The 67,329-nt window shown below is 47.8% G+C and overlaps 3 protein-coding genes across 7 annotated transcripts; 2 read left to right on the top strand and 1 right to left on the bottom strand.

The window, feature by feature from the left end:
* Positions 1–20,771: 20,771 nt before the first annotated feature.
* Positions 20,772–31,005, bottom strand: MPST (mercaptopyruvate sulfurtransferase). Of its 5 annotated transcripts, XM_068970279.1 has the most exons (4): positions 30,842–30,928; positions 25,349–25,970; positions 23,186–23,188; positions 20,772–22,380 (listed from the first exon to the last, which is right to left on the bottom strand). In XM_068970279.1, the coding sequence occupies exons 1-4, from the start codon at positions 30,875–30,877 to the stop codon at positions 22,082–22,084; spliced, it is 960 nt and encodes a 319-aa protein (XP_068826380.1). In that variant the 5' UTR covers positions 30,878–30,928; the 3' UTR covers positions 20,772–22,081. The 5 variants fall into 5 exon arrangements, with proteins under 5 accessions (XP_068826380.1, XP_068826382.1, XP_068826384.1 ...); XM_068970281.1 differs by lacking the exons at positions 23,186–23,188; positions 30,842–30,928 and adding an exon at positions 30,938–31,005; XM_068970283.1 differs by lacking the exon at positions 23,186–23,188 and having other exon boundaries at positions 30,842–30,931.
* Positions 31,006–31,247: 242 nt separating this feature from the next.
* On the top strand, positions 31,248–38,679 carry TST (thiosulfate sulfurtransferase). Its single transcript, XM_068970278.1, has 3 exons — positions 31,248–31,313; positions 31,982–32,597; positions 38,237–38,679. Exons 2-3 carry the CDS (start codon positions 32,003–32,005, stop codon positions 38,533–38,535), a joined length of 894 nt encoding a protein of 297 aa, XP_068826379.1. The 5' UTR covers positions 31,248–31,313; positions 31,982–32,002; the 3' UTR covers positions 38,536–38,679.
* A 4,094-nt stretch (positions 38,680–42,773) lies between these two features.
* CIMIP4 (ciliary microtubule inner protein 4) lies at positions 42,774–58,910 on the top strand. The gene is made up of 5 exons (XM_068972148.1): positions 42,774–42,795; positions 45,839–46,290; positions 48,316–48,460; positions 58,485–58,595; positions 58,790–58,910. The coding sequence occupies exons 1-5, from the start codon at positions 42,774–42,776 to the stop codon at positions 58,876–58,878; spliced, it is 819 nt and encodes a 272-aa protein (XP_068828249.1). The 3' UTR covers positions 58,879–58,910.
* The last annotated feature ends 8,419 nt before the right edge of the window (positions 58,911–67,329 follow it).

Below are 67,329 nucleotides of genomic sequence, written 5' to 3'. Positions count from 1 at the left end.
GAGAAAAGCCACCCCAAATGACCCAGCCTCCAGGGCAGAGTGGCTGCCATTTCCTCATGCTAAACCCCCAGGATCTAAAGGGGCCTGGGAAACTTTCTACTGCCAGACAGAGCTGAAGGAACAGAAAATACATCCTGAAGTTCTCACCTGAACACATCACCATGTCCTATTTTGAATCGTCTCATTTTCTAAACAGCATCCCCTGCGTCTGAGGGTTTTGTTCACATCTGCTTGTCACTTTCATGACTAAGATGTCATTCATCTCTGCTGGGTTTTTTGGAGTCAGTCCTTCTCTGCCCCACGTTCAGAATGTCAGAACATTCTGATTCATCTCAACTCTTCTTCTTCTTCTTCTTTTTTTTTTTTTTTTTTTAACATCAAATCCAATCCCATCCCTGCCTTGGCTGGCAGATCTGCCTCTTACTTTGGGATGGAGATTGTTGGTTCTGAGTTGGCACGTCTCCAGATCACCCGAGGAGAAGAACAAGCTTATGCAGTAAAAGAGAGGGAGTCTTTGCCAGCCAGAAATGTTCAAACAGGCTTTCAGAGGCCCATGGTCCAGAGTTTGCATCTCTGCTCCATGGTTTCCTGTGAGACCTCACTAATTAGTTATGTAACCTCTTCAACTCTCACGTTACACCATTTGCAATATTTATATCATAACGTTATTCTTACTTCTTAGTGTTATTACATGCAGTTAATGTTAGTTATTATGACTGAGCACCTACTATGTGCCACACCTGTGCTAGAAGTATTATTATCCCATTTCACAGATTGGGCTCAGAGAGGCTAAATGCCTGGTCCACAGACTTGAATGTCTATAAGATAACAAGTTGGAGAAGATCATAGCAACCCACTCCAGAACTCTTGCCTGAAGATTCGCATGGAGGGAGGAACCTGGTGGGCTACAGTTATAGGGTCACAAAGAGTCAGAAACGGTGGAAGTGACTGATCACCCATGCAAGATAACAAGTAAACCACAATGCATTCACCTAGAACTTCCTCTAATCGTCAACAGATATTCACAGAGCCTGACCCAAGTGCTGGATTTTAGAATTCTGAAGTGGAGGTGTAGACCCTACTACCCTTGAAGAGCTCACCCAGAGGGCTCGTTAATGTCTGCAGACTCCAGGGGTCACCTTTCGCATGGCAGAAGGGCAGTCAAGGGTCTGGAGGAAAGGATGCCTGCCTTTCTCCAATTTGCACCGAAGTGTAGCTGAGTTTGACCCTGACACTTTCTTATCGCTGGGGCCCCTGCTGAATGCCCTCAGCCTGCACGCTGCTCTCTTCAACCAGTGGGGCCAGGTCGGGGGTGGGGAACGGGTGGTTAGTGGGGCTCTTGGCCTGTCTGGGCCCTGTGGGAGTGTGGCCGGCGATTAGACTTCACCAGTGGAGAGCGCACCAGTCTGCCTGGGTCCTTGGTGGCCCTCGCAATGCTTTCCTGCCCACCCTATCCACGCAGTTCATCTGCTCTTGTTGGCTCCCCTTTCCAGACGCTCTGCTCTGCAATACTGAGGTCATGACAGTCAACCAATTTACCAGCCTCCCTCAGAGATCCCACTCTTCCCCATAAAGGTCCTTCTGGTTCCTGGGAAGATCATCCCACAGGTAGAATCAGGAACCAAGCTTGAATCAGGAATTGTACAAAATCAGGAGCTCCTGCCTGAGCCCCTGGGCTTTGTGGACCACCTCCAGCCCTGGCCCCTGCTGCCAGAAAGATATTTATGAGCACAGCAACTGGCCCTGCTCTGCACCAAGCAGTCTCATGGATTAGCTCTTTTATTCCCACTCCAATAGGGAGACTTGACTATAATTGCCATCGTACAGAGAAGGAACCCTCTGCAAGTTCTGTGTGCTCTCCTGGGCCCCCAGCTCCTCCTGCACCTTCACTCCCCACCGCCTCCTGCTCCTGCATGGCCTTGTAAGCAGAATAGGGAGTGGGAAAGGAAAGGACAGATTTTTCTTGCCTGGTGCCCACGTCCTCTACTGCAGCTTTGCTCTGGCCAGAGCAATGATTCATGTGGGCTCGTTTGCCCTGGAGGATAGCTTTGAGGATTCTTTGGAGCCCACATTGCTGGGAGTGGCTCGCTCTGGGGTTTCCTACCCTGGCAGAGACTCCTGTTGGCTGTCTGGGGCACCCCACTGGGAGTGAGGACCACCTCACTGGGTCCTGCTCCCTCCTCCCCTACCCCACAGCCCTCCGGACAAAGTCCCTTCTGGGCAGCCCCTCGGCATCTTCTTCACCTGGGTCTTCTGTGGGTTCCCCAGAAGTCCTGGCCAGCTCATTGCTGACGTGATTCACCCTGTGCAGCCGCATCCACTGACCCCACCACCCAGCACCCAGCCAGGCCAGCATCTCGCCTGAGGCTTTCCCAAGCAGAGGTCTCGCCCAGCCTTTGAGTTCCTTCCACCCTCAACCTCTGAATCCAGGCGACACAGCTCAGATTCTTCAAGTGAACTCCCTGAAACCCCCACCGACCCAGTCAACCTTTGGGGAGGGGAGGCACCCCAGGCAATTCCCACCATGGGGAGTGCCACAGCACCCCAACAACTGCCACTAGAGAAAGCCTCCCTCTGCCTTCCAATGGCTCCTGTTGGCATGTCTCCTGTCTCTGCTGTGGGTGGGAGGTGAGGTCTCCTACGGTTTCTAAATTAGTCCTTAACCAAGGCGGCTGAAAGAACTGCTTTAGATGGTCTAGCACCTTGTTTTGGAATGTGGGTGCAGTTAGCAGCCCTGTGAAACTGAATCAGAAACCTGGTGTTTGAAAATAACACATAGAGAACAAACTTGTGGTTACCCGTGTGTGTGGTGGGGGAGGGGGAATATAAGGGTAGGGGAGTGGGAGGTGCAAACCATTAGGTGTAAGATAGCCTCAAGGATGTGCTGTATAACACAGGGATTACAGCCAATAGCTTGTAATAACTGTAAATGGAAAGTAACCTTTAAAATGGTATTGTAATTTGTTTAAATAAAATTTTATTTTGAAGTAATTTCAGACTTGGAGAAAAGTTGCAAAAATAATACCAAGAATTCTGGTAGACCTGTTACCCAGTATGTTAACATTTTTACTTCATTTACTTTTTCATTCTCTCTCCTTCTTTTCTTGTTCTCCTAAACCATTTGGGAGTAAATTACAGAGTTCATGACCTTGCACTCAAACTCTTCAGTGTGATCTGAAAATAAGGACGTTCTTTTCTACAACCACAGTACAATGATCAAAGTCAGGAAATTAGCTTTGATACAATGCCATTAACTTATCTAAGGATTTCTTCAAATATCCATTTGTCTCACTAGTATCTTTTATAGAAAAAAAAAAAAATCCAATCCAGGATGTATTGCCTTCAACTATCATGTCTTATTTAATCTGTTTTGATGTGAAACAGTCCCTCGGTCTTTCTTTGTCTCCCATTTTAAAAGAGGACAAGCTACTTATTTTATAGAGGGCCTCTCAATCTGGGTTTATCAGATGTGTCCTCATGATTTGATTCATGGGATACATCTTTGGCAGGGACTCCACAGAGGTGACGCTGTGTTCTCAGTGAGTCATCTCAGGAGGCACACATGTCAATTGACCCCATTACTGGAGGCTTGCTGTTGTTTAGTCACTCAGTTGTGTCCAACTCTTTGTGACCCCATAGCCAGGTTTCCCTGTCCTTCACTATCTCCTAGAGCTTGCTCAAACTCATGTCCATTGAGTCGGTGATGCCATCCAACCATCTCATCCTCTGTCGTCCCCCTCTCCTCCTGCTCTCAATCTTTCCCAGCATCAGGGTCTTCTCTAATGAGTCGGCTCGTCACATCAGGTGGCCAAAGTATTGGAGCTTCAGCTTCAGCATCAGTCCTTCCGATGAATATTCAGGAGTGATTTCCTTAAGGATTGATTGGTTTGACCTCCTTGCAGTCCAAGGGACTCTCAAGAGTCTTCTCCAACACCACACTTTAAAAGTATCAGTTCTTTGGTGCTCAGCTTTATGGTCCAACTCTCACATCCATACATGCCTACTGGAAAATGACAAGTACTGTTAGAACAAGCAACCCAATTATGCATAAGTGTTTTCCTATTGTTGGAGGTGTATCTTCAGGGGAAATTCCCAGAGGTGGAATGGCTGCTTCAAGGTGAGGGCATATGTAGTTTCATTTGATAGCTATGTGATTTTTCAAGCCTTTATGATTCCGAAATAGAGAAAAGCCGCCAGAGGCAGGAGTGAGAGGGTACAGAGGGGAAGAAGGGCAGAAGGCAGAATGGACAGGAACCAGCCTCCTTGGGGACTGCACCACTGCACTGGTTCCCAGAAGCCTCTCTGGCACCTAGCTTACTTGGGAACTTTCGGAAGCTCCTCCCACCTCATTCTGGACTGTCAGGAAGCATTTAACAGGAGGCTTCCTGTGTGCTGTTTTGGATCTGTCATGAATCCTCTGTTCCTTATTAATTCCTGAATATTCAGGAATTAAGAGGAGTGGCAAACCGCTCCCGGGGCTGAGAATGCATGCATTTCCTTCCTTAGTTTTTCCATATGGTGATAAGTAGCTATTTTGATAAGTAGCTATTTATGAGCCTCTTCCTTTTTATGAACCATACCATAAAAGTGATTATTTACAACCCTCTCTCTTTAATATGGATTGCCTTATGTTTCCTTGATAATTTGTAAGTCTGGACTTTTGATCTTTATCTTTGCTGAACAAAGCTACCTTGTAAGACAGTATATATACTCACACTATGTTGACAAAAACACCCTTGTTCCATCAGAGCTTGGATCCCCGTGTCTTTCTTTCTCTCTCTCTCTCTTTCTTTCTCTCTCTCTCAGGTTAATTCTTTGGAGTGCAGAAGCCCGCTGAGCTCACTTTCTTGCCCAGGCTTGCAAGACCCTCACGAGAGGGCGCCCTGTGCCTATGTGAAGCAGTGCAAGTCCCATGTCAAGGGCTTTATTGGTTTTCTGCATAAACCAAGGAATATCAGCTTCTTACTTTCTCTCTTTTACTTTCTTATCATCAACTCCGGACCACCAGGTTCCAGTCCATTAAAGGACCTCAACAGGTGGTACCCAAAACAGGGGACTGGTACACGTGGCAGATTTGAACGGAGTGACTCAAGGACCTACTGAGGTCAGTAAGTACTAAGACATGGGTCAAACAGCTGGAAAGCCCCATCACTTTTCTACTTTAGTTCATCACTTATTTAAAGTTCAGGGACTTTCAGTTTCATGCCAGTGAATAGAGGCTTGCCTTCAGACTGTGGCTGAATGTAACCCTTGGTTCCCAGATGAAGGTAGTTTTGATTTAGAAATTTGGCACCGAGTCAAAGAGAATGTTGAACAAGCCGCCAGACAGGGAAAAAATATTTCAATAGATTTCTGTCCCCTGTGGGCTCTCATTAAATCTGTGATTCTGCCATTTCAAGGTAATTCTAGCCCTCCTGATATTTGGCAACAGGCAGAACACTTACTACCTGAATATGAATTAGATGATGAAACCTTACAAAAGGCCCAATTAGAACAACATAATAAAATATTTCAGAATTTTCCTACAAGCCCTGCCCCGGTTGCTCCAAGCGCTCCTCCCCTGCCAGCAGGCCCAAATCCCAAAGTCTTTCCTTTGCTAGAACCTAATGATTCTGGCAACGACTTCCCTAAGACGCCTTTTGACATTAAAACCAACAACACCTTTCTGAATAACAATAATAAGTTTTTACCACACACTCTTAATACCAGCGAATTGGTAGTAAGAATTTGCTACCTACTCACTCTCCTTCACGACAGAGGCTCTCTGAATTGCTGGCTTTGCAATCACAAGTCTCTGAAGCTGATGGTTTCTACACCTTTCCACTTTTTAGAAATCCTGATGCTCAAGGGCACATAATACCTCAATATGAGGGTATTAACTTTTATCACATGCAACAAATTTAAAAAACTATAACTATGTACAGCCCACATTCACCTTTTACTAAAGTACTTCTAAAGTCTATAACATCCTCTATTGGAAATTTTATTCCCCATGATTGGTGAACTTTAATAAAAGCTCTCCTTAAACCAGATGTTTTTCTGGAACTCTCTTCCAGAGAGAGATGATGATTCAGCAGATGTTGGGAATTTGATCTCTGGTTCCTCTGCCTTTTCTAAAACCAGCTTGAATATCTGGAAGTTCACGATTCACGTACTGCTGAAGCCTGGCTTGCAAGACTTTGAGCATTACTTTATTAGCGTGTGAGATGAGTGCAATTGTACAATAGTTTGAGCATTCTTTGGCATTGCCTTTCTTTGGGATTGGAATGAAAACTGACCTTTTCCAGTCCTGTGGCCACTGCTGAGTTTTCCAAATTTGCTGGCATATTGAGTACAGCACTTTCACAGCATCATCTTTCAGGATGTGAAATAACTCAACTGGAATTCCGTCACCTCCACTAGCTTTGTTCGTAGTGATGCTTTCTAAGGCCCACTTGACTTCACATTCCAGGATGTCTAGCTCTAGGTGAGTGATCACACCATCGTGACTATCTTGGTCGTGAAGATCTTTTTTGTACAGTTCTTCCATGTATTCTTGCCACCTCTTCTTAATATCTTCTGCTTCTGTTAGGTCCATACCATTTCTGTCCTTTATCGAGCCCATCTTTGCATGAAATGTTCCCTTGGAAGCAACAGTTAGAACTGGACATGGAACAACAGACTGGTTCCAAACAGGAAAAGGAGTATGTCAAGGCTATATATTGTCACCCCGCTTATGTAACTTCTATGCAGAGTACATCATGAGAAACACTGGGCTGGAAGAAGCACAAGCTGGAATCAAGATTGCTGGGAGAAATATCAATAACCTCAGATATGTAGATGACACCACCCTTATGGTGGAAAGTGAAGAGGAACTAAAAAGCTTCTTGATGAAAATGAAAGAGAAGAGTGAAAAAGTTGGCTTAAAGCTCAATATTCAGAAAACGAAGATCATGGCATCTGGTCCCATCACTTCATGGGAAATAGATGGGGAAACAGTGGAAACAGTGTCAGACTTTATCTTTTTGGACTCCAGAATCACTGCAGATGGTGACTGCAGCCATGAAATTAAAAGATGCTTACTCCTTAGAAGAAAAGTTATGACCAACCTAGACAGCATATTGAAAACCAGAGACATTACTTTGCCAAAAAAGGTTCATTTAGTCAAGGCTACGGTTTTTCCAGTGGTTGTGTATGGATGTGAGAGTTGGACTGTGAAGAAGGCTGAGCACCGAAGAATTGATGCTTTTGAACTGTGGTGTTGGAGAAGACTCTTGAGAGTCCCTTGGACTGCAAGGAGATCCAACCAGTCTATTCTGAAGGAGATCAACCCTGGGATTTCTTTGGAAGGAATGATGCTAAAGCTGAGGCTCCAGTACTTTGGCCACCTCATGTGAAGAGTTGACTCATTGGAAAAGACTCAGATGCTGGGAGGGATTGGGGGCAGGAGGAGAAGGGGACGACAGAGGATGAGATGGCTGGATGGCATCACCGACTCGATGGAGGTGAGTTTGAGTGAACTCCGGGAGTTGTTGATGGACAGGGAGGCCTGGTGTGCTGCAACTCATGGGGTCGCAAAGAGTTGGACACAACTGAGTGACTGAACTGAAGTGAAACCAGGAGAATATCTTCAATGGATAATGTGGTTTCATGATAGAGCCAGAGATCATGCTAACAGAAATGCTCAAGCTGGAGCTCTCCCAAATCAAATTACTTTTGAGATGCTAACTGGTACAGGACAATTTGATGCTATAGAAGCTCAAATAGAGTGCCCTCCTTTGTTACATGAACAATTAAAAACAGTGGGATCGAATTACTCCTCAAGGGGAGCCTACAGGTAGCTACACGAAAATATTCCAAGGACCTAATGAAATGTATGCTGACTTTTTAGCTAGATTAGAAACTGCTATTTCCCATATTATAATTGGAGAAGAAGCCAAAAGGCAACTAGAGAAATTACTTGCTTATGAATGTGCAAATCAGGAATGTCAAAAGGCTATAGCTCCAATTCGTGAGACAGGGACTATTATTGATTGTTTGAAGGCTGTTGCAATCTAGGATCAGAAACTCAAAAGATGCAAATCCTAGCTGAAACAATGGTTGCTGCCTTAAGAAAGGGAAATGAAGGATGCTTTACAAGTGTAGACAAAAACCATTTGAAAAGGGACTGCCCTAAGAAAGCTAATTAAAAAAACCTCTAAAAATCTGCCTTCACTGCCGCTGCTATAGAGAAATGCATTGGGCCAAAGATTGTAAATCTAAATTTGACATTGAAGGGAAACCTATTCCGGGAAACTCCAAGCAGGGGACCCCCCAGGTCCCCTTCAACAAAAACCAGGGGCAAATTCCATCTTCTCCCTCAAACCCTCAACATCCAGCAATGCTGCCGTCGATATACCAGCCCTAAATGACATTCTCCTTTACCCTCAAGCAGTCCCTTCTAGAACAACTACAGGACTTTTTGGACCCCTGCCCCCACAGACCTTCAGTCTTTTACTTGGCTGATCTAGTTTGACTTCTAAGGGAATTACTGTTCACCCTGGAGTAATTGATTCAGATTATAAAAGAGAAATTCAAATTATGATGTTACCTCAGATTTTTATGGCAATTCAAAAAGGGGGATAAAACTGCTTAATTACTTCTTTTACCTTACATTTCTGTTAACTCCTCTGATGATACATGGATGGGCGGATTCAGCAGTACAGATCAAAAACAGTCCTTTTGGACATCATTGGTATCTGAATTTGCCCGGCCAACTATAAATATCAAAATTAATGGTAAAAGATTTTCTGGTCTCCTCTACACTGGATCTGATATTATTTCCAAACATTTATGGCCCAAATCCTGGCCTGTACAAAAAATTTCTTGCCAAATTGCAGGGATTTCTCAAACCAGAGTACAAGAGATTTATCACAGTACTCAGATTTATCCATGTGAGGGACCAAAAGGCCAACCTGCAACGTTAAGACCTTCTGTGATAGTTGCACCCCTTAATCTAATAGGAAGGGACTTACTTATGCAATGGCAAACTCAGTTATACATTCCACATTTTTCCTAGGGGTCACCGCTCATTTAACAAACAATACAATTATTAAAATAACTTGGAAGAATGACAAGCCTATTTGGACAGAGCAGTGGCCCCTCACGAAAGAGAAATTACAGGCGGCTAAGGAACTTATAGATACACAACTAGAATTAAAGCATATTGAGGAATCTTGTTCTCCCTGGAACTCTCCTATTTTTGTCATAAAAAAGAAATCTAACAAATGGGGTCTCCTAAAGACCTTAGAAAAGTTAATGCATCCATGAAACCTATGGGTGCATTACAACCAGGAATCCCATCACCTACCACTATTCCTCAAAACTGGCACATTATTATTATTGATTTACAAGATTGCTTTTTAAAATATACCTTTACACCGTTTAAACTGAGAGAGATTCTCTTTCTCTCTCCCTTATCCTAATCATATCGGACCTCATAAATGGTACCAATGGACTGTATTGCCACAAGGGATGACGAATTCTCCCACCATGTGTCAGTACTATGTAGCCAAAGCCCTTGAGCCTGTGAGAAAGCAATTTCCTAACTTTCTTGTTATTCACTATATGGATGATTATGTTGTTTTTGGCTCCATCTATCTTAGAAACTCAACACATTTGATATAGCTCAACTATGCTTTAAAAACTATGGATTAACCATTGCCCCTGAAAAAAATCAAACCTCTACACCTTACCATTACTTGGGGTTTGTTGTTAATAGACAACGTATTATCCTCAACTAACTCAGATCCCAGATCCGTACTGATAAATTATCAACCTTAAATGATTTTCAAAAGCTCTTAGGTGGTATGAATTGGATTGGACCTTCTTTAGGCATTGCTAATTATCAAATGAATAATCTATTTAATACTTTAAAAGGAGATCCTGATTTAAATAGCCCCCGTTCACTTTCTCAAGAGGCACCAGAAGAACTCTATTTAGTGCAAAATAAATCACACAAACAGTTTCTTACTCGCATCAAACTAGATTTGCCTCTGGAATTATTTATACTCCCCTCTCCTCATTCTCCCACAGGACTTCTTGCCCAACAAGAACACCCAGTAGAATGGATCTATACCCGTTTTAGGGGAATAAAGTCACTTACACCCTACCTTCATTTAATTGCTCTAATCATTATCAATGGAAGAAATAGGACTAAAACTCTAATTGGCTCTGGTCCTCATAAAATTGTAATACCTATCAATAAATCTCAATTTGAGAACGTATTACAAACTTCTACTGATATCCAAATAGCTTTTCTGGAATATTTTGGAGAAATTTCATTCCATTGTCCTTCTGGTAAGCTGTGGAATTTCTTCAAAAATACTGAATTTATTATTTCTCGCATTATCAGCTCACAGCCTATAACACAAGCTGAGGGGACTAAAAACGCCAAAGCTTTATTCTGGTCTCTTAAGGAATATAAAGTCTTTTATACTAAATTTCATTCTGCTCAACAAAATGAATTATATGCTCTTATTCAAGTTATTTGCCTACATCCTTACCCCATTAATATAGTCTCTGACTCTGTATGTTCAGTTTTTGTATTAAAAAATATAGAAACCTCCACCATAAACTCCAATCAACCTATTTTTCAACAACTCTTTTTCAAACTATAATCTGTTGTTAGAAACCGCAATTCTCCCATTTATATCACACATATTTGAGCACATTCTTGCCTTCCTGGCCCCATGACTCATGGTAATGAGCAGGCTGACAAACTGGTTTCCTTTGTTACTCTAGAGGAACAGCATGCTCCGTTTCATAACAATGCTGGTTCCCTACACCAGCTATGGAAAATCCCAGACCACCAGGCTAAAGAAATTATTAGTAATTGCTCTCCATGTAGACCCCTACATCTTCGACCCATCACACAAGGTATTAATCCTCACGGTTTGCAACCTAATGAACTATGGCAAATGGATGTAACTCATTGCCCTGAACTTTCTCCATTTTCTTTCTTGCTTGTCTGTATCAACACTAATTCTTCTTTTATCTGGGCCACAGCTCTTTGCGGTGAAGTTACACAACATGTTATAACTCACTTATTAGCTTGTTTTGTTGTAATGGGAACTCCTAGTTCTATAAAAACAGACAATGGCCCTGCCTATATTTCTAGACACTTTAAACAATTTTTACAATCTTTTTCTATTAAACATATTACAGGTATTCCTTATAATCCACAGGCACAAGGCATAGTCGAATGAGCACATCACACACTAAAGTTGCAAATAAAAAAATTTAAAAAGGGGGAATACACAGGAATCTAAAGCAGACTTTCCTAGATTCCAACATAAGATATTTTCTAAACTTATAACTATTGTTAATACAGCTTTATTTGTTTTAAATTTTTTAAACTTACCACAGGGAGATATCTTAACAAGAGCAGAAAAGCATTTCAAGGAACTGAAGGACACTTCTCTTCCTCTGCCCATTTGGTACCAAGACAGGTTAACGAAAAAATGGAAATATGGGAAACTAATCTTACAGGGAAATGAGTATGCTTGTATTTCCCCAGATGGATCCAACGAACTCACATGGCTTCCTCTTTGGAAGATTCAGCCCAAGGGGGCCCCCAGCCTTCAAAATAGAGACAAAACAACAAAAACCCCAGGAGGAAGAAATTCCAATACGGGTCATGGCAGCTCTAAAGATCTCCAGGAAGCGCCACCCTCGGCAGCATCAACCTTATGATCGCCCCACTTGGGGACACATAAAAACCCTTACTAATCAAGCTGAAAATTTGGTCTCTCAACAGGGAATGCCTCGGAGTCCTGAATACATTCTCCTGGCAATGCTCAGTCTGCTTGCCCGTGCCTCCCCCATTCAAGCTCTAACCAATCATACTTACTGGGCTTACAAACCCAACCCCTCTCTACTACCTGTGGACAGAGAAAGGACCAATCATTTCAACTAATGACTCTATACATAGGCCTTCTCCCTGGAGCACTAAAGGGCCCTCACACTCTGAAGAAGAAGGAAAACTAATTAATATTTCTCTAGGTTATGAAGTCCTTCCTTTGTGCATGGGCACAGCAGAATTATGCATAAACATTAGCCGGCAAACTTGGGCTTTCGCCCTGCCTCCCCAAAAGGATTTTCGGATGTTGCTTGGATTATTTACTTCCCTTTCTTTGTCTGTGGGCCATGTTTATACTGCTGAGACTTTAGGGAAAGAGTTAGGGAAAGAACAAAGAACATTATACAAAGGGTTTACTTATAAGAACTTTACATATGCTCCTGTTCGTTGGGACAAATGTCAAGCCAAATCAGGAAAATTAATGTTTGTGGCTAATCATACAATTGTTGATTGCAGACCCCATGGTATGTGGTTATCTAACTGCTCAGATGATATTAACAGCACTGTGTGTGACTATGCTACTCAAGTGACATGGAAGGTCACTGACACTACGATGGAGCATTACCGTGACAAAGGACTTCTTTGGTGGCTTGAAGGTGGATTAGCCCCAGCTTGTCCTAGAATCCTTGATAAACAGAGTGGGCTTGAACAATGGGACATCTGGAAGCTTGCTGTGAGCACTGAAGAACTTGGTACTCGGACCGGACGTTTCACAGGGACCAGTCGTGGTCATAGTGACTATTTCTTTCTCTGTAATCAGTCATATTTTATACAGGCCTGTGTCCCACTTCCTTTTGTTATAGCCATAGGAAATTTACAATTTAATAAGACTTTACTTTCTGTAACTTGTATTAATTGCAAACTAAATACTTGTCTTAACTCCTCTATGTCTTTAAGAAATGATTCCTTTTTGATTCTTCCATCTCAATGTAATTTGTGGTTACCAATAAATCTCCAACGACCCTGGGAAGAAGGTCCCATGGCTGGACTTGCATCCAGATTACTTACTAAACTGCTCCAATGATCTAAATGATTCGTTGGATGGCTGATTCTTGGCATTTTGGGGTTAATAGCTATTTGCACCACTGCTGCTGTCACTGGAGCTGCTTTACATACCTTGATTCAAACACATAATTTTATCCAAAATTGGACTGAAGATACTCATAATATATGGGCTACTCAGGCTGAGGTAGATGAAGATATTCAGGAGGAAATACAGGAATTAAAAACAGCCATCAAATGGGTTGGAGATCAATTAATAGGTTTGCAAAACCAAGTGATACTAAAATGTGGTTGGAATTCTACTCAAATTTTTTGAATTTGTGTTCAATTCAATCATAGTGTCTACAACTGGGAACAAATCAAATTTCATTTACAAAACATACATGATAATGCCTCTCTAAATGTACAATTACTGCAAAAGGAAATCTTTGAAACCTTTTCTAAATGTCTGCCCTCTTCTACTAATTTGGAAACTTTAGCTGAACAACTAGTTGATCAATTATCTGGGCTAGACCCACGAGGATGGTTGCAAAGTACCCACAGTATCAGGTCTGAAACTGTAACTTCAGTGATTGTCTTGGTAATTATATTTGTTGTTTATTGTTACCTCTCTATAAGGTTGGTTAATACTAAACAAACTCAATTGATCAGGACCTTTTTTACAAACATAATTAAACTAGGGGAATTTTCAGGAAGTATTTAACAGGAGGCTTCCTGTGTGCTGTTTTGGATCTGTCATGAATCCTCTGTTCCTTATTAATTCCTGAATATTCAAGAATTAAGAGGAGTGGCAAACTGCTCCTGGGGCTGAGAATGCATACATTTCCTTCCTTAGTTTTTCCATACAGTGATAAGAAACTATTTATGAGCCTCTTCCTTTTTATGAACCATACCATAAAAGTGATTATTTACAACCCTCTCTCTTTAATATGGATTGCCTTATGTTTCCTTGATAATTTGTAAGTCTGGGCTTTTGATCTTTATCTTTGCTGAACAAAGCTACCTTGTAAGACAGTACATATACCCACACTATGTTGACTAAAACACCCTTGTTCCATCAGAGCTTGGGTCCCCATGTCTTTCTTTTTCTCTCTCTTTCTTTCTCTCTCTCTCAGGTTAATTCTTTGGAGTGCAGAAGCCCGCTGAGCTCACTTTCTTGCCCAGGCTTGCAAGACGCTCACGAGAGGGCGTCCTGTGCCTATGTGAAGCAGTGCAAGTCCCATGTCAAGGGCTTTATTGGTTTTCTGCATAAACCAAGGAATATCAGCCTCTTTCTCTCTCTCTTTTACTTTCTTATCATCAACTCCAGACCACCAGCTTCCAGTCCATTAAAGGACCTCAGCACTGGACCACACAATTCTGCAGTTTATCACATGCTTGCACCTAATTACTGGGTGTGGTTGTTAGTATTAAATAATTGCCTCTTTCCTTCTGTTTTTTTTCTGCCAATTGCTACTATGTTCTTTGAAGAGAGGAAGTACAACTTTTATAAAGAGTCCTGGAGATACGCATCAAAGTGCACATATAACTTGGCAAACTGTCTAGCCTGGTTCCATTATTCCTCACCTGTGAGCAAAGGTGTAAGCATGTGTGAGTGCATTCCTATGGGGCTTCTGAACCCCCCACCCAGACAGAAACCCCAACCCCTCTTCTATGACCCCCTCTCCAGTTCTGTCTCACCATAATGAAACAATTCCATTCAGAATTCCAATCCCAGCCCTATCCTTCCTGAGATCTCAGGTGAGTCACCTGACCTAAGCCACCATCTTCCTTATCTGTAAAATGAGAGGAAGGGGTAATAACACCTATTTTTCAGGGTTGTTGGATTCAGTTCAGTTCAGTCGCTCAGTCGTGTCCGACTCTTTGCGACCCCATGAATCGCAGCACGCCAGGCCTCCCTGTCCATCAACAACTCCCAGAGTTCATTCAGACTCACGTCCATCGAGTCCGTGATGCCATCCAGCCATCTCATCCTCTGTCATCCCCTTCTCCTCCTGCCCCCAATCCCTCCCAGCATCAGAGTCTTTTCCAATGAGTCAACTCTTCTCATGAGGTGGCCAAAGTACTGGAGTTTCAGCTTTAGCATCAGTCCTTCCAAAGAAATCCTAGGGCTGATCTCCTTCAGAATGGACTGGTTGGATCTCCCTGCAGTCCAAGGGACTCTCAAGAGTCTTCTCCAACACCACAGTTCAAAAGCATCAATTCTTCGGCGCTCAGCCTTCTTCACAGTCCAACTCTCACATCCATACATGACCACTGGAAAAACCATAGCCTTGACTAGACGGACCTTAGTCGCCAAAGTAATGTCTCTGCTTTTGAATATGCTATCTAGGTTGGTCATAACTTTTCTTCCAAGGAGTAAGCATCTTTTAATTTCATGGCTGCAGTCACCATCTGCAGTGATTTTGGAGCCCCCAAAATAAAGTCTGACACTGTTTCCACTGTTTCCCCATCTATTTCCCATGAAGTGATGGGACTGGATGCCATGATCTTCATTTTCTGAATGTTGAGCTTTAAGCCAACATTTTCACTCTCCACTTTCACTTTCATCAAGAGGTTGTTGGATTAAGTGGGTACAACATACTTAGCATTGTCCCTGGATATGGAAAGTGCTTAGTAAAGAGGAGGGATTTTTAAATGTCTATTTTATTTAGTATTTATTTGGTTGCAGTGGGTTTAGCTGCCACACTCGGGCTCTTCCACTTTCATTGCAGCTTGCAGGACCTTTCGCCATGGCATGTGAACGCTTAGCTGTGCATGCTGGATCTAGTTCCCGAACCAGGGATTGAACCCAAGCCCCCTGAATTGGGAGCTTGGAGTCTTAGCCAATGGACCACCAGGAAAGTCCCAAGGAAGGTTTTTTAGGGTCTTTCTTAGCCCTGCCAGGATATTTATATACACATCAGATGCTCATTAAGCCCTGGCTATGTCACTGTGCTGGGGCCAGGAAGAGAACCATGAATAAGATATGCTACCCTCAAGGGCATCCAGGCACTTAAAAGGCGGCAGGAGTGACCTGAGTAGGACAGAATATCAGTAATTCATAAGGCATGGATGTCGGGCTCACTGTGCAGGCTCTGTTCTCACTGCTTGTATGAATCTGATCCTGTGAGGTGGGTACTGGATTATTCCATGACAGATGAGGAAATCAAAGCACACTCAGCCAGTGAGCTGGAGGTCCAGATGCCTCCGGAGGCTGGGCTCCGAACCCCATCCCCAATTGTTGTTCCACATGGAGTGAGGACGCACGGGCCAGGGGATTCAGAAAGGGGCTGCTGGCCTGTGCAGACCAGCCTCAGACCCAGAGCCATCTGTTCCACCCTCTCCTGTTGTTTCATCTCTTAGATCCTCCTCGCCACACCCATCACCGCCTGTCTGCTCTTCTCCACTAGGCCAGTTCCCCTTATGTCTTTATCCTCCATGCCCCAGATCCCAGTACAAGGCTTGTTCCTGAAGGTGTGTGCTGGAATTAATGACTGCACAGGTTGTATCTGTGTGTCTTTGGCATGGGGGTGGGGGTTGTGACCTGCACCAAGGCAGTGAGAACAGAGGTGGAAATCATGGGCCTGGGTGTTGATTGGCTATGGGGAAGAGAGGCCAGCTCTGGAGAACTGGCTGTCAGGCAGGTCTGGGCACAGGTGACCCCTGCGTGGTGGCCATGCATGCTGAGACAGGGGACATGGACAGAGGAGCAGGCAGTGGACGCCAGTGAGTTGCCGGAGGCCCTGGTTCACCAGTGGTTTAAGACCTAGAATAGTTGGCATCATCTGGAGACTGGGCCCACCTATAAGCAGATGGAGACTCTGGAGAGCATGATATTAACCAGGATTGACAGTGGTCAAGGACGATCAGGAGATGCAGGACTTGAGGACTGGAAAGTCACAGCAATGGGGGCCGTTCAGTTTAGGGGCAAACAGTGCTCACAGTAAAGTGATGAAACAAAGCCACAGAGAGTTCTGGTACCCTCAGTACACTGTGTCCCACCCCCTGTTAAATTTTGGCGTGCTTAAAATGATAAAGCTTCAGGTGAAGAGAACAAGCATGTGGACACCAAGGGGGAGAGAAAGGGTGGGATGAATTGGGATTGACATATATACACTATTGATACTATGTGTAAAATTGATAACTAGTGAGAACCTACTGTATAATCCAGGGGAATCTACTCAGTACTCCATGGTGACCTAATGGGAAGGAAATCCAAAAAAGAGGGGACACATATTGGAGAAGGAATTGGCAATCCACTCCAGTATTCTTGCCTGGGAAATCCCATGGACAGAGGAGCCTGGCAGGCTACAGTTCATGGGGTTGCAAAAGTGAGACAAGACTTAGAGACTAAACCACCACCATGTGTACATACAGCTGATTCACTTGCTGTACAGCAGAAACACAACATTGTAAAGCAACTATACTCCCATAAAAGTTGGTTAAAAAAATTATAAAGCTTCAGTTAATCTGAAAATTTCACCTCCTCCCAAATGACTCATCCTCCATACGTTAAGGATAATAAAGCTCCATCCTTCTTACACAGGGAATGACCTACAGTAGAAAATGTCTTAGATCGTTTGGAGTGCTCCCTTATCTGACATCACATCCACCCTGTATGCAGCAGGGCAGTTTGCTCCCATTTTCCAGATGAGATGACTGAGGCCCCAACTGGGAAGGGTCTGGAAAGCAGACCTTTTGGCGCCTCGAGCAGAGCCAGGACTGAATCAACACATCACTTCATTATTCAGCCCACTGTGCAGGGTGGGGGTTCCTTGGTGCCATGATCCCTCCAGGCAACAAGCCAGAGAGTGGACAAAATCCAGTGCACATGTGAGATGAGGCTTGCAAACTTCCAGTTGTCCCTGACTCAGAGGGGGGTGCTCAGCAAATATTTACCAAGTGGACAAAACTTTCATCATCCTTGCTGTACGATGTTGCAAGTTCCTGGAACACACATGGCGAGGCAGGATGGGTGCTGGCAAAGGCTGGGACCCTGCAGGGAACAGTTAATTATTCTGGGAGTTCAGACTTGCAAGGCAGAGCTCAGGAAGGCCCTGGGTCTTTCCTAGCCAACTCCTCTAAAGTTAAACCAACCGCAGCTCCGAGAAATCTAGAAAGACACGCCTCCATCTCCCTTCTCCCACCCCCGAGAATGTTGCCTCTGAACTTTTCTAGATGCATGGAGAACATTCCCAGGAGGAAAAAACCCCAGCTCAGATTAGCGGGTTCCTTGCTTGTGGGCAGAGGTGGGGGAGAGAAGGGTGATGGGTCTGGGGTTGGGGGTGGGAGCCTAACCAAATCTCCTTGCTCAAAACTCAGGGCCTGGCTCAAGATACTTGGCTACGTTCCACAAGCTTGCCACATGTGTATCCAAACCGAGTTCTACTCCCTTCTCCCCTTGATCCTGAAATTGGGAAAACCAACTCAGGTTTTCCTAATCCACCAGGGAGGCTCCTACCCTGAGAATTCTAACTCCCGTTAGGCTCCTCTCTCAAAATACCTGTGTGCCCTTAGGCAAATCACTCAATATCCCTGAGCCTGTCTTTCCACTTGTTGTTGTTCAATAGTTAAGTCACGTCTTATTCTGTGACTTCATGGACTGAAGCACGCCAAGCTTCTCTGTCCTCCACTGTCTCCTGGAGTTTGCTCAAATTCATGTCCATCGAGTTGGTGATGCTATCTAATCATCTCATCCTCTGCTGTCCCCTCTCCTCCTGCCTTCAATCTTTCCCAGCATAATGGTCTTTTCCAATGAGTTAGCTCTTCGCATCAGGTGGCCAAAGTACTGGAGCTTTGGTTTCAGCATCAGTCCTTCCAGTGAATATTCAGGGTTGATTTTCTTTAGGACTGACTGGTTTGATCTCCTCGCTGTCCAAGAGACCCTCAAGAGTCTTCTCCAGCACCACAGGTCGTAAACATCAAATCTTCAGCATTCAGCTTTCTTTATGGTCCAACTCTCACATCCATACATGACTACTGGAAAAATCAGAGCTTTGACTAGATGGACCTTTGTTGGCAAAGTGATGTCTTTGCTTTTTAACACCTTGTCTAGGTTTATCATAGCTTTTCTTCCAAAGAGCAAGCGTCTTTTAATTTCATGGCTGCAGTCAGTTTGCAGTGATTTTGGAGCCCAAGAAAATAAAGTCTGTTACTGTTTCCATTGTTTTTCCATCTACTTGCCATGAAGTGATGGGCCCAAATGCTATGATCTTAAGTTTTTGAATGTTGAGTTTTAAGCCAGCGTTTTCACTCTCCTCTTTCACCTTCATCAAAAGGCTCTTGTGAAATGAGTCTGTTGTAAAATAGATCATTTCACCATTTCTCTCTAAAAATATACCCTGGGCCAGTTGCTCCTTCCTGGCTGAGAGGCTTTTCCAGGGCTGGAACATAATTTTCATACTCATGTTCCCTTCCCCCAATGCTGGAAGTACAGGAGACACTCAACACGCTGATAAAGTAAAAGTCCTTTACAAAATAACTCGATATTGACTCTGTGCCTGCCGCCAACCTAAGCAGTTGCTATGGATTTTCTCATTGAATCCCTATGTTACTCAATGAAGGTATGATTACACTCATTTTGAAAGTGAAGAAACTGGGACTTCCCTGGTGGTCCAGTGGTGAAGACTCCACAATTCCCATGCAGGGGGCATAGGTTCAATCCCTGGTGGGAGAATGGATCCCATGTGTGGTTCACAACAAAAATAAATAGACAATTAAAAAGAAAAAGATGGGGGCTTCCCTGGTGGTTTGGTGGCGAAGAATCTACCTGCCAGTGCAGGAGACACCAGTTCGATCCCTAGTCAGGGAAGTGTGCCACAACTACTGAGCCTGCATTCTAGAACCCAGGAGCTGCAACTACTGAAGGCTTCAACCCCTAAAGCCTGTGCTCCATAAGAAGAGAAGCCACTGCGATGAGAAGCCCATGCACCGCAACTAGAGAAAACATGTGCAGCAATAAAGACCCAGCACAGCCAAAAATGAATAAATAAAAGTTTAACAGCAACAACAAAAGATGAAGAAACTGAGGCTCAAAGGGGCTCAGCCTTGTGTCCAAAGTCAGGCAGCCTTGCATGGGGCAGGGGAACTGGAAGCCAGATCAGACCTCACTTGTGTTTGCCAACAAACCCAACTCCTTGAAGAGGCAGGGACATTTTTAAGGGAGAAAATGCCGTTTGTCTGAAACCAGCTGGAAAGGAAGATCCCTAAACTGTTAAATTCAGTCCCCAGGGGAAAGGGCTTATGATGGGGAGATGGCGGTTCCCTCCATGCGGAGATCCCTGTTTATACTGGTCCTGACTGCTGTCATCAAGTATGGCCATTGCTTCTACAGCACTGGATAGAATTCCATGGATAGAGGAGCCTGGCAGGCTACAGTCCATGAGGTTGCAGAGAGTCAGACACTACTGAGTGCCTAACACATTCATTCACTCATGCAGCAAAAGAAGTAGAAGACAGCTGCCAGGGAGACATTTGGTCTCAGGACTGGAAGGCCTCTGGGGCCCCAGCACTGCTCAGAAAGCAGAAGGGACACTGGTGCTCAACTAGGGGCTTATTTTTGCCTCTTTGGGGACATTTGGCCTTATCTGGAGACATTTCTTTTTCTCACAACTGGTTGGTGCTGCTGGCATCTCATGGGTAGAGGCCACAAACACCATTAAACATCCTCTGATGCTCAGGATGCTCTTACAAAGAAAGATTATCCAGCCCAAATGTCAGTTGTCCCAAGGTTGAGAAGGCCTGAGCCATGAAGATAGGGCTCAGGGCTGGGCTTTAGGCCAGGTCCTTGTCTGAAATCCCTTCTTCGAAAGTACATATTATTCCCATTTTATAGGTAAGAAAGTTGAGGCTCAGAGAGGTGGGACTTCCTTTAGACCTTTTATTCAGAAAACCAGGATTCTGTCCCATTGGTTCCCCACCATCCCTGTGGACTTGAGAGAGATGACTCAGAGTCAGAGGTGAAAAAAAAAAACCAGTAAATTCAGAGTCAGAAAATCTGGATCTGGTTCCAGCTGTGTTGTGAGTCTATCGTGTGAGCTTGGGTAAGTCACTGCCCCTTCTAGTTTTTTTTTCCTTCTGGAGGTCCCCCCAGTACTGGCTGACACCTGGGCCTTTGCTACCAAGAGATGCCTCAGGGGCTGGAAGATGCCTGAGGGAGGGGTGACCCAGGTTCCGACAGAGGGTACCTGGGGCCTTCTGACACCCATGTCCATCCTTGTCCAAAGAATAAACATGGAGGGAGGAGAATAGATTGCTTCCCCTTGGGAAACCTGGGGAATAAGGGTTCTTTCCCCTTGAGTGGAAAGGATCAAAGCTCCTCATATTGCCCACCCCTAGGTAGCCCCAAAGGCAAGGCTCCAAAGGTGGCTCTCAGAGTCTGGAACTAGATTCCCCTTTAATTTGACTAAACTCTGCACTTCTCCAAAACATTCTGGATGGGCTAGAATGGGCCTCCTTGGTGTGGTACAGCCTCCTGTCTTGAAATGAAATGTATTACTTACCCATGGGGAGGGGCTGGCTTTGGGTGGGACTCCAGACATAGCACAGCAGATTCACCTTAAATAACCCAGTAGCCAGATGGGAGACCCCAGCAAAGATCCCCTGGAGAGGGCAATGGCTGCCCACTCCAGTTTTCTTGCCTGGGGAATTCCATGGATAGAGGAGCCTGGCAGGCTACAGTCCATGAGGTTGCAGAGAGTCAGACACTACTGAGTGCCTAACACATTCATTCATTCATGCAGCAAAAGAAGTAGAAGACAGCTGTCAGGGAGACATTCGGTCTCAGGACTGGAAGGCCTCTGGGGCCTCAGCACCGCTCAGAAAGCAGAAGGGACATGGTCCTCAAGACGCCCTGGCTCCATGGAGCTCCCGAGCTGGGCATGTTGGAGCCGTCAGCCCAGGAGTGGAGGAGAGCAGAGGCAGCCCTGCAGTCAGAAGGGTTTAGCACTTGACTGTTTTATTTCTTCAACAGAAGGGAAGTAGGGCTCCAGTTCAGCACCACGAGGGCAGCTCCCCTCCCCCTGTGCCCGCTGCCTCCTTCTCTGCTGCCTCCACTGGGAGCCCACAAGTCCACAGAGTTCCTGGCCTCTGGGGTGTCGCCCCATGTACCACCTGAGTTGTAGGAAGAAACACTATCCTGGTCAGAGCAGAGTTGGAACCACCAGGCCGGGTACTGCTGGTGGCTGGGTGTCACCCGAGCTTCCTGTGTCCTGCCACGCCTCAGTGGGTCTTCCCCCGGCCCTTGGAGATGATGTCCTCAGGTTGGGCACGCATGTACCACTCCACCCAGGAGCCGTCGTAGATGGGTACATCCGGCTTGCCACAGAGGTAGGCCCCCAGGGCCACGTGGCAGGCTGTGACGCCGGAACCGCACGTGGCCACCAGGGGTAGGGACAGGTCCACCTTCTTGTCCTGGAAGAGGCGGCGGATCTCCTCGGGGCTCTTCTCCAGCCCGTCCTCAGTCAGGAAGTCTGTGAATGGGATGTTGATGGTGCCAGGGATGTGGCCGGGCTCGATGCCTGCAACAGGAGAGCAGGAGGCAGGGAACAAACGTTTGCACAAGGGCGGTAGAAATGGTCCCTGCAGGACTGAGAACCTTCCATGCAGCCACGCCGCTACCCTCTCTAAGCATCATCTCAGGTAGTCCGCACAAGCAGGAAACCCAGGCAGCCACTGTCTACAGGAATCTGTTTTACAGGACATGCTGAGGTTTGCTACTGTCCAGTGTCACGCATCTAGTGAATTGCTGCCTGGAATCCGAACCCAGGACTCAGACTCCACAGAAGCACCTCTGCCCCAGGTTTCCTGAAGACTGACTGTGCTGACAATTAGAGGAAGTTCTAGGTAAATGCATGCTGGCATACTCGTTATTTTGCGTGTGTGCTCAGTAGCTTCAGTCACGTCCAACTCTCTGCAACCCCATGGACTGTAGCCCACCAGGCTTCTCTGTCCATAGGATTCTCCAGGCAAGAATACTGGAGTGGGTTGCCATTTCCTTCTCCAGGGATGATGGGTGTTACTAAAAGGCCCTCTTGGGTGGCATGGGGATATATTGCATATCGTAAATAACAGTAACACACAGTGACAGGAATCACTGTAGCTGACCTTACTGAGGGTTTACTTTGTGCTAGGAGCCCCTCAGTTGTATTTCTACCTTTAATCCTTGCTCTAATACTATGGGAAAGCAATTACTCTTCTCCTTTTTGTACAGACGAGGAGAAAGAGGCACATGGAACAGACTGGCCCAAGCTAGTCAGAGCAGAGAGGCCCCAGAGCCTGTGCTGCCAAGCAGGACCCACTGCCTGGGAGGGGGAGGGGCAGGACCCACTGCCTGGGAGGGGGAGGGGCAGGAAAGCTCCTCTGAGTGAGCCCTGAAGGCAGAATAAGATTTAACCAGGTTGAAGGGTCTGGGTGGTAGAAGTTGAGAGCATCCCAGGCAGAGGGCATCAAGCAGGCCAGGTCTCAGGCTGTGGACGGGGGACAATGGGGACACTGATATTCTCCACTGATTTAGCTGGAGCCTGTACACACATCAGCTCGTTCACCTTGACAACAGGCCGGCTGGGCGTTGATCCTTATCTTCCATTTCACGAATGAGCAAGCACATGGAGGTAAGCATTAAGCACCTCTGTAAAGACCCACAGCCAGGGAAGCACATGTTAATTATCCCACTTCCCATTTCTCAAGTGCATCCTGTATGTGCAAACACGGAGCTAAGTGCTTAACACACTTGCTCTCATTTAACCCTCCTTTAAGCTCCATGTTCTGCTCTGACTTGACCACACAGAAGCTGCAGTTCAGAGACCAGGTGACCTGCCAGGTGTCACACAGCTGGTGCAACCCGGGGAGAGCTCTGAACCCAGGTCTGGCTCTGGCTTGCTGCCCTACATTGCTCCATCACCCCCACCTCCACCCAGGGGCTAAGCTGAAGGGTCCCACAGGTTCAAGGTGGTATTCCTATTAGGCTGAATCATCTCAAACTGCCACTAACTTAGGTTCAAAAAAGCTTGGCCATCAGCAGTTTCCCACAGTCATGTCTACACAGCTCTGCAGGGTTCCCTGTGTCGGGACCTCTCTGGACACCATCCAGCTGCTGGGTTAGTCTTCAGGACGCACCGGGAGCATGGTCCTTGCCCTCAGATCACCCTAACAGTGCTAGGACAGGGTGAGCCCAGGCTGCTGTAGAAACAGAAGCTCCAGCCAGCCCTGATTCAGGGGTAGAGGGATGCATTCCGGGAGAGCTTCCCAGAGGAAGAGGCAAGTTCCCTGCGCCCTCCTCAAAGCAGACATGAGAGAAATAACTGGGGGATTACTGGCTGTTCAGCGCAGTTAAAGGTACTGCACTGGAGTTCAATGCCTGGCTGCCTCCTGAGATCTGGGAAAAGGTGGCCCTTCTAAGGCTCCACATCCCCTTCTGTATGAGAAGAGCACCCATCTCACGGGATCTTTTTTTTGGCCGTGCTGGGTGTTCCATGCAGCACACAGGCTTCTCTTGTTGCAAGAGAACAGGCTCTCTAGTTGTGGCTCAGGCTTAGTTGCGCTGCAGCATGTGGGATCTTAGTTCCCCAATTAGAGGTGGAACCCATGTGCCCTGCATTGGAAGGCAGATTTTTAACCACTGGACCACCAGGGAAAGAAGGAAATGGCAAACCCCCTCCAATATTCTTGCCTGAAGAATCCCAGGGACAGAGGAGTCTGGTGGGCTACAGTCCATGGGGTCACAAGAGAGTTAGACACGACTCACCGGCTAAACAACAACCACCGGGGAAGTGCTCTTGCGAGATCATTAAAAAGCTCACACCAAAGTGGTTACTGATCCACCTGCTTTGTGGGGACCCCTTCCCAACCCTGCTCCTTACAGAAGGGGATGTGAAGCTTTAGAATGGCTGCCTCTCCTCAGATCTCAGGAAGCAGCCAGATGTTGAACTCCATGGGGAGCCCAGCCCATGTGGGAGAGGCCCTGACCCAGCCGAGGCCAGCAACCACCCTCTATTCAGTTTCTGCTCCAATCTGGGGCAGCAATCTCTCTCTGTACTTGAGGCTCCTCTGTCCTGGTCTCTGCTAGCCTTTGGCCCCTCTGATGACTTTCATTCTCCACTTTCTCTCTCCTCTTTCCTGGCTCCATCACCCTCAGAGATGGTGGTAGACTTGATCAAGCACCATCTATGTAGGGCTTTCCCCCAACTGGGCCTGTCCTCTCCTCTCATTTGGCAGTGACCCCCATCCACAGTACTGGGAGAGGGCTGTTTGGATTCTCACACTTATACAGGGCATTCTGGGTTTCCAACTAGTTTGGGGGTGGAGGCAGGGCAAATATTATTGCCTCCACTTTAGAATAAAGCCCAGTGAGACGACTAGAAACTGGGTCTTCACCCGCGCTGTGGGGTGAATCTCAGCTGGCACCCCACCACCCCACCCTTTAAGGCAAGAGTGAGGCGAGGGCAGTGCTCAGGCAGGGACTTCCTGGGCGCTTTGCTCATTGGTTACCGTCTCGGGGCTCAGGCTCTGTGCCCTGGAAGCGGCCGGCGGCACGGGCATCCACCACCTGGAAGCGTCGGGATTCAAGATTCTCCTTGATGTCCTCGTATGTCTTGATGTAGGCGGGGTCCAGCACTGCGTGGAACTCGGCGGGCTCTGGACGGCTCTTGCCTGAGCTCAGCGGGAGGCCCTGGCGCAGCCAGTTGCGGAGGCCACCGTCGAGCAGAGATACCGTGCGGTGGCCGAAGACGCGGAACATCCACCAGACGCGCGGCGCCGCGTAGAGGCCCTGATCGCTGGCGTCGTAGACCACCACGTGGGTGGCGGCACCCACGCCCAGGCGGCCCGCGTACTCTGAGAAGTGTGCGGCGCTGGGCAGCATGTGGTCATAGGGCGACGTGCGGTCGCTGCACTGGTCGATGTCAAAGAAGGCGGCGCCCGGGATGTGGCGCTCCTCGAACTCGCGGCGCGCGTCGCGGCCCAGCTTGGCCAGGTACCACGAGGCATCGAGCAGCCGCAGGGGCTGCCCGGCCCGTGGGGCCCGGAGTGCCTCAGCCACCCACTGTGCTGACACGAGCGCGCGGAAGAGCTGCTTCGAGGCCATGGCGGCGGCGACACTGGGGCTGCAGGCCTGGGCAACAAGGAGGAGGTCAGGAGGTTATTAAGGAAGAGGCCAGTGGCCCAGGGGCAGGAAACGTCTGTGCCCCTGGGGCAAGGGCGGGGTCCAGGGCCCGAGAGCTCAGTGGAGCCTAGGGAGGGCAGAGTCCAGGGAACCCGGAAAACCAGCGGTGGTAAACCCAAGATACAGACTTAGATCACCGGAGCCTCCCCTCCCTTGCCCTGCTAAGCCTGGGTATATACACCAAGCAATTACCAGAATGACCATGACCCCTTAGAAGGGGCAAGGCAATGGCTCTCACCACTGCTTGAGGTGGGGTGCATAGGGAGACAGCCCAATTAGGAGAAGGCCCTGCTGGCTTCCCAGGTGGCCCTAGTGGTGAAGAACCCATCTGCCAATGCAGGAGACATAACAGACTTGAGTTCTATCCCTAGTTTGGCAAGATCCCCTGGAGAAGAGCATGGCAGCCCACTCCAGTACTCTTGCCTGCAGAATCCCATGGACAGAGAAGCCTGGTGGACTACAGTCCATACATAGGGTCGAAGAGTCGGACAGGACTGAAGTGACTTAGAACGCAAGCGCCTGGCACTTTAAGGCAAGTAGGGGCAAAGTCTTAGCCCCTCCCTAAGGTGCAGCTCAGCTTTGCTTGCAATCAACCAAAATCTTTGGTGGAATTCACCCATTCATCAAACATTTATATAAAACAGCCTCAGAGGACTAGCAACTGGAATTAGTAAATTAATCCTCCTTCAGTGCAGTTTACTCAGTCATGTCCGACTCTACAACCCCATGGACTCCAGCACGCCAGGCTTCCCTGTCCATCACCAACTCTCAGAGCTTGCTCAAACTCATGTCCATTGAGTTGGTGATGCCATCCAACCATCTCATCCCTATGTGTGCTTTAATCCTCACAACACCTTACAACACTACAGGACACAGGGTAGGCTCTCAATTATTTGTTACATGAGTAACCTCAAGAAGGTTTGTATTCTTCTCATTGTTTCCTGGAGAGGACACTGAAGTTCACAGAAGTGCACTAAAGACCAAGGGTCAACAGCCAAGAAGTGGTAGTGGTGCCAGGCTTCACAGCAACTGCCAGGCAGTTCAGCAAAGTCTGATTTCACTCTTTGAGTTTCCGCTCTTGGGGCTTTCCTGGCCTGCATTACAGGAGACTGGGGTTCAATCTCCTGGGGAAGATCCTCTGGAGAAGGAAATGTCAACCCACTCCAATATGCTTGTCTGGAGAATTCCATAGACAGAGGAATCTGGTGGGCTATAGTCCATGGGATCACAAAGAGTTGGACACGACTGAGCGGCTAACTTTCTTCCTCTCTGGAAACAGCGATTAGGGCCTCATTCCCCACCCTCTTCTCTCCCTTGCAGGCCAGCAGTTCTGAGTATAGCAGTTTACCAGCCCACCATGACAAGTCAGCTCACAGCCTTCCAGGGCCAGGCTCCAAAGCGTGGACACCCTAGGTGCCTTTGGGCAGGTTAGAGAAAGGTGCCCCTTCTGCCAGGCAGAGGCACAGTCTCCACCAGAGTGCGTGGCTGGGTGAGTGGAGTTCGAGCTACAGGTAAGCCCCCCCCACCGCCTTGGCTGTGTACCCACCAGTGCAGGGTGCAACCTTGCATCCATGCCAAGCAGCCCTGCCACCAAGGGGAAGGGGGTGGATAGAGAATGGAGCATTTTGTGGAGTGCTCCTGCAGGCCATGTACTAAGCAACACAGCCTTCAGCAGTCACTAGGTGGGGCTGCCTGTTTCTGAATGAGACCACTGGTGGTTAGAGATAAAAATGCCTTGCCCTAGTCACAGAGCTGGTTAGGGGCAGCCTCAAGGTTTACAATTGGGTTGTAACTTCTGAGGCTAAAGTTCCCCAGCCTGAAGGTCAGTGAGGACCAGGGCCTAGTGTGTCCACAGTGTAATATCTGGCGCCGTCTCTCCCTCAGTCTCGGTGCAGCCTGGCTTTTAGGAACCCTGCTGCCCATGTGACCAGGCCCTGGGAGTTGGCAGCCACAGGCCTGCTCAAGGAAAGTAATTGCAGGACTTCCCTGGTAGTCCCGTGGTTAAGACTCTGCCTGCTGATGCAGGGGACACGGGTTCAATCCCAGGTCTAGAGAAAACCCACATGCTCATGCTGCGGGGCAGCTAAGCCGGTGCACCGCAACTACTGAGCCTGTGCTCCAGAGCCCCGGAGCCACACTCCTGACCCTGAGTGCTGCATCCGCTGAAGCCTGCATGCCCCAGAGATGGTGCTCCGCAACAAGAGAGGTCACCACGGTGAGAAGCCTGAGCACAACAAAGAGCAGCCCCCGCTTGCTGCAACTGGAGGAAACCTGCATGCAGCAACCAAGACCCAGTGGTGCCAAAAAGAAAGAAAAGAGACACAACATAAGTGTAGAAAGTCCAGAGTTCAGTGGGAGCAGAGGGGCACACTCACTCAGCCTGAGATGTGAAGGTGGGAGGAAGGGAAAATCCAAGCTGATTTGACATGTTCAGGGTGAGGCTGCCAGAGGCTTTGGCTACGGGGTGATCGCAGTGCCTGTGGGTTACATTGCACTAGGTTATGTTGAGGGATGCAGCAGGCCTCTACTTGGTGTTGGAGAAGACTCGTGAGAGTCCCTGGGACTGCAAGGAGATCCAACCAGTCCATCCTAAAGGAAATCAGTCCTGGGTGTTCAGTGGAAGGACTGATGTTGAAGCTGAAACAACAATATTTTGGCCACCTGATGTGAAGGGCTGACTCATTTGAAAAGACCCTGATGTTGGGAAAGATTGAAGGCAGGAGGAGAAGAGGATGACAGAGGATGAGATGGTTAGATGGCATCACTGACTCAATGGACATGAGTTTGGGTAAACTCCAGAAATTGGTGATGGACAGGGAGGCCTGGCGTGCTGGGGTTCACGGGGTTGCAAAGAGTCGGATACGACTAAGCGACTGAAATGAACTGAACTGAACTACCTGGATATGACTGAGTGACTGAAATGAACTGAACTGAACTACCTGAAGACCCCATGGTGAACCACAGCAGCCCCTCCCCACTCCTCATTCTTGAGGCTCCTTGGTTTTTTCCACAGGGATCTATTTAGAGTGGAAAGAACGCTGACTTGGGAGCCAGAGCCCCTCCAAAGTCAGTGCCAGTCCCATGCCTGTCTTAACCAGGTGTGTGCTGGGCGGGCATGAGGGACCCACAACCATTTCCATTTCTTATAATTGAGCTTCCAATCTTCACCTCTTAATGGTGAAAATTAAAAAATGAACATCAAGTGTTAGTCACTCAGTCATGTTTGACTCTTTGTGGCCCCATGGACTTTAGCCATCAGGCTCCTCTGTCCATGGAATTCTCCAGGCAAGAATAATGGAGTGGGTTGCCATTTCCTTCTCCAGGGGATCTTCCTGACCCAGGGATCAAACCCGGGTCTCCTGCATTGCAGGCAGATTCTTTACGGACTGGGCCAGAAGGGAAGCCCCAGTGAACATCAAAGTGCCACCATAATGCCCTGCATATGGCTGGTTTTAATAATCATTAAAGACAGCTTCATAAAAATCCCATTATTTCTTCAAAGTTACTCTCATGGGTGGCCTCTGATCCATCGTCAGCAAGTCTAGAATGGGGACTTCAGAGGTCTGAGGTCATCCTGACACACACACACACACACTCCCTATGCTGGACTGGCAGTTCCCCTCAAGGACGGTGGGAGGTAGAGGAGGTTTTGGGAGAGCAGGCCACGTGTGTAACTGAAGGGTGTGGACCAGGTTCCAAGGTGCTTGGGCAGGCCTGGATGGCTGTAGGTGGGGCTGCTCCGGGAGTCAAGGACCCCCAGACAAACAGAACAGGCCCAGGCCCATCTCCCGGGTGCACGCTGTGCTAGGGGAGGCGTGAGTGCCAGGCTGCCGTCCGGGATGGGCCCTGGAATAGCAGGGTTCAGTCAGACTCGACCTTCTACAAGGGTTTCCTGGTCTTGTACTTCCTGGCCCTCTCTCTCCCTTGACTGCAAAGCACAAAGCTCAGAGAATTCCCTGGGTAAATGCTTATCAAAGTACGAATTTTTGCAACTTTCCGTGAGACTATCATTGTTTCAGCATAAAAAGAATTTTTTCCAAGGGGGATGAAAAAAGCACTCCAAGCATACATAATAGCATATACAAAAACTGTGTAGGGGCTGGTAGGGGTGTCCCAATAGCTTGCAAGAAGCAGTTGTTAGATTTTCAGATATTAAGCCAACTGGTTGTTAAACACAGCCATTATTAAAAATTAAATTATATACACTTATAATGAAATAGGTTAAGGACAAAGGCAGTTTAAAAAAAAAATATGTGACTTCAGGGATGAGCAAGTAAACAAAAGCAGCCTCTGCCACATGGGCTTCAGATCCAGGATTAACAAATGGCCTGGCCTCAATGTCACCGCGAGCCCCTGGGCAACTCTTTTCCAAGTCTTTAAAGAAGTTTCTGGCCTACTCCCAGGGTTGTTATGGGAAGTAAGTGACAGCTGTAGGAGTCCCCAGTAAAGTGCCTCACCAAGCAGGCCTTGACAAATGTTAGTTTCGCTTCACTCCAGCAAGTTCTTTGCCAGTTCGTCCTCCTGGAGCCTGTGGGTCAGTTGATAGTCCTCCTCCCTGTCACCAGGCGACAACCCCCTCCCCCTGCCACTTACCCCGACTCCGCCTAGTGGGCCGCCCCCCAGCGGCCGCGGACTGCCGTCCTTCCCTCCTGGACTACGGAAGGGGTGCTGCTTCCCTCCTAGACTACGGAAGGGGTGCGTCTTCCCTCCTAGACTACGGCCCCTTGCTCTGCTCAGGCCCCTCGGGGGAGCCCCACGCTGCGCACCCCGACGATCGGCCTCCCCCTAAAGAAAGGCAAGAGCCACGCCGCAGCAGTTACCGGAGTCGCGGGCTCCCGGCTTCCGGGTTCGTCCATGACCTCGCGCAGAGAGCCCCCTCCCCGAGCCCTCAGCAGTACCCTCCTCCCGCCACCAACCTGCTGCGGGCCAAAGGGAGGAGACTCCGGCACAGCCCACCGCCCCGGCCACTGGGAGCCTCGGCTGCCGGCACCTTCCACTGGCCGGGCCTTGGGGGGAAGCCCGCGCCACCGAGCCCCGCCCCGCGCCGCCCCCCTCCGGCCGTCCGGTTTCCTCCTGGGTCCCCGCGGGTTCTAGAGGCGCCGAGAGCCCGGGGACAGGCCCGGGGCAGGCGCGGCGCGGGGCCGGGGCGTATGGAGTGGCGGGCGGCGCGCGATCCCCCCCGCGGGTGGCCGCGCGATGGTGTAGGCCGGCCGGGGAGTTGCGGGCTCCGGGTTTGAACCTGCCAACTTCTCCAGCGGGCAGGGACAAGCGCCAGGGCGGCGGCGAGGGCGAGTGAGTGCGGCGGGGTGGGGCTGCGGTAGGCGCCCGGGCCGCTCGGGATTGGGCCGCCGGCCAAACCACCTGCGACCCTGGGGAGGGTCCCGGTGGCGAGAGCGGGGCGGGGGTGCCCCGGGAACCCTGGACCCAACTCGGGCAGAGGACACCGAGCTGGGCCGGACGCGGGCATTCAGGAGGCGGGCGACCCCAGGTTGCTGAGAGACTGCAGGAAGGTGTCCAAGGAGAGAGGCGTGGGTGAGGGCGGCTGCAGGCCTCCAGCGGACAGTTCCCCATGTGCCCACTCCCCTACGCTCCCAGGAAGGGGTCTCTAAGCCCAAGATGCATTCTCCTCCCATCTTGGACATATTTTTGCTGCTCCTGGAGGATCCTGAGGGAGAGTATAGTAGCTTCTAGGGCCGGACACCCTACCAGCCAGCTCCGCGATCCCCAGCCCTCTCGCTCCACCCACTTCTGCGCGGGCGGGGGGCGCAGGAAGCGGCGGAACCAGGCTTTCCCTAAGGAATCTGCAAACCTAATTCACTGCACAACCCAACCCTCCCGGGTTGCCATAAACACGACACACCTGGGGAGTGCAGTGGAGAAAAAGCTCCTCCTCCCAGGCCCTAGCCCACTGCACGAACAGTCCTCACGCCGATCTCTTTCCTGGTTCCCACCCGCGCCAGGTGACACGGAGAGCTGACACCATGGTTCAGCAGGTGCTCTACCGGGCGCTGGTCTCCACCAAGTGGCTGGCGGAGTCCGTCCGGGCTGGGAAGCTGGGCCCTGGCCTTCGGGTGCTGGATGCGTCCTGGTACTCGCCGGGCACCCGCGAGGCCCGCAAGGAATACCTGGAGCGCCATGTGCCCGGCGCCTCCTTTTTTGACATAGAGCAGTGTCGGGACAAGGCCTCGCCTTACGAGATGATGCTGCCCAGCGAGGCGGGCTTCGCCGACTACGTGGGCAGCCTGGGCATCAGCAACGACACGCATGTGGTGGTGTACGATGGTGACGACCTGGGCAGCTTCTATGCGCCGCGGGTCTGGTGGATGTTCCGTGTGTTTGGCCACCGCACCGTGTCCGTGCTCAATGGTGGCTTCCGGAACTGGCTGAAGGAAGGCCACCCGGTGACATCGGAGCCCTCACGCCCAGAGCCAGCCATCTTCAAAGCCACGCTGAACCGCTCCCTGCTCAAGACCTACGAGCAGGTGCTGGAGAACCTCGAATCAAAGAGGTTCCAGCTGGTGGATTCACGGGCCCAAGGGCGGTACCTGGGCACACAGTCGGAGCCAGATGCAGTAGGTAGGTGTCCCCATGGGGGGGATGGTCCCTGGGGAGCAATGCTCATGGAGAGATGGGGAGTAGGATGTCTGGGACCCTCTCTGGGTTTTGCCCTCAGCAGCCACGAGGAGGGCCCCAGTCTTTCCATCTGTAAAATGAAAGGGGAGAGCCCAACCTAAAGGGTTTTCCAGCTGTGACGCACAGGAACAGACACACGCCTTCCCGTAGCCACATGCTAAGGCACAACCGAGCATCTGTGTGGAGTGGTATCAGTAGAGGTAACTGACAACATATCCACCCGCATCCATGCCCACTCACTAGCTCCCCAACATGCTCAATAGCGTCCATGAGCCACACAAGCATCACTGTACAGAAGTCTCCTCAGGACCCCTCAAATTCTTCAGAAATTCTTAGCAACGTGAACAGTGCTGTTCCCCAGCACCCCCTCCCTCCTCCAGCTCTCCCAGATACCCTGGCCTTCCTTAGGTTGCTTGCTCAATTCAGTGGCAGAGTCCAGATTTGAACCCAGTGCTGCCTAGTTTTCAAACCAGGATGCACCACCATCCTGCCCCACCCTCACCTCCCGAGGCCAGCAGGGAGCCCCTCCGCTAGGCATCTCCAAGGATATGGCTCATGAGTCCCCTTCTGTAGACAAGGAGGGAGGGTTCTACACTGGTGGGAGTTGGGGTGAGGGGAGTCTCAGAAATGCATTCTAGAACCTCCTAACAGGACCACAGAGGTCTTGCCATCACCTCTCCTGGACACCTCCAGTGACCTCACTGCTCTCAGGGTGCGGGATGGCTACGTGGGGCGGGTGGGGGGGTGGGCTGCAGCACTGTCCTCAGGAAACCTCTGTGGAATCCACCTCCTGTGCAACATTTGGACTAACTTGTTGAAAAGTCTGTTCCTTTCTGTGCCTCTGTGGAGAGCATTGTGAAAGCCATTCCAACATTCTTAGAACTGCAGGGTATGAAAGGTCACCTCTCTGGTCAGAGGGGAGGCTGTGGTACACAGAGGAAGGGGTGGGTCAAGGCCACTTGGGTAGTTGGAGGCAGAACTAGGAAGACACAGGACTCTGCCCTCCCTGCCGTGGCTTTCTCCAGGACTGTGTTTTTCCTGCCTGGCTTGCTCTATGAAGGTCTGAAGTTGAAGGTTCAAGTTTGTTTAGCTCCTGGCACCAGCTCCTGCAGCCCCCTCCTGGCCTTGGTTCAAGGCACCTTCCACTCCTTGGCACTTGAGATGCCGCTGCAGGGAGGAGAGGTGAAATTGTTTCTCTAGCTATCCCCCAGCTTGCCCTGAAGCAAACAGAATAAATGAGCAGAGGGCGTAGAGATGCCAGATTCGGCCTCCATTCTCCCATTTTAGAGATGAGGAAAGTAAGTCTCAGAGTGGGGAAAAGCCAGCTGCTGCAGGTAGGACCTCCTGCAAGCCCCTGATTCTAAAGTCCCTGGCTCCTCTCTTGTAGCCAGCTTCTCCCCTCCAGATCCCATCTGGAGACCAGGGAGCACAGGCCCCAGTTTGAATCCTACTCCTCCTTTATAATGGGACCTCAATCAGTTCATTGCTCAGCCTCTCTGCCTTCCCTTATAAAGTGAAAAGAGTAATGCCAGTCCTACCCAACTGACTATGTATTTATCAAACACAGCAATGGCTGGAAAGGTACTTTGAGAAGGATGAAGAACACTGCAAAGCCTGGGGCTGTCTATAAAGCCTAAGAGGGTTTGCTGGCCTCCTATACAAGACATTAGGCACATAAGGCTCTGCTGAGCTCATGGGATCAGGGAGGCACCCTGTGGGCTCAGCCATCCAGATATAACACCCAAAGGAGTATGGGTGGCAGGCCCTGGGTGTCCCTGGAAGGAATAATCCCCAAGAGGAGCTGGAAGCAGGGCCTTAAAAACCCCACAGCCACTTTCTGCCCATTTCAGGCAAGCAACCTCCCACCTGGCCTCAGTTGGGTGTTCCCAGTGCCTTTGGTCCTGTTTGTAAGAGGAGAAAAGTAAGAGTCAGACAGACCTGAGTTTACATACTAGGTCTCTCAGGTCTCTCCCTTCACCTCTGAACCCTCCTATTGAACACCATTGCTCACCTTGTAGGAGGAGCCTTAGGGAAAAGGAGAGAACAGAGGTGGGAGTTGATCCAGCTCAGTATCTTTATAAACCTTATTCTCTTTTCCTCCCCTCTGCTTGGAAGTGGGGTCCACGAGGATCAAGAGGGAGAATATTGACCCCTTAATGTTTACTGTTATTTGCAGGACGCTTTATATACATTCTACCCTGGGCAACTATAGCAGCCAAGCAGGGGAGGCAGATGGGGGTTCCAAGTGGTCCCACTTTGCAGGTAGGGAAAGGAAGCAGAAACTTCTGCAGCGAGACACTGAGGCCAAAACTCGATCCCAGTCACAGGATCAAAGTGGGGTTATTTCCCAAGGCCACTGCTGTGTCAACAAGCATGGGGTGGTCACAGTTCTGAAGCGTTGCTTCATATTGCTTCATGGGGTCCTGTGACTTCTGCCTGTGTGTCTTCCCAGGGCTGTGGACTGGGGTAGGAAGGGGTAGGGGGTGCCAAGTTGACTCCCAGCAGGCAGGGCTGGGGGCTGCCTGCACTGGGTTCCTTGATGTCTTTAGGAGGAAAGCAAGAAAGAGCTACTCAGGTTTTCCTGGCCTTGAAAGCCCACACCTATCAGTGACCTGCGGGATGCTAACTTGCCGACTCGACTACCATCTTCTTGGCCAAAGTTGGAATACCAAGTCCCAGACCTCTGAACTGGTCATCATGAGAGGTCATCTCAATCTGCCTCAGCCGCTCTTTCTAGGAAGGCTCAGGGTAGTCAGAGTACACAGGCTTTGAGGTCGGACACACCTGAGCGCACATCACACCTGTGCTGTGTGTCATGGGGCAAGTTACCTCACCTCTCTGAGCCTGAGCCCCCTGTTAGTGCCAGGAGGCCCATCTGTATGGTAATGTGAGGACACAGGAAAATTTCTTCGATAAGCCGTCTGGGTACCTGATGCCAGAGGTTTGGCATGGTGGCTGGGGAGAGGAGAGCCACAAGCCTGCAGCTGATGCTGGGCCTGGAGGAACAGCAGGAGTCCTTGCCCCTGGGTACAAAGTGCCTTTCCCCTAGTTGGCTGGTCTCCAAGATTCTCCAGCCAAGTTCATCCCAGCCCTCCCCCTACGCAGGCGGCCAGTTTCTGCTCATTTAATTTCCTCGGACAGGCCCTGGTTGACAGAAAGGGAGGGCCTCCAACTCCTGAGGCTTGCCCAGGGTGGGAGGGGCCAGAATCTATAGAACACCCACTACCACCACTTTTTTACTCAGAAGAGGTGCCTTTTCTGTAATTAGAAAAAAACAATAAAGCTGTTTCATCAGGGATGGATGGAAAGAAACAAAACAGCATTCAGGACTCAATAAATGCTGTTTTTTTTTTAATGTACTTCATCCAGCCCACTGCCTGGGTACTGAACCTTTTTTTCTTTTGTGCCTGCATGGGATTTAAGTTCCCTGACCAGTGCCCCAGCAAGTAAAGCCCAGAATCCTAACCATTAGGCTACCAGGGAGCTCCCTGAGACATTTTAAGTTGGTTTCTTGGAAAAGAACACCCTTGAAGCCAACAGACCAATTTTTCCCCATTGGTAGGGTCAGTTCACATCAGATCTCAGGTCAAAATTTCCAGACAAAAGGATGAAATAACAACAGGAATAAAGCGTTAGTCGCTCAGTCGTGACTCTGCAACCCCATTTACTGTAGCCCTCCAGGCTCCTCTGTCCTTGGAGTTTCCCAGGCAAGAATACTCAACCCATAAATCACTATAATTTAATAAGTCAGGATATCTATAGTCAATCAAAGGAGCTCTTGACTGGGCCAGTGCATTTCAAATTCTCTTTGGCCTTGAGGTGAGGAGAATGGGACACTTTTGGCATGATTGCCCACCTCTTGGGTGCCCAGGTTGTTAAGGGCTTTTATCTGCTGAAGCTGACTTCCCCCACAAGCCTGTGAGATAGGTGTGGTTATCTCCCCATTTCCCAGGTGGAAAACTGAGCCTCAGACATACAGGGCACAACTGCCTTCACACTGCCCCAGGATGTGCCCTGGTTACACTGGGCACACTCTCTCTCACACTGCTGCCCACCTGGTCCTGCCCCACAGTCTGGGTTAAGCAGGGGCTTTGGGAGACAAAGTGGCCCCACTCCCAGTGGACACTCCAGTCTGCCACGGTGTGGGGCACTTGAGGAAGAGGAGTGACCAAGGCCATGGTGGAGGCTGGACCTTGGCCTTGGCCTTGCACATGGCACCAGCTCAGCCATGGCCCAGTTCCATTTGCCCCACATGATGGCTATTCTGAAGCCCAGACTTGGCCGAGGGGCCTAACTAGGTGTAGAGAAGTTTCTGGAATGGACCCTGGAGCTAGCCTAAAACCCCATTCCGCTCCTGTCAAAGCCTCTCAGGGTTGCTAGGAAGGTCCTCGAGGGACCACAGGGCCCCCACTCTCGCCTGCCCCCCAGGGTCGGTGGGAAGGTGATGGAGAGGCAGCAGTACTGGGGGTGGTGGGCGGGTTGACGTAGCCGGTGCTTCACCCTTTACAGCAGCCCCTCCCGCATTTCCCGTGGGGACACAGGCTCAGAGAGGTGCGGCCTCTCCTCTGCTTAAGGTCACCCCTCGGTAAGTGGCAGAGCTGGGATTTGAACTTCCGCCAAATAATAGATCACATGCTCTTTACACACTGTGGGCTTGACAAGAAAACCAGGGGACTCGGCACAATCCTGGCCCTGCCTTTACCTCGCTGGGTTGCCTCAGGCTAGTCTTTTCATTTTGTCAAGCCTCAGTGTTGCTGCTAAGTCGCTTCAGTCGTGTCCGCCTCTGTGCGACCCCATAGACGGCAGCCCGTCAGGCTCCCCCATCCCTGGGATTCTCCAGGCAAGAACACTGGAGTGGGTTGCCATTTCCTTCTCCAATGCATGAAAGTGAAAAGTGAAAGTGAAATCGCTCAGTCATGTCCAACTGTTAGCAACCTCATGGACTGCAGCTCACCAGGCTCCTCCGTCCATGGGATTTTCCAGGCAAGAGTACTGGAGTGGGGTGCCATTGCCTTCTCCCAAGCCTCAGTGTACTCATTTGTAAAATAGGGCAACGTTATATTTAGTGAATCGTGGTTCTGTATTTAACCTCTATCTTCCTTGCTAGACTGTAATCTCCCTGAGAGCGTGGTTTGTGTCTCCCCTTCACCCAATGTTCTTAGCAATTAGTACTCCCCATAGCATTTGCATTCCTCATCCCATTTGCTCTTCTGCACAGCCCTATAACATAGGAATGTAACACTGAGCCCATTTGACAGATGAGAAAACTGAGGTTCAGAGAGGTGAAGCAATTTGCTTAAGGTAAAGGTTAGTAGATGGTAGAGCTGAGACTCCTCCCTCTCCTCTCAAGCAGGTAGAACATATCTATATCAGGTGGATTTGATGGGGGGTGTGGGTGGTGGTCATGAGCATTGGATGTAGCCAGGGCTAGAATAAACTGAGCTCTGAGAAAGGCAAGGACGTTATTTTTTGTTTGCAAAGCTCTCTATCCTCATAACCATGGTTGATTCCAACCTCCAGGCTCACTCACCCCCACCCCCTGTGCTGCTCCTAACCCTGTCCTGTCCTCTGTCTTCGCCCAGGACTGGACTCAGGCCACATCCGAGGCTCGGTCAACATGCCTTTCATGGACTTCCTGACAGAGGATGGCTTTGAAAAGAGCCCAGAAGAGCTCCGTGCCATGTTCGAGGCCAAGAAGGTGGACCTCGCAAAGCCCCTCATCGCCACATGCCGGAAGGGTGTCACCGCCTGCCACATTGCCCTGGCCGCTTACCTCTGTGGCAAGCCTGACGTGGCCATCTATGATGGCTCCTGGTTTGAGTGGTTCCACCGGGCCCCGCCGGAGACCCGGGTGTCCCAGGGGAAAGGTGGGAAGGCCTGAGTGGTGGCCTCTTCTCCCCTTGCCCACAACTCCTGCTGGTAGAGTTATCTGGCATGGCCTCCAGCTAATCTTTGCCTCCTCAGCCAAGGAAATGGACAAGTTTTTAGAATTAATGTGTAGAGTGCTCCTTTCCCCAACAACACTGGAATAAACTTGGCCTTTTCAAGTAGCTGTGTGTGCCTCTTTCTCCCTGGTTCCATCCTTGCCCTTACTTTCTTCTCTTTCAAATTCCTTAGAGCCTACCAAGGAAGGAAACTTCACAGCAGCCCCCACACTGGGGATACCACTTTATTATTTAGTTTTGGCAAAAGAAGTTGCCTGTTGATGCCTGTCAGTTGGAGCACACCAGGCCCTTACCTGGAAAGGGCATCAGTAAGCCAGAAAGAGGGTGAGACCCAGGCTTGCTGGGGGCCACCCCTTCCTGCTGGGGGTCCAGCCCTCTTGGAGAAGAGGGTAGAAGAGAAGACAACTGGTCTTTCACTTGAAATGAGTGTTCAGGGAGATGTCCCACAGGCCCTGGGGCCTTTCAGAAGCGGTGATGATCAGATGATGCTCAGTGAACCCAGTCTTCACTGCAGCATGCTTTACAATAAGCAAGACATGAAAGTAACCTAAATGCCCAGCAGCAGATGAAAGGATACAAAAGATGTGGTACATATTATATGTCCAGTGGAATGTTACTCATAAAAAAGGGTGGAATAATGCCATCTGCAGCAACATGGAGGGCCTGGAGACTATCATACCAAGTGAGGTGAGTCCGAGAAAGAGAAATATCACATGATATCACTTACCTGCGGAATCCAAAAAGATAATACAAGTGAAGTTACTTATAAAACAAAAACAGACTCACGGTCTTCCAAAACAAATTTATGGTTACCAAAGGGGAAAGGTTGGGGGTGGGGGAGGGAGGGACAAATTAGTAGTTTGGAATTAACATATACTGACCTCTTAATATAAAATAGGTAATCAACAAGGACTTGTATATCACAGGGAACTCTACTCAATATTCTTTAATAACCTATATGGGAAAGGAATCTGAAAAAAGAATGAATATATGTATAACTAAATCACTTTGCAGTACACCTGAAACTAACACATGATAAATTAATTATATCATAGTATAAAGAAAAATTTTTTAAAAGTAGGTAGGCCAAAGGAAGGTGGTCTCTACCTTGGGTGTCTTTCCTGGCTCAGAATAAGACCTTTTGAGGAGTGATGGGGGGAGGGACCGGAGAAACAGATTCAGTCCCTGGGAGAAGGTCTCAGAGCTCTGGCAGTGGGAATAAGAAAGCTGCAAGAGAAGAAAGTGACCTTGGGGTTTAATGGGAAGAGAGTAGATCCTCGCTGTTCCACCCCTGCTCTCATTTTGCTCTGATCCCTCATCCCTTTGAAACCGGCTCAGACAGCTCCAGGTACATCTTTCCTTTCCCTCCCCACTCCCCTTAACCTAATTTACGCTCAAAATCACACCTGGGCCTTTAATAGTCTAGTCTCTTCTAACTGTTAAACTCCTATGCATACGTCAAGACCCAGCTCAAATGGTCCTTCTGTGAGCCCCACCTCTTTTTCCCTAGATAAAACCAATTACCCTCTCTTCTTAACAAATTTGTAATCCCAAGAACATCCTTCACACTTGATGGTATCTGAGCCCTTTGTGCCTAGCATGCAACCAAACCCATGGTGAATACTTGGGACATTTTGAGTGGATGAGAGAGTGAGCAATGTCTGAAGAGCCCTGCTGCCCCCTCAGTTCTGGCTCTCCTTGGCCTCTGTTCCCCAGGGTGGGCTTATCAGCCCTCTGAGGTAACAGAGCCCTGTGTACAGTGATCACCATGGCAACTCCAATGGACAGAGGTGGGCTGCTCCCCAGCAACTATCCACTGGTCTCCAGCAGCAGTTGTGCAGCACAGATCTGCACTCCTGAGCCTTGGAGTGAACACACCAGGGCAGTTCACATGTTTTCTGACGTTATGAGAGAGAGTGGACAGGTGAGGCAGGGGCCCTGAAGTGGGCCGGGAGTCTACCAGGACATGGGGCTTCATCTTCTTTCTCTCTATGCAGAGCTGCTTGTGAGTGGAGCTCCCAGACTGAAAGGGATCTACTTTCCCTCCCTCCTTGACCAACATCTCTTGGGATCTTTCTCTCCAGGTCAGAAACTGGCAGTGAGCCTATACTTCTGTTCAAACCAGTCCAGGCCACTCTGGACTGGGGGTGTCCCTGGAGCTGATGGGGAGCTCCAGTAGGCATACTGGGAGCAGGGGGTGGGGTGGGGATGGGGAACAGGGAAAGGAGCAGAAAGAGAACTCAAAGGAGACAGAAGTGGGGCTTGGTTTCAGCACCACCTGCGAGAGGTCCTATTTCTTTTCTGAGCCTCAGTTTCTCCAGTTGTGAGTCCTCGTGAAAAGAGGCTAGTCTCCTAGATGGGGGAATACTTAACACATGAGCTGCATTTGTCATCTCCTGCTGTATGACAAATCACCCCCAAACTGAGTGACTTCAGACCACATTTATTACCTCATAGTTTCTGTGGGTCAGGAATGCAGGTGGGCTTCAATGGGCCATCTGTCTCAGAATCTCTCACAGACGGTGATCAAAGCATTGGCCAGGGCTTCTGTCTCATCTCAAAGGACAGTTAGTGAAGGACCGCTTTCCGTGAGCATGCCCAAGGTAAGACTCAGTCCCTCAGATTGTTGAACTGAGAGTCACATTTCTTCTTGAGCTGGTGGCCACAGGCCCTCAGTTCTCTGCCGTGGGGGCTTGTCCAGAAGGCAGCTCACAACACAGAAGCTGCTTCCATCGGCACAAGAAGAGCCAAGAAGAGTGAGAGAGATTGTGAACAAGACAGAAGTCGCGGTCCACCTCAGCCCACCCTCCAGCTTCTGATGACAAGCATCCTTTCCAGGACCTCCCTGGTGGTTCAGTGGTTAACTGCCTTGCAGTACAGGGGACATAACTTCCATCCCTGGTTGGGGAACTAAGATACCACATGCCTTAGAGCAACCAAGCCCACGAGCCACAGCTAGAGTCCATTTGCTGCAACGCAAGATTTCGCATGATGCAATGAGACCCGACACAGCCAAAAAAGAATTTTTTTTTTTTTTAAAGGAAGCAAGTCACTAAGTTCAACCCAGACTCAAGGGTTGAGGGGAAACACAGTGTATGAATACCAGGGGGCTAAGGGTCGTTAAGAGTCATACCAGAAGCTGCACAATCACCAAACAATAAGTCAAAATTAATAGGGTATTTTTTGGGGGGTGATTTTTCAAGAGAATTCAATTCATCTGGTTCTTAACCTCTCTGAGTTTATTGGTAGAGATCAATTTGCTGGGTGATCTGACAAATCACACTCTCTGAGTCTCAGTTTCTTTTTCTGTAAAATAAAGGGATTGGATTAACTAATCTCAAAGACCCTTCCCAGCTCAGACTTGATGCTTCCATGTTTTCCTTATTAAAAGATACTTACCACTTAGATCTAGGTATTAATCATCATTTATCCTAAATCATTTTATCCTATTCATATTACAAATTGCACAAAATCCTTTAAAAACACATGCAAAAGAATAAGAGAATATGAATAAAGAAAAAATTCACTTAGAAGAAAGGAACATAAACCTGAAAGCTGCAGAGGCTTTTGAAGATGCCAGTGCTGGCCCTCAAATTTGACCCAAAGGCCTGTTCTTTGGAAGAAAGGCAGAGATTATCCCAGAGTCAATTCCTGCTCTTGGCTCTCCTCCATGTTGGCCAAGCTGGTTCCTCTCTTTGAATGACCAGTTAGTAAAAATAGACAAAATCCTATTTGCAGAAGGCAAGTAGTCTCCAGGATGGGAGCCTTGGGGCAATGCCCCTCCCAGCTAGGGGCCTGCTGGGGGCCCCTAGAGAGGGTTGGGTGGTACAGATGGGGGAGGAAATAGAAGAAAAAGTTTGCAAAGGAGGAAGAGGACCCCCAGGTTCCTTGAGAAAGAGGCACTGGGGATGCGGTGATCCAGCCTGCCAGGGTCCAGAAAGCAGGTCCAGTGCCAGGGGTGATGGGTGGATGGAGCAGGGGGCTCCTTGGTGCCAGAGAGCCCTGGAGGCAGCATTGGGAGCCCTCTGGTCAGGGGCTGGGCAGATGGCCACAGGCCTCCCTGTTCAGCCCTCCATTCATCTTTGTTTGCAGAGACTTGTCATTTGAGATGGCCCTGTGTGTTTCTTTGTCTGCAGGACTAAGCTTGGAATTACCTGTTCCACAGCAAGAGCCGATGGAGCTGGGCCACCGAGCAGGTAGGATGGGCAAGCAGGGACATGCTGAGTGCACATGCAGGGCCTCTGGAGGGACCCCTGAGGACAGCAGGGACCAACCCCTCCCCCTCTTAGTGTTGCTCTGGCCTCTAGACCTGCTGTGTGGCCCCGACTTCCCGGAGGCTTCTATCTGAATACAGAAGGAAGAGGAAGGGCACAGAGGGTTGCTGATCCCCTCCCATCTGCCTGGTCTGGGGATTATGACCCCACCTTAGTGTCCCCTCTTGTAACCAAACGCAAGTTCATGTGCCCATGGCACAGTGAAGCCATATAAACTAAAACATCAGAGTTTAGAGCCGAAAAAGTTCCTTACAGGGCCAAGCAAGGAAAATGGGTGGCTCATGCTCAAAACCCCTGAACTCCTCAATGGTTTCCAGGCAGAAGATTTTATAGGCTTTGGGGAAAAGGCTGTAAGGTGTGTGACTTCCTTCTGATTGGTTGGTCGTGAGATAACAGAGTGGTGTTCCAGGAATCTTGTGCTCCAGTCTGAAGCTTTCATCCTCCACCAGGGTGGAGACCTTACTTCTTTTGAGAAAAACTCAGAGACATCCCTTGAGGAGGAACTAGGATCCTGCCTTAATCACTGCATTATTGCTTCTTTTTTTTTCTGGCTGCAGCACACAACTTGCGGGGTCTTAGTTCCCTGACCGGAGATTGAACCTGCACCCTCGGCAGTGAGAGTATGGGGTCCTAACCACTGGAGTGCCAGGGAATTCCCTGCAATATTTTTTTTTAAATTATTTATTCATTCATTTGGCTGGGCTTCCCAGGTGACTCTGTGCATAAAGAATCCATCTGCAATGCAGGAGACGCAGGAGATGCGAGTTCAATCCCTGGCTCTGGAAGGTCCCCTGGAGGAGGGCATAGCAATCCACTCCAGTATTCTTGCCTGGAGAACCCCATGGACAAAGGAGCCTGGTGGGCTACTGTCCATGGGGTCAGGCATGACTGAAGTGACTGAGCACACACACACACTGGCTTTCTGAGCCGGGGCAGGAGATATGTTCCCAGCCATTGCAGCTCTCCCGACCCTACAGGGCAAGTGGAGGGTGAGCAGGCAATTAAGATAAACTGTGTTTAGAGGAGGCAGGCAGTAGCACAGCCTGGGAGAAACAGGAGTATGGATCCTGGAGACCTGCCCGCTTCCTCCTCACTATTCTCCTCCCCACCATCATTACCCACATGGAGCTGAAGTCAGAGTATCCTGTTCTTGCCCCTTTGTGGTCTGCACAAAAGAGGAGAAACCTGTTCCCCCAGACCAGACTGCCTTCCCTCCCTCCTGTCTTGTGGTTCTGGCCAACAAACAGGCAGCCAAGAAAAGGGCGCCTCTGGGGACGAGGCTTCCAGGATGGGGACAGTGAACCTTCTCAAGAGAATGCAGGCAGACAGCAGTAAGAGCACTCAGCACTGGCCTCATCAACCATGGCCCTGCCTTGTGCTTGTGGGGAGATGGAAGCCCAGCTCAGGGCAGGACTCCTCCTGAGCCCACAGGGCTGTGTATCTTTCAGGAGTACTGGAGGATCCATCCAAAACATTGTGGAGGGACAGCTACCACCTGAAACTGATTGTGGGGGTGGCTGTATGTGGGGAGGGGGCAGAGACAGACCTGTCTTCTGTATTTTGCCCAGTAAGAAGGTGTCTATTATATACCACGTGTAAAATGCTATATAAAATGTGTTGTAAGTCACAGTGCAGGGGGTTGTAAGGTGAACTGTTACTGGTCATTAGGAAAGAAAACATCACTGGTTAGACCAGAGCGCATTGATTGTCAGATGCAGCCGGATGTCAAGGATGATAATATGAGAAGAAAGGATATTTCAGAATTGATGAGCTGCAGGGTGACCCTGGGTCTGACTCCCCTGCAGCCATCCACTCATTCACTCCCTCACTGATGGGTGCCCCCGGCATCTCTGATGCACAGGGTTCTGGTAGGTGCTGAGGGGAGGCCCAGGACAGACTCACCTGTGGACCCACTACCATGACTCCCCTCCCTGATCAGGGAGAGAAAATAACAGGGTTTGAAGCTTACAAGGATGGTGAGAGGGAAAAACCCAAAGAGATGCATGGAGCGTGCTGGGAACAGAGTTGTAAGGAGGCATTGGCTCCACCAGCTTGAGGTGGGTGTCAGTGAGGACTCCCTGGTGGGGCTGAGTTGGAAAGAACCTGGATGGTTTTGACTTAGGGGAAAGGAGGAGCTGGACGTCCAGGTAGCAGAACCAGTGTGAGCAAAGGCTGGGAGGTCGGACATCATGAGGGGTGGTGGGGAAGGAGTGGCAGTTTGGCTGGAGTCCCAGGGATCAGGGAAGAGAATGAGGAGAACTGCGGGCTTGGGGCAGGAGATTCCCGGGAACTGGAAGTCAGGGCGAGTGGGGATGGGGACACGGAAGGGGAGAGATGGGGTATGAGAGCACAGAAGTGGCTGGGATGACACTACTCCGTGAGCTGGAGAGCAGAGGAGAGAAGTGAGGTTGGGGAGCAGCTCTAACTGGGGACAAAAGCCGGCCAACCCAGCTCCAGTACTTTCTAGCTGTGTGACTTGGCCGAGCCGAAAGATACCCTCTGCCAGCTTTCACAGTCGCTCACTGGATTGTTGGGGGTCAGGGGTCAGGGGTTGTGGATGGAGGGGGTTCAAGGTGCAGAAGGGAACTAACCAAATGGAGTCAGTTCACTAAAGCACAGAGAGGTCACCTCCTTTCCTGAAGGTCACACAGCTAGCCTCAAGGCTGGTCAGGCTGGGGCTGCAGCCCCTGTGGTCAAAAACAGTGAGGGCTGCCTTGTCCAGTGGGACATTTTTCAGGCTACTACCCTCTCTCTTGGTCTCTCTCCTGATTTCTCACGCATGCTTCCGTCTCCCATGACTTCTTTCCGTCCTACCCCCCGCCCCCCCAACACCCCATACCATCCTTTTTTTTCTGCTCTGGGTTGTCTGTCTGTTCCCCTTCCCCACCCCCATCATTGTTTTCCTACCCTCCACTTTCTGCATGTCTGTCTCCTCTCCTTCCTTCCTTGCTTCTTCCCTTTTCAGGTACAACCACTCTGACCAGGGCCCATCCGAACAACAAGAAGGAAGGCCAGCAGGACACGGACCCCTGGAGAGCTGCCCATAGCCCTTTGGATACCTCCAAGCTCAAGTACCAGGCCCCAGTCTCCCCAAAGCCATCCCTGTACCAAGGAGACAGCCCCCGAGGCAGCTCCCTACGGCGGGCCTCCCTGGAGGAGATCCTGCCTCCACCCCTTTCAGCTGTCAGCCGGGGATCCCCCTGGAGGGACTCAGACCCGGAATCCCTGAAGAAGGGGAGCTTCAGACCCTCCTCGAGGGAGAGCAAGGCTTCCTTACGAGAAGGGGCTCAGCCATGCCAGGTGCTGAAGGAAGACCCCGACTCTGGGGCCCAGGGCCAGAGCGGCAGCAGCATTCCCAACAACATTCGTCACAAGTTTGGGAGCAACGTGGTGGACCAGCTGGTCTCTGAAGAGCAGGTGTCAGAACGGGGCACAGGAAGCTAAGGGTGGAAGGAGGGTCAAGCATGGAGATGGGCAATGAGGACCCCTAAGGAAGTTGCTCTTGGGTACAGAGTCCCTGTAATAATATCATCAGTGAGTAGTGTTTACTGCACACTTGCTATGGGCCAGGCACTGTGCACTGCTTAGTATTCACATCTAACTTCAATTTTCCCAGTGAGGGAGGTACTATAATAATCCTCATTTTACAGATCAGAAGCCCAAGCTTTAGCAGGCTTAAGTAAATTAACTCAAGTTAAATGGGATCCAAACTGTCTGGCAGATTCTGGAGCCCTGGTCTATAATGATTTTGCACTTACAAGATTTATGTTAGAATTAGATGCTTTTAATTTAAGTCTCCTCAAGGGGACAGGATTGACTGGGAATCAGAAGATTTAGGTTTGAATCCTGGCTTTGCCCCTGAATCCTGGGAGACTTTGTATAGCTACTTCTTCTCTCTGAACCCAGTCTCTAAATCCATCAAGTGAGGCTGACTAGATCAGGCTGGCAAATAACAGAGCCTGAATTCACAGCAGACGTCACCAATCGATGCTGGCCCTTTCCCCCCACTTGATACATCATTGCAGGAACTCAGTGCTGATCAACTGAAAGTTGAGAGAAAACTTACCTGCCTACCTGCCACTTCTGGTCAAGCAGATATTTTGAGCCATTTTGAGACATATTTTCAGTCACCGTCTCAGCCCTCATAATGGATACATTGTACAGCAGGCCGGGCGCTAGTCATTGTTTCTTTTTTTGCTGTTGTTCAGTGGCTAAGTCATGTCCAACTCTTTTAGACCCCATGGACTGCAGCACACCAGGCTCCCCTGTCCTTCACCATCTTTTTTAACAGATGATAAATCTGGAGCTCAGAGAGGTGAAATGATCTGCCTGGGGTCACACAGAACAAGTAGAAGAGCCAGGGTCAGAAAGGCTATGGGTGGGGCCCTTTCTACTTTATCATCTTAAGGTGGGGTGACCCTTGCACCTGTTAGTCTGGGAGGTCAAAATCCTAAACCCCCACTCCACTTGGAGGATCTTGCTCCAACTTGAGGTTGGCAGTATGGTCATTATCTCTCTCTGCCCTTCTTAGCTTAGGAAACGTGCCATTTCTCTCTCTGGCCATCATTGTCTTGGGCTTAAATTAAGAGATCTGTGTTTTGTTTTGGTTTAAATCCAGCTGTGACTCAGATCACAAGTGTCATCAGGCCAGCAAATATTAGAACTGGAAGTTATTTCAAAGACCACCCAGTTCTACCCCCACCCTCATTTTAAGAGTAGGGGACCTGAGGCCCAGAGGGGAGCAGAGACTTGCCCAAATTAGCAGCTGGTATATGGCAGAGTTGGGACCGAAACCAGGTTCCTGGCTCTTAGGCCTGGGCTCAACCACTCCTACCATTGTAGGAGGCCAACCAGGGCTTCCTTCTCTAGCTGTATGCTGGATTGAGTCCCTGCCCTGAGGCCCAGTTTCCTTCTTTATGAATTGTGGAAATAATACCACCTTATACACATGTCCCCTGGTGCTGTTCCATAGGGCTTCCCTGGTAGCTCACACGGTAAAGAATCCTCCTGCAATGCAGGAGACCTGGGTTTAATTCCTGGGTCAGAAAGATCCCTTGGAGAAGGGAATGGCAACCCACTCCAGTATTCTTGCCTGGAAAATCCCATGGACAGAGGAGCCTGGTGGGCTATAGTCCATGCGATTGCAAAGAGTTGGACAAGACTGAGCAACTGACACATTCACACGTTCAGTGTGGGGAGAAGTTTTCATGATCATTTTCTTCCTTGATGCCTGAGGCCCATGTGAAAGCTGAGGTGGTATGGGAGGGTGAGGGCGTTCAGCTATGCCAGCTCCCAGGACTGGGAGTTGGTTGAAGGCTGCAGGCTTAGGGTGGGGAGGAGTGAGGGCAGGCTCCAAGGGAGGAGAAATTAGAGGGGAGATGTGGGGTTCACTTTGCTTCCCTTCCTTTTGTCTTCTCTCTCCCTCCTTCCCTTCCTACTTAGGCTCAAAAGGCCATCGGGGAAGCCTTGGAGGGCCAGAAGAGGGCAAGCTCATGGCCCAGCAGGATCCAGAGCCCCACGGAAATTACCTCCATCTTTTCAGACTACTATGATCTGGGCTACAACATGCGTTCAAACTTGTTTCAAGGTCAGGCCAAAAGACAAGGGTATGGGCTATGAAAACCCACAGCCTTCAAGTTATTGGGCCAGAAAGGACCTGGATCCCCAAAGGAATCTAAGACCCCAGGATACAACCCCAGGGACACTCATTTGACAGCCACCAAGGGCCACCTGTATGCCAGGCCTTGTGCCAAGTGCTGGGAATGTCCAGTCCCCTGGCAAGTCTGTCCTCACGGAGTAGATGGTCCCTCCCAGTTGACAGTCATCCCTACCTCCCCCCTGTACCTCTGGTGTCCTAATCTGCCAAGAGGAGGCCAGTGGATCTCTGGTCTGGCCTGCTTTGATTACAGTGACGGTATCAGACTTCCTGGGTTCAAAGTTCAGCTTAGCCAATGGGTATGGCCTCAGGCAGGGTCCTTAACCTCTCTGAGCCTCAGCCAACTTTCTTGGTTGTTGTTATTTAGTTGCTGAGTCATGTTCATCTCTTTGCGACCCCATGGACTGCAGCATGCCAAGCTCCTCTGTCCTCCACTGTCTCTCAGAGTTTGTTCAAATTCATATCCATTGCACCAGTGATGCTATCTACTCATCTCATCCTCTGCCTCCCCCTTATCCTTTTGCCTTCAACCTTTCCCAGAATCAGTCTTTTCCAGTGAATTGGTTCTTTCCATTAGGTGGCCAAAGTATTGAAGATTCAGCTTCAGCAATAATCTTGCCAATGACTATTCAGGATTGATTTCCTTTAGAATTGACGGATTTGACGATCTTGCAGTTCAAGAGACTCAAGAGTCTTCTCCAGCGCCACAATTTGAAAGCATCAATTCTTCATCACTCAGCCTTCTTTACGGTCCTTCTTTATGTACTTTCTTGGTACAATGGGGCTTATAACATGACAGGATTTTATGAGGAATTAGCTTACTATCTGACAGGCCAGTATTTTTCTTTCCCAGAGCCCGGCAGGGGCACCTCCGGGGCAAAGTATGGGTCAGAGGCCAAGACATCTGCAGTAAGTTCTGTGGGCCTCTGAGGTCCTATTTGTCAGAGGAGTACCCCTAGCTCCATCTCACAGGCTGAAGGGAAACAATTTCCCCAGGGCTTCTTGGTCATACAAGGTGGATCTGAAACTCAAATCCAGGTTTTCCTTCCACTTGCAAAGCCCCAGAGTCTTTTCCCAGTACTTGGTCACTTCCCAAAATATGACCCTGTTCCCAGGGGTCTAACTGATTGCTCGGATGGGGGTCCTTGGTGAGCAAGGGGCAGCTTCTCTCTGTCCCCACATTCAAGTTTGGCCTCACTGCAAAATATCAAGTCTTTCTGGCCCCTTTCTTTCCTCCCTCCTTACTCTGTGCCTTCTCAGTGTCCTCAGGGCCTGGCAAACCTCCTACCTGGCTCAGATCCTCATCACCCAAGGAACCAGACAACCACTGGAAAACTTTCTAAGTTTTCCTTTGAGCTTGAAGAAGAAGTAGTGCTTGGGGAAAGAAGAGAGAATACAGCCTCAGTTTGTCCCTTTCTGAGTTTCGGGAGTTGGCCTTCCATTACAATTATCACTCAATAATTTTATGTATGTCTTTATATGGTGATGTTTGAAGTGAAGTGAAGTCACTCAGTCGTATCCGACTCTTTGCGACCCCATGGACTGTAGCCTACCAGGCTCCTCTGTCCATGGGATTTTCCAAGCAAGAATACTGGAGTGGGTTGCCGTTTCCTTCTCCAGAAGATCTTCCTGACCCAGGGATCGAATCCAGGTCTCCTGCATTGTAGGCAGACGCTTTACCGTCTGAGCCACCAGGGAAGTCTCTCTCAGTTCAGTTCAGTGCAGTAGCTCAGTCGTGTCCGACTCTTTGCGACCCCATGAATTGTAGCACACCAGGCCTCCCTGTCCATCACCATCTCCCGGAGTTCACTCAAACTCACCTCCTTCAAGTCAGTGATACCATCCAGCCATCTCATCCTCTGTCGTCCCCTTCTCCTGTCCCCAATCCCTCCCAGCATCAGAGTCTTTTTCAATGAGTCAACTCTTTGCATGAGGTGGCCAAACTACTGGAGTTTCAGCTTTAGCATCATTCCTTCCAAAGAACACCCAGGGCTTATCTCCTTGAGAATGGACTGGTTGGATCTCCTTGCAGTCCAAGGGACTCTCAAGAGTCTTCTCCAACACCACAGTTCAAAAGCATCAATTCTTCGGTGCTCAGCTTTCTTCACAGTCCAACTCTCACATCCATACAACTAATGGAAAAACCATAGCCTTGACTAGACGGACCTTTGTTGGCAAAGTAATGTCTCTGCTTTTGAATATGCTATCTAGGTTGGTCATAACTTTCCTTCCAAGGAATAAGCGTCTTTTAATTTCATGGCTGCAATCACCATCTGCAGTGATTTTGGAGCCCCCAAAAATAAAGTCTGCCACTGTTTCCACTGTTTCCCCATCTATTTCCCATGAAGTGATGGGACCAGATAAAAGAATGATATAAAAAGCATCTGTGTATACTTTACCCAGGGCTTCCCTGGTGGTCACATGGTATCTGCCTGCAATGCAGGAGACGCTGGGTCAGGAAGAGCCCTTGGAGAAGGGAATGAATGACAACCTACTACAGTATTCTTGTCTGGAAAATTCCATGGACAGAGGAGCCTGGCCAACTTCAGTCCATGGGGTCACAAAGAGTCGGACATGACTGAGCAACTGGCATGCACACGCACACTTCAGCCAGCCTGAGAATTAATTGCATCAAGGGAGCAAACCCATGGAGCCAGTGCAAACTAGCTTGCATCAGCTTCTAAGAGCTGATTGTTAAATTTTACCAAATTGTTGATACCATGAGCTATCTTACAATTGGCCGTAGTCCTACAATTGCCCTTTGAACACAGAGCAGTCAGGGTGTCAATCACTGCCCTACCCGTACCCCCAGCACACAGTCAACAATCCAAGTACTACTATCTCTGCCCCCCAAACAAAGGAATTGATAAATGACACACCCAAGGGAGGACGCTGAGATAGTTGAAACAGAATCATGACTCAAATCCTAGTTCTTTTGATTCCATGTATGGTGACCCATAACCAAACACAAACTTGCCCTACACCTAGTTAGTTTTCAAATAACTATAGAAGGAAAATGCAGGTACTAAATTTATTGAAAAAAAATACACATATAGGTGGACCTGTGCATTTCAAACCCATATTGTTCAAGGGTCAACTCCAGAAATTGGCAAGGGCTTACAAATTAGGGCATTGCTTTCTGCACCCAGCAGAAAGCAGACAGGCAGTGTGCCTCACCCATCCATCCCCCTCCATCCGCCCAAGGTGGTCCTGGCATTTGCTGCTCCAGGCTGAGGAAGTGCTTGTGGCTGGACAAGAGTGGGAGGGAAGGTGGGGACAAGAGTAGACAAGGTGGGGAAGGCCGCAGGAAGGTCTTTTCTCTTAGTGAGGTGAGGAACCAAGGGAGGGTCTTAAGCAGAGAATGGCATTGACTTAGATTAAAGGATCATTCCAGTTGCTGTGTTGAGAACACAGGGAGCTGGGATAGAAACAGGGAGACCAGTGAGGAGGTGCCTGCAAAAATCCAGGTGGGGTAAATGATGGGGGCTTGGTCTAGAGAGCAGGGCTGCTGCATTTTATGACTCTGATGGGTACCATTGTGCAAGAATGGGCTTCCCAGGTGGCTCAAGTGGTAAAGAACCTGCCTCCCAACGCAGGAGATGTATGAGATGCCGGTTTGACATCTGGGGTGGGAAGATCCCCTGGAGGAGGAAATGGCAACCCACTCCAGTATTCTTGCCTGGCAAATCCCTTGGACAGAGGAACCTGATGGGCTTCAGTCCATGGGGTCACAAAGAGTCGGACACAACTGAGCACGCACACACATTGTGCAATCTGGTGGCACAAGGAGGTAATGGTGAAGGTGATCTGCAGGGCACAAAGGCTATTTGTGTAAGGCAGGGTAAACACAATATACTACCCAATGGATCTGGGATGCATGAGAGGGAATAAAGGTTGATGTCATGGTCTTTGACCTGAACAACTTAAAGGGTGAGACTGTCATTTACTGAGATAGAGAAGGGTCCAGGAGGACTGGCTTGAAGAAATCCTATGCCATGCTGAGTCATAAAGGTAATTTATATAGTCTACTAAAATATTCAGTTTTGGTTTTCACACCTAAGTCTTTAATCCATGTGGAGTTGATTTCTGTTTTCAGTGTGAAGTAAGGATTCATTGTTAATTTCTCCTTGGTGTGAATTACCAATTTTCTCAGTACCTTTTACTGAATTATCTCATCTTTTCCCCCCAGTGACCTGCAGCGGTACCACTGGTCTCCATCAAGTTTCCTTATGTGCATGGATCAGTTTCCAGGCTCTCTATTCTGTCCACTGGTCTAATATTGCACTTTTAATTATTAGGGTATTATAAGTGGCCTGATATCTGGTTGGGCTGTCTTCAATCCCCACCCCTTCACCACCACCAGCAGGAACAGCTAACGTCATAGTTTATTCTAGGCTCTTTGCTCTTCATATAAATTCTAAATCAGCTTGTCAATATCCATGAAAAATCCTGTTGGCATTTTGATTGAAAGTATTGATACATTGAATCTATAGCTCAATTTAGGGGCAGTTTTCAGTTTTATGACAATGAATTTTCCAATCCATGAGTATGGTCTACAACCCCATTAACTTAAATCTACCTTCAAAATGTGTCAATAACACTTTACAATTTTTTTTTCTGCAAAGATTATACAACTTTTTGTTAGACTTGCTTTGAAAAATCTTTCATTTATCTACTTTTTGCTGCTTATTGCAAATAGTATATTTTTTTAATGTGATTTTTTTTCTAACTTTGCTGCTTATATACACAGAGGCAATTTTAATTTTTGTTATTAATCTTACATCCAGAGAGCTTACTCAATTCACCTATTAATTCCAATAATTTGTTTGTAGATTCTTTGGGACTTCTTATTTTTAATAGTAACAATGGCTCTATTTATGTGTAGCATGTAACATGAGCCAGGCACTGCTCTAGGTACTTTATATACATTTTAATTTTCATAAGAACCTTAGGCAGTATTGCTATAATCTGCCCCTGCCACCTTTTTAAGATAGAAAAAATAACTTGCTTAAGGCTACTTGCTTAAATAACTTGCTTAAGGCCACACAGCTAGGAATGGTCAGAGTTGGGGTTAAATTCTGGCAGCCTGGGACCAGAATTCATATTATTACCCATGAGGCTCTATTCCATCTTTGTACAATGGTGCAAATAAGCAGGTATCCTTCTCTGCTTCTTGAGTCTAGCGTTTTACTATTAAATCCAATATTTTAAAAGGAATTTGAAGGTACCCTTTATCAGATTGAGGGTTCCATTTATTCCTAGTTAGCTAGCACTTTAATTTTTTAAAAAGTCATGCATGAGTGTTAAGTTGTATTAACTATTTCTACAGCTGTTTTTGTTTAGTTTTTTTTGACTGTACTGCTTGGCTTGCATGGATGAGTTCCCCACCCAGACCCTCGGCAGGGTGGAGTCCTAACCACTGGACCACCAGGGAAGCCCCATAAGGTTTTTCTATTTTTGGCTGTGCCTCACAACATCTTAGTTCCCCGCCCAGGGTTGGAACCCATGACCCCCACAGTGGGAGCACAGAGTCTTAACCTCTGGACCACCAGGGAAGTCATACAGCTATTACTTAGATGATCATGCGATTTTTCCCTTTGATCTGTTGATGTGGTAAATTATAGTAACTGATTTTTAAATAGTAAACCAAACTTGTATACCTGCATTTATATTAGTATAGATGCATTATCAGGCTTCCTGGGTGGCTCGGGGTAAAGAATCCACCTGCCAACACTGGAGTCGAGGGTTCAATCTCTGGGTTAGGAAGATCCCTTGGAGAAGGGGATGGCTACCCACTCCTTGCCTGGGAAATCCCAAGGACAGAGGAGGCTGGTGGGCTATAGTCCACGTGGATCACAAAAGAGTTGGACACGACTTTGCGATTAAACAACAGATGCATTTTTTTTTTAATTGTAAAGGCTGTCTTGTAGAAAAGTGTATAAAGTCTTTGTGTAGAGTATAAAGAATAATAATAACTAGTTGTGTGCCACCTCCTGGGTCAGTGGGTGGTTTTACAGGGACCTTGGAAGCCTCTCCTGTATTTCTCCCAGCTGCCTCATCTCACTTCTGTTTGACCCATTTTTTTGTTGTTTTTGGCTCATGGCTGTGAAAGTGCTAAGTCCTAATCACTTGACCGGCGGGGAAGTCCCTGTTTGACTCTTGTTAACAATCCCTTTGCTTTTCTCTATAGTGTCAGACCTCCTAGGCAGGAGACATTTGAGTACAGACCGGAAGGAGTGGGGCTTGGCCTGTGGATTGCAGGGGAAGAGCAGTCAGGCACAGGGGCCATGCTAAGGACATAGGCTCTTTCTGGCCCTTTTATTGGGAACCACTGTAGGATTTTGTACTAAGGAGTGACTTCTGTTTCCAAGTATCCATCTGGCTGTAGTGTTATAGGACAAAACCCAGAGGGGCAGGACTTAGAAGCAGGGGACCAGTGAGGAGGACCAGATCAGAGGCAGGATTGAAAATGGCTCCAGGCTGGTCCTCTCTCCACTAGCTCACATCTGGTTCACGGAAACACATGCAAGTACATCCTTGCACTTGAGGGATTATGCCTGGTGCATTCTTATCTGGGGCCAAGGCCTCTTGTTCCAAGCCTTGGTGCACCCCAAACTTTCGGGCAATGTGTCAAGCTCCCCAAGTGACCCCAGGAGTTATTTCACAGCTCAGTCTGTTATCTGATCTCTACTAGCCTTGGGCTTCAGTCCAAGTCTCTGATGTAACATTGCGTTCTGTAAGCATTTAAATCGATAAATACCAAACACCATAAAAATCACTTTTTATAAAGTAGATTTCTTTCTCAATAGCATCACCGTTGGAGAACACGACCTGTAATGATTACAGTCCTTTCAAATGTGGAGCTTTATAACCCAGCAGATGGTCAATTTTTATAGATAATCAACATATATTTGAAAATAATTTGAATTCAGGATTCTGTATTTGTTCAATAAAGCAGGCTTGCTAATTATCTCCAGAGAAATCTTCGAATTCCTTGTTAATATTTTTTGTTTAATCTATTAATTACTAAAAGATGTACCTTCAAGTCTTTCCCTGTGAGAGCAGCCTTGTCAATTGCTCTTTGTAGTTCTGTCAGTTTTGCTTTACCAATTTTGGGATTATTCCAGGGCAGCTAGTTTAGAATTATTATGTCACCGGAATGAACTGCAGTTACTTTTATTTCTTATAGTGCTTTTGCTTTACAGTCTATTTTATCCAATATTAATGTAGTGTGACTAGATTGCTTTGTGATTTTGTGATAATTAATCCTTTTCTGTATTTCCATTTTTATCTTCTCTTTGTGTCTTTTTGCTTTAAATGTGCTTTAAATAATATATCTTAAAACATCTATAGCCTGATCATCTGTTTTTTAAACAGCTTGTCTACTCCATTTATATTCCTTTTAATTATTGATAGATTTGGATTTATTTTTATGATCTTATTTTGTACTTTCTGTTTGACCTAATTTTTCTATGCTGCTTTTTTTCTCCTTCTCTTGTATTGGATTTGAGTGAGCTTTCTTTCTTCCCCCAATCTAATTTTTGTCCTTATTCTTCCTATTGTCTCAGTGGTTATCCTTGACTTTTTTTCTTTCTGGCCGAACTGTGTGGCTTGCAGGATCTTAGTTCCCCTATTGTGGAAGCTCAGTCCTAACCACTGGACCTCCAGTGAATTTCCTATCTTTGACATTTTTACATGCATAGTTAGCCAATTCTAAAGTTAATCAAGGTATTTCAGCTTTTCTGAACAATATAAAGGTGTTAAAATGCTTCACCTTTATTCTTGCCACCCCTCCGATATCAGCTAATGCGTGATTATTTTACAGGTTTTTTACTCTACATAAGCAAAGTAGTTTAAGCTGTGGATTCTGGAGCCACAGGGTCCGAGTTTGAGTCCTCCATATTTCACTTACCAGCTGCGTGACTTTAGACAAGTGACTTAACCTTTCTGTGCTTCAGTGACTTCAACAGCAAAATGGGGGTAATAACTACACTTCTTAGGGTTGTTGGGAAAATTCAGTGAGGAAGTTCTGTAAAGCTTTGAATGAAACAGTCTGTGCTTAGCACCTGCTACATCGTCAAAAATACTTACCTGTCACAGTCATCATTTTGCTTCATATATTCAACATTGTACTGTTGTTATAATTGATGTGTGTTTAGATTTATTCAGGGTTTTCAATATCTTTGCCTACCATCCCTTCTTTTACCTCAGATCTTCCTTCTGGGATTATTTTTTCTTTCTGAATTATGTTGTTTAGAAGATATTTGGGGTGAGATTCTGTTGTTGGTATTTTTTTTTTGCTAAGCTGTGTGGCCTATGGGATCTCAGTTCCCCAAGCAGGGATCAAACCTGTGTCCGCTGCATTGGGAGCACAGAGTCTTAACCACTGGACTGCCCAGGAAATCCCTGTTGGTAAATTTTACACTCACAAAGATTTTTATTTCATCCTATTCTTGGAAGAGTTATTGTAAACAGTTCTAGATTGTTGATTTCTTTTTGTCAGCACTTTGATGATGCTAATTTATTTCCTTTTCACTTGGATGGTTAATTATACTCATTATTATTCTCTGTAAGTAATCTGTCTTTTCTCTGTGGCTATTTCTAAGATTTCATTGTCTCTGGTATTCCAAATTTTACTTGATTGTACCTAGGTAAGGAATTCTTTTTTACTTAAACTGACTGGGAAATTGTGATTCTTGAATCTAAGGATTCATATATTTCATCAATTCTGAAAAAAATCCAGCCACTATCTTTCCAAATATTGTCTTTCCCTGTTTTCTCCACTCTCTCCTTTAGAACTACAATTAGATATACGTTAGGCCCTCTCATTTAATCTTCATTTAACAGTTTTTTATTTTCCACATCTTTATTTCCCCCTCTATGCTGCATTCTACTTAATTTCTTTAGCTAGTATCTACTGATTTACCTTTTTTTCTCATCTGTATCTAATTAGTTCTTTTACCTGTCTGTTGAATTTGTTTTTAAAAGTTATGATGTCAATTTTCAAACTTAAAGAAAAGTAGAGAGAAGAATTTAATAAGCAGATACTGCACTTACCATCCAGCTTCAATAATTATCAATACACAACTAATCTTGTTTCATCATTTTCCTCACCCACCCATTCATTCCCACCCCAGATCATTCTGAAGCAAATCCCAGGCCTCTTACCATCCATCACCTTTCTTTTTATTTTATATTCCATCCATTGTGTGTGCATGCTCAGTCTCATCAGCTGTGTCTGACTCTTTGAGACCCTATGGACTGTAGCCCACAAGGCTCCTCTGTCCATGGGATTCTTCAGGCAATAATACTGGAGTGGGTTGCCATGCCCTCCTTCAGGGGATCTTCCTGACATAGGGATTGAACCCATTGCCTTTCAACTAATATATTTCATTTCTGAAATTCCATTTGCTTCTTTTACTAACCTGTCTGTTCTTTATGGGTAGTTTTTTATTCTTTGCTTATGTTTTTATTTTCTTTTTCACAACTTCACACACTGAATGACTATACTTTTATATTCTGTAACTGATCATTCAAATCCTTGTGTCTTTTGGAATTTGGTCCTCTGATGATTTTTCTGACTTTTGATCATGGTAACTATTTCCTTGTGTGTGTTTTAACTTAACACACAGACCTAAATGAAAATATAGGTACCAACTGCCACATGCCAGCTGCTCCAAGGAATGTAATCTTTCCAGTATTGTGAGAAAATTGTATTCTTTTGAACAGATCAAGAGGTCAAAGCTCTGAGAGATTAAAATCTTATCTGAGGCCATACTGTCCTAAATGATGGACCTTGGGTTTGAGTCCAGGCCAGCCTTCCTCTGCCTAACCCTTCCTATCCCCTGCCCTTCCACAACCCATGATCCACAGGGGAAACTGACACCCAGAGATGAACCCTGGAGTACTTGACCTCTGCTGACTTGGGGCTTCTTTTCTTCATGGGGTTCTACAGGGGCCCCACAGGAGACGAAGAGCCTCATGAAGGCTTCCTACACCCCCGAGGTGATTGAGAGATCGGTGAGGGACTTGGAGCACTGGCATGGCAGGAAGACGGATGATCTGGGTAGGTGGGGAGCTGAGGGTGGCGGAGGAGGGAACTCCCTGGGTAGGCTGTGTTGGCCTAAGGTCCTGAGAGAATCCACAGCAGCGGCCAGAGCCCTGGGGTGGGCCCGGAAGACATATGGGTTGCCACTGGGACCTGCACACTCCAGAGATCCTCTTGGTGATTTGTGGTGGCTCCTTCTCTCCTCTCTGCAGGACGGTGGCACCAGAAAAATGCAATGAACATGAACTTGCAGAAAGCACTGGATGAGAAAGAAAAGAGCAAAAACAAGAACTCAAAGTAGATACAACCCAGGAGAGGTGCCCTCCGCTCAGAGAAAGTGCTAATAAAGAAAGGCACACATCCGAACCTTTGTCTCTGCTTGGCTCCTCTCTTCACGTTGGGGGAGAGGGCAATGTGTAGCGCTGGAGAAACCTACTGAGAAAGGACAGAAGCCCTAACAGTCCAAACTACCATCCCCTCCTCACTCAACCCCAGCCTTTCCTCCTGGGGACACACACACACACAGACACACCACACACACACACACACACACACACACACACCACACACACCCCCCACACACACACACACCACACACACACCACACACACACACACACACACCACACACACACACCACACACACACCACACACACACACACACCACACACACACCACACACACACACACCACACACACCACACACACACACAAAACACACACACCACACACACACACACACACACCACACACACACCCCCCCCACACACACACACCACACACACACCACACACACACACACACACACCACACACACACACACACACACCACATACCACACACACACACCACACACACACACCACACACACACCACACACACACACACACCACACACACACCACACACACACACACCACACACACCACACACACACACCAAACACACACACCACACACACACACACACCAAACACACACACCACACACACACACGTTTCCCTCATAATTCCAGGAAAGGATGTGAGAGCAGAGTGGAACTCTGCTCAAGCCCACGGGGTGCCTCACCTGGGGCAAAGGGCTCCTATAGGGGACCACTGCTGGATGGATCTTACTGCACAGCCTCCCTAGCACAACCCCAGTTATTTCCAGACATCTGTTCCTTCCCCAAGATCCAATGGACTTCAGAGGAACTGGCCATGCCTCCTCCAATCCAGGGGTAATTTTGATTGGCCTTCAGGAATTCTAACCCTTCCTTCTACACACAAAGTGATTGGTTCAAAAGGGGCATGTGATTCAACTTGGGCCAATGAGATGCAAGAAAAGGTGTGGGTATGTGGAGCAGTCTGGGAAATTCTTTCCTCTACTTGGAAAGCTTAGGAGCCTTCCTTGCTCCTCTTGTGGTGAGAGAAACGTGCAGAGCAGGCAGCTCTTGGCAGATACCCTATGACTAAAGGAACTGCAGACACTGCCGCGCGATCTGGTCCCCCATGACCTCACCGAACTCCATCCTCCTGGCCAGATGTTTCCCCCCCAACACCCACTGCCCACTCCCTCTGGACTTCTTATAATGTGCACCTGGGCATCTTCTCACTGTTAAGTCAAACTTATCTTGAACCAATAAAGGCCCCTGGTAACAAGAGAGGAGGGACCTCGGAATTGGGGCACCAAAGAAGAATCCCCAGAGAAGGGGTTCCAGGTTAGACAGTCATGCTTGCCATCTGATCCCGAGGCTTATAACATGGTGGGTCTCCAAGACATAGCACTCTCCAACGCCCAGATCACTGATTTGCGCTAAACCAACCCCAAACCTAGGAGCTTAAAATGACCACAATCATTTATTTACTTAGATTGTGCAGTTTGAGCAGGGTTAGAAGGTACGGCTCGTTTCTGCTCCGTGGGGCATCTGCTGTGAAAATGGCTGCTTCTCTCACATACCCTGTGTCTCAGCTGGAGGCCAGTTGGGCATTACTTTTTCTTTGCTGGAGCACTGCCTCTCCTTGTGGCAGCTTGGGCTTCTTCCTGGCATGGTGACTGTGTTCCAAGAAGGAGTCTCTCAAGGAGACAAGACTCAACCTGTTAGAACTTATCATGTCTTAACACTAGCTTGTTAATGTCCCTGTGGTCAGAGACAAATACGGTCAAGTCAAACTTCTAGTGGGAGGTGGCTAAACAAGAGCATTCCTATCAGCAGAAACAGTTCACTGGGGACTCACCATAATAACTGTCTACCACAGTGACCATCATCCTCTGGAAAAATCAAAAGTACATCTTTGGCAGAAAAAGGGGGCAGGCCCCTTCTTCCACAAAAAGGAGTGACATCTTTAAGGTAGAATTGGATGTAGTAGAGGGAGGTGAATTCGGCTTGATTTAATATTTACTGGGTACCTGACTGTGTAAAACATTGAGTTCAGCTCAGCTTTCTAATATTAGGTACCTAATTTCTGCAAGACACTGTTTTTGTGTGAGAAAAACTAGATTTTATCTTTCAGTTCAGAGCAGTTCAGTCACTCACTTATGTCCAACTCTATGTGACCCCATGGACTACGGCACACCAGGCTTCCCTGTCCTTTAACAACTCCTGGAACTTGCTTAAACTCATGTCCATCGAGTTGGTGACGCCATCCAATCATCTCATCCTCTGTTGTCCCCTTCTCCTCCTGCCTTCAATCTTTTCCAGCATCAGGGTTTTCTCCAAGGAGTCAGTTCTTCACATCAGGTGGCCAAAGTATTGGAGTTTCAGCTTCAGCATCAGTCCTTCCAATGAATGTTCAGGACTGATTTCCTTTAGGATGTCTCCTTGCAGTCCAAGGGACTCTCAAAAGTCTTCTCCAACACCGCATTTCAAAAGCATCAATTCTTCTGTGCTCAGCTTTCTTTATAGTCCAACTTTCACATCCATATGTGACTACTGGAAAAATCATAGCTTTGGCCAGATAGACCTTTGTTCACAAAGTAATGTCTCTGCTTTTTAATATAGTGTCTCAGTTCAGTTCAGTTCAGTTCAGTCACTCAGGCGTGTCCGACTCTGAGACCCCATGAATCGCAGCACGCCAAGCCTCCCTGTTCATCATCACCTCCGGGAGTTCACTCAGACTCACGTCCATCGAGTCTGTGGTGCCATCCAGCCATCTCATCCTCAGTCGTCCCCTTCTTCTCCTGCCCCCAATCCCTCCCAGCATCAGAGTCTTTTCCAATGAGTCAACTCTTCACATGAGGTGGCCAAAGTACTGGAGTTTCAGCTTTAGCATCATTCCTTCCAAAGAAATCCCAGGGCTGATCTCCTTCAGAATGGACTGGTTGGATCTCCTTGCAGTCCAAGGGACTCTCAGGAGTCTTCTCCAACACCACAGTTCAAAAAAGCATCAATTTTTTGGCACTTAGCCTTCTTCACAGTCCAACTCTCACCATCCATACATGACCACAGGAAAAACCATAGCCTTGACTAGACAGACCTTAGTCGGCAAAGTAATGTCTCTGCTTTTGAATATGCTGTCTATGTTGGTCATAACTTTTCTTCCAAGGAGTAAGCGTCTTTTAATTTCATTGCTGAAATCACCATCTGCAGTGATTTTGGAGCCCCAGAAAATAAAGTCTGATGCTGTTTCTGCTGTTTCTACTGTTTCCCCATCTATTTGCCATGAAGTGATGGGACCAGATGCCATGATCTTCGTTTTCTGAATGTTGAGCTTTAAGCCAACATTTTCACTCTCCTCTTTCACTTTCATCAGGAGTCTTTTTAGCTCCTCTACAGTTTCTGCCAAAAGGGTGGTGTCATCTGCATATCTGAGGTTATTGATATTTCTCCTGGCAATCTTGATTCCAGCTTGTGCTTCTTCCAGTCCAGCGTTTCTCATGATGTACTCTGCATAGAAGTTAAATAAGCAGGGTGACAATATACAGCCTTGACGCACTCCTTTTCCTATTTGGAACCAGTCTGTTGTTCCATGTCCAGTTCTTACTGTTGCATCCTGACCTGCATACAGATTTCTCAAGAGGCAGGTCAGGTGGTCAGGGAGTCCCATCTCTTTCAGAATTTTCCACAGTTTATTGTGATCCACACAGTCAAAGGCTTAGGTTGGTCATAACTTTACTTCTAAGGAGCAAGTGTCTTTTAATTTCAAGGCTGCAGTCACCATCTGCAGTGATTTTGGAGCCCCCCAAAATAAATTCTCTCACTGTTTCCATTGTTTCCCCATCTATTTCCCATGAAGTGATGGGATCAGATGCCATGATCTTAGTTTTCTTAATGTTTAAGGCAACTATTCCACTCTCCTCTTCACTTTCATCATGAGGCTTTTTAATTCTTCTTCGTTTTCTTCCATAAGGTGGTGTCATCTGCATATCTGAGGTTATTGATATTTTTCCTGGCAATCTTGATTCCAGCCTGTGCTTCATCCAGCCTGGCATTTTGCATGATGTACTCTGCATAGAAGTTAAATAAGCAGGGTGACAGTATACAGCCTTGACATACTCCTTTCCCAATTTGGAACCAATCTATTGTTCCATGTCCAGTTCTAACTGTTGCTTCTTGACCTGCATACAGATTTCTCAAGAGGCAAGTCAGGTGGTATGGGATTTCCATCTCTCAAAAAATTGTCCTCAGTTTGTTGTGATCCACATAATCAAAGGCTTTGGTGTAGTCAATAAAGCAGAAGTATGTTTTTCTGGAACTCTCTTGCTTTTTCGATGATCCAACAGATGTTGGCAATTTGATCTCTGGTTCCTCTGCCTTTTCTAAATCCAGCCTGAACATCTGGATTCAATAGTAGCTATTGAGTAGCTACTATCTGCTTTGTCTTCTCAAAGCCTGCCACTGTTTTATCAATTAAGTCTGGTGGTGGTTTAGTTGCTAAGTCATGTCCGACTCTTGCAAACCCATGGACTGTGGCCTGCTAGGCTCCTTCGTCCTTGGGATTCTCCAGGCAAGTATACTAGAGTGGGTTGCCACTTCCTTATCCAAGGGATCTTCCCAACCCAGGAATTGAACTCATGCCTCTTGAATTGTAGGCAAATTCTTTACTGCTTGAGCTATGACTTTGACCACCTGATGTGAAGAACTGACTCATTGGAAAAGACTCTGGTGCTAGGAAGGATTGAAGGCAGGAGGAGAAGGGGATGACAGAGGATGAGATGGTTGGATGGCATCACCAATTTGGTGGCCATGAGTTTGAGCAAGGTCCGGGAATTGGTGATGGACAGAGAAGCCTGACGTGTTGCAGTCCATGGAGTGCAAAGAGTCAGAGAGAACTGAGCGACTGAACTGAACTGAACTGAACTGAACTATCTGCTCATCACATATGGCAACTGAAAAAAAAAATGAGCCATCTAGAGAATTGTGGCTAAAGTAGACCCCATCTTGTTCTGATGTAGAAATTATAATATGTCAGATGCTTATGGTTGTGTGTCAGATGCTTTACACACACAGCCTTATTTCATCCTTATGCCATCCTCAATGCTATTATCATCCTCTTTATGAAGATGAGGAAACTGAGGCTGGGAGAGACCAACGAAATTCTCCGGCAGGAAGCTGGGGTTGAAAATTCAGGAAAATCTGTCCAAAGTTGTTTTCTGATCTACCAGGCAGTCATAGATACTGAGGGCCATAATCACTTGGCTCTGTTAGCCACTGCAGGGCACAATGGTATGAATTATACAATTCTGTCCTTAATGACATCACAGTCTGCAGAGAACTGATGTGGAGGGAGCTGGCCTTGAGACTCATCCACCCATCTGACAAACACATACTATGCCTCTACCCTCTGTCCAGTACTGAACAATAAACCAGAAGTTCAGAGATGAATAAAACATGGTGCCTGTCCTCAAGGAGTCCAGAGTCTGGTGGAGAGATGAATCAATCAAACATGCTCATAAGTTTTACACATGCAGTGAGAAGGTCATATGGGGCCAATGGAAGCACAGAGGTGAACTTGGGGTGGGAGAGAGGGCTGGGGGCTCATAGATGACCTCATAGAAAAGGAAGATCTTGAGGTGAACCTTGGGACATGAGTAGGTAGGTTCAGATGGCCTGGAAGAGATACAGCATTCCAGACTGAAGGTATTGTGTAAGCACAAACCTAGCATGCTTATTTGGGGAGCTGCTTATTCATTAATCTTGAAGGGTAGGACTCCAAGGTGGGGCACAAAGGTCAAGGGGAAAAGGTTCACAGAAAGAAAATCTATACTTGGATGGGACTGTGCCTTCTGAGGGTTTCGGATGTGAGATCCAACCCTTCCTCCAGGAACTTAGAGTCTGGCTGGAACACAAAGGGCTGATAATGACAGAAGCAACCACATAGCCAAGTTGAAAAGATGCTCAGCACCTCCACTAATTAGAGAGACCATTATACAAATTAAAACGATAAATTCATAGAGTTGGCAAACATTAAAATACAAGCATAGGTGAGGAGAGAAATGAGAAGTCACATACACTCCATGAATCATGAGTCCAGAACAGCAAGGAGGAATTTAGCAAGGTTGAAATTAAATTTTACAACCCAGCACTTCAATTTCTGCATAGCTTAGAGACTGAAACATGCACACAAGGAAACTCATGCAAAGATATTCACTGCAGCATTGTTTGTAACAGCAAGACAACACACAGATCTGTTAGGCAGAGAATGGACAAGGCGGGTAATTTATGACAGTGGAAAGGGCCGAACCACATCTACATACACCAGCATGGAAAGATCTCACGATATATCATAGTGGGTGGAAATGACAGTCTGCAGAATGAGTCTTACAGTATGAAATGTGCCATTTATGTAACCTTCAAAAAAGCATACACCCAATAGCTTCATTGCTCATCAGAGCTGAGCAATTTTCCACTTTCACAGTATGGAAGGTGGATTGAAAGGATACTGCAGAAGTTCAAGTTCACATTACATTTGTTTTGTTTCTGTAACTGCTGGCGAGAGCTGGCAAGATGCCCTCTGAGAGAGCCCAGATGCTCAGGAAGAGCCTCCGAGTAACAGAATGTGGGGAAGGTGATTTTAAGTTAAACGAGAAATTTCAATTTGAACAAAATGAATAAATGAACAAAGACATTTTATGTCTTTGCTTCAGTTAAAGATTTTATCTCCGGACATTAAGAGAAGCCCTTTTTAATTAAACATTGAATATTCTGGAGAGAGAGAAGCTGCAATCTTGGCAAAATAAAACATGCACAGCTTTTAAAACTTAAGTGAGACCTTAATTTCACTGGTGCTGTTTCCAACAGCATTCCTTGTTCATTGTATTTCTGAGGTCATTGGATGGTGGTGGTGGTTTAGTCGCCAAGTTGTGTTCAACTCTTGCGACCCCATGGACTGTAGCCTGCCAGGCTCCTTTGTCCATGGGATTTTCCAGGCAAGAATACTGGAGTGGATTGCCATTACCTTCTCCAGGGGATCTTCCTGATCCAGGGATTGAACCCAGGTCTCCTGCATTGCAGGCAGATTCTTTACTGACTGAGTTACGAGAGAAGCCCATTAGATGGTAGACATGGTGATTCTTAAGTTTCTAGGAGGTACAGGGACCAGGTCTTAAGTAGCATTCGTGCACAGAATGGAAAAGTTATTCATCCTCCATTCTTGCAGGACTTCATTTACTCAAAGTGATTCAGATCTGTCTTCATATTTTCTGTGATATTCAAGTACCACCTGAGGGAGAAACCTATAACAACTTTCAGTGCTCTATCCTGGGACTCAGGCGACCTGCTGTACCTGGCTGTTATCCTAGTCCAGCTCACTCCCTGGTGGTAGTGTCTCTAAATTACAGCAAAGTACTTAGACCTTAGAAATCCAGCATGTATGTGCTAAGGAGGGGACCCAGAGACCATTTAATTACACCTTTCTAACCATGTATTTCCTGCTCTTCATTCATAGCTCCATTTTAGAGCTGTGGAAGCTAAGGCCCAACTGAGTGAATTTCTGTTTAATCTGAAAGTGAACAGTACACATAGTCAGCTTTGCAAATCCAAACTGTCAGTGACAGTCCAGAGTGGCTGGAAGAGGCTTTCTGCCTTCTCCCTCTGGGAATCATTGTCTCCGTGGTAAATGGGAGCTAGCAGGAACTGTAATAAATCCAAGCTTCCCCCGTGGCTCAGCGGTAAAGAATCTGCCTCCAATGCAGGAGCTGCAGGAGACCTAGGTTTGATCCCTGGGTCAGGAAGAGCCCCTGGAGAAAGAAATGGCAACCCACTCCAGTATTCTTGCCTGGAGAGTCCCATGGACAGAGGAGCCTGGCAGACTACAGTCTGTGGGGTCACAAAGAGTCAGATATGACTGAAGTGAGAGCATGCACGCATGCATGCACGCATGCACGCAGTAAGTCCAGAGGAAGTCCAAGAGGCAACAAGAGACTCTGCAGCCGTAAGTGATTCTCTAGCTGGGCTCTAGTCCCTGAGAAGATCACCTTGCTTATCAGAGACTCATTCTCCTTTACCTCAGGGCGAATAACACCAGTCTCAGGACTGTCTGAGAAAACGCATGTCCAGGATCAGGCATAGCACATAGCCCTCTTTCAGGCATGTAATAAATGCTTATTCTTTTCTTTCAGGCCAAGGTTTCCCAACTATGTTTCAAGAAACACTGGGACATATTAATAAGTATGATGTAAAGAATTGTCTCATTGTCAAATGGATGATGCTGATTTAATTTTCTCTTTGTGCAAGATTTCTTAGGACCTGGAATATGTAAAGACTCATTGTGCCACTGCAAATTATTGCCTAGTCTTCACTGTTTCCCATTGTGCCTAGCGCAGACAGAGAAAGCC

The sequence above is a fragment of the Capricornis sumatraensis genome, chromosome 4, assembly GCF_032405125.1.
Source record: "Capricornis sumatraensis isolate serow.1 chromosome 4, serow.2, whole genome shotgun sequence".
Lineage (NCBI taxonomy): Eukaryota > Metazoa > Chordata > Mammalia > Artiodactyla > Bovidae > Capricornis > Capricornis sumatraensis.
This window is presented reverse-complemented; position numbering and strand designations above follow the sequence as displayed.

Bases quoted from the DNA above. Each gene is read 5' to 3' on its own strand.
- CIMIP4 (XM_068972148.1), top strand. From the start codon at position 42,774: ATGGAGCTGGGCCACCGAGCAG. The intron at 42,796-45,838 runs GTAGGATGGGCA...TTCCCTTTTCAG, and splicing joins GGAGCTGGGCCACCGAGCAG to GTACAACCACTCTGACCAGG. The intron at 46,291-48,315 runs GTGTCAGAACGG...CTTCCTACTTAG, and splicing joins AGCTGGTCTCTGAAGAGCAG to GCTCAAAAGGCCATCGGGGA.
- MPST (XM_068970279.1), bottom strand. From the start codon at position 30,877: ATGGACGAACCCGGAAGCCGGGAGCCCGCGACTCCG. The intron at 25,971-30,841 runs GTAACTGCTGCG...CTTGTTGCCCAG, and splicing joins GCCGGGAGCCCGCGACTCCG to GCCTGCAGCCCCAGTGTCGC.
- TST (XM_068970278.1), top strand. From the start codon at position 32,003: ATGGTTCAGCAGGTGCTCTACCGGGCGCTGGTCTCCACCAAGTGGCTG. The intron at 32,598-38,236 runs GTAGGTGTCCCC...GTCTTCGCCCAG, and splicing joins GTCGGAGCCAGATGCAGTAG to GACTGGACTCAGGCCACATC.